Source organism: Brassica rapa, chromosome A09, assembly GCF_000309985.2.
Source record: "Brassica rapa cultivar Chiifu-401-42 chromosome A09, CAAS_Brap_v3.01, whole genome shotgun sequence".
Taxonomy (NCBI): domain Eukaryota; kingdom Viridiplantae; phylum Streptophyta; class Magnoliopsida; order Brassicales; family Brassicaceae; genus Brassica; species Brassica rapa.
The window spans coordinates 27,505,899-27,576,320 of record NC_024803.2 but is presented as its reverse complement, the minus strand read 5'-3'; the positions used below and the strand labels follow the sequence as shown (position 1 = coordinate 27,576,320).

Below are 70,422 nucleotides of genomic sequence, written 5' to 3'. Positions count from 1 at the left end.
AGCTTCTAAGGATACGTCGACTGAAACAGACATACAAAAGATGTGTCGTCTACTTTTTTTTGGATTCAGTTAAGGAGATAAAGTAATAAGCCGACCACTTTATCAAACTATTTTGGATATTTAGTTAAGGCACGTAATAAAACTATTTTGTGAAATGAGAAAACGATATTTGTGAAAGAATGAATCAATTAAATGGCGCATGCCGCATGGGAAGCCAACAATCTCCAAGTCGTTGGTTACTGCTCATGACTCACGTGTTTATGTTCTTCTTACCTAAAATAAGCAAATCTATAAAATCGTAGTTTAATATTTATTTCTCTACGATAAACAATATGCCATCGACTTAGAGTATAGTAAAAACTCTATAAATTAATATTGTTGAAACTATGATATTTATTAATTTACAAAAATCTCTTTTTATGAATTTCTTATAAAATTACTAAAATAATTGATTTTACCATATATACATTAATTAAATTAGTTCAACTTTCACATTTTTATATTGCATTATTTGATGTATATAAATATGTTTTATAAAATTTAAATGTATTTCAGATATAATTTTACTAAAGATTAGCAAAATATATTGAAATGTTAAGAAAATATATAGATAATTCTATTGTGAAATAGAAGCAAACAATAAAATTGTTTGTTTGTATTTATATAAAATGTATATATAAAAATTATTAATTATGATTTTAATGGGACCATATATTTATATAAGATTTTCTAAAAATTATTATCTTATTTGTATCTTATTTTGAACCGGTTTTATTCGAGACCATAAAAATTTATTAATTTATAGTATTTATTAATTTATCGAATATTAATTTATAGAGTTAATATTGGAAATGACTAATGCAATTCAATTAACACTTGATTTTATAATTTGAACCACTATATATATGCCAAATGGTCTCCATGCCACCGATTTTATAATTTGAACCGAACTTTGAAGATAAACAATTAAAATAAAAGATTATGCATAAAGACCAAGTACAACGCAACACGCAACGTCACGAGGTTCATGAACAGCTCAAACTATTCTATACAACATCAGGTAAAATTCATATTAGCTTGCAGCACACTTATCCATAATGACATTGATTACTCAACCGATTCAAAGGGAAGATGGCACCCAGGTTGAGTTTAATTAGTAGCCGATTTCATTTTAAATACATTTTTCTTGACAAGAATAACTTTACTAGTGGATAGTTTACATTTGTAAACTAAAGTTTTAACTGGTGACCACAATTTGAGAAAAAAATTGATGGTAAATTTTATGTCAGTTATATTGAATATTTTTATCATATTATAGATTTGTGGGTCTCATCTATTCATTTTATTTTTTTATGAATGAAAAAAACTGTAAAGAAAAAATTTCTCCTCCAATTTCCATGAAGAATGAAATGAATACAAATTTATATAATTTTGGCTTTTTCATTTTTTCTACTGAATTTGTGTTCATTATTTTATTCAGTTTTTCATTCAATTCAACAGTTACCAATTGAAAGCTAAATTCAATCACTAATAAAAAAATTATTTCCTACCCACGTTTTTTCCTACGGATCTCTACCACTTGTTCAATGCCGTGAAACAAAATAAAATATAAGTATAAACAAGTGCAAAAGAATTAATAAAACAAGAAAATATTGAAAGGAGCAGCGCATGGAGAGACAAGCACGTGCCTTAGTTGAAATTTTTTTTTTTAGAAAGTAGTCGAAGATTAATATTTGTTGACTCAAATGGCAAATGAGTTTGTTATGAAATGTCATAAGAGAATTGAAGGCCTAATTAAGAGTATAAAAATATAGTAAATGAGTTTGTTTGATTCTCTTTGACCATCCGGAGCACCTTAAGTGGTAAGAAAACGTGGATATTGTAAGCTTCGTATTGATTAGTCTTTGGATCTAGAAAGCTTTTGGGATCACACTACGGTTAAAAAAAAAAATATAACAACGCATCAATCTATATGCAACAGGAGTATGAATTTATATGCAACATAAGTATGAATTTAATCTCTTATATATTAACTGAAAAATATTACAACATTGTTTTATAGTCATGTGTTACCATGATGATGAAATTCAGAATTCTTAGAGAAATATGTTGGTTCATCTTAACTTACATTATATTTTTTATTAAATTAAGTATTAAATTGATAAATAGTGTACAAAAGAATATTTTCGCACTTTCTTTAAATAATAGCTATGAAATTGTCTGATATAATTAATATATATGACAATTAATGATTATGAATAATAAACAGTATTTGATAAGCATTTTGTATCTTACATCTTTTTTTTGTTTAATTTTATATTATTAAAAAATATTAGACAACCACATTAAATATAATAAAAATTAATTTTTTTCTTATATAATATTTTTAATTTTAAAAACAACTATAAATTGCTTAAAACGTTAAATGTCTCACACTAAAATTTGGTGATCAATGGTTTAACTTTTTTGGTAGTAACAAGATACAAATGATCGATCAGCTTATGCAATATTGGCTACAAGATCATCTCTAAAGTTCTTTCATCACACTTAAAGTGCATCCTTCCGGAACTGATTTCCGAGACCCAATCAGCCTTTGTGACCCAATCAAACTTTAGAGATTTTAACCTTGCTCTGTAGCAAAACAGGTCTGGCATCTGATTGTGTATCCAGACTCCCTGCTAGCACGAGTTCTGAAGGGTCGGTACTATCGCCACTTGAACCCACTCCGTACTGGTAAAGCCTCGAACTCCTGTTATGGATGGAGAAGTCTGATGGCAGCGACACAGGTCCTAGAAGAAAATATCTGCAGAACAGTAGGGACAGGGGCGGAGACGAACGTATGGGAGGATGTTTGGGTTCCGTACAAAGTTGCAAGACCAGCACGTAGAGCCCAGCTGTAAGTCGACGCTGATCTTAAAGTTCATCATCTTATTGATTTTGATACAAAAGAATGGAACGTGGACTTTATCTCCGAAGTGATTCACACAGAAGATATCCCAAGGATTCTGGTAATAAAAATCAGTAAGACAGGGAGAAGAGATGGCTACTGCTGGAAACATACAAAGTCGGGGGCATATACAGTGAAGTCGGGTTATGACATAGCAGTGGAGCAAAGGAAAAAACAGAGCTTCAGGCCGATAGAAGAACCGAGTACTATTTCACTGAAACAACAAGTTTGGAAGCTAAAGACAGCGAGAAAAATCAAACACTTTCTCTGGCAAGCATCGACAGGTTGTGTCGAATCGGCAAGTAAGCTAGTTGAGAGACATTGTGGCTCTGATTCAACATGTCAATGGTGCGGAGCTGAGACTGAGAACATCAACCACATATTGTTTGAGTGTCCGCCAGCCCTGCAACTCTGGGCACTGTCGCCTATTCCATCAGCTCCGGGAGTTTTCCTGTGTACGTCTCTATTTACAGACTATCTATTGAATCAAGCTGGGACAAGTTTGAACCAGATGGACGGATTCTCCATTTTTCCATGGTTACTATGGTATATATGGAAAGCGAGAAATAAGAAATGCTTTAATGGAAAGGATACTGCACCTCCCGACACATTAAGTGTGGCCGCAGAAGAAGCAGAAGCATGGAGACTTGCACAAATAGATGAAAGAGTAGAGGTATAAGAAGGCATAAATGCAGAGAACCGACATGCAGCTCCAGTACATGTAGTTACTGGACACCGCTTCAAATGTCAAGTGGACGGTTCTTGGTCAGCAGAGGATGAATGGATGGGAATGGGCTTTGTTCTTCTCGATTCATAGGAGGTGATCTTGCAGGGATGGAAGTGTGCTCAGCGTGCCCTATCGCCTTTACACATAGAAGCAGAAGCCTTTATATGGACGATGTCTGAGGTGATCAACCAAGGGTACAATGGAGTTGCCTTTGAGTCAGATTGCCAGCAGCTGATGAACCTTATCATCAATGGGATTGAGTGGCCCGCCTTAGCAGCAGCAGATAAACTTCTGTGCAGACTCCTTGGCAAAAGGAGGTCGTTCACGAGTAGAATGTGTCGCTATTGTAGACGATTTGGCTCCTAATAGGTATGGTCAAGTAGCTTGCCTAAACGGACCAGAATGATTTATCTATAAAATTTGGTTGTTGACAAAAAAAAAGATACAAATGATCATAATCGTATGAATATGAAGTCTCATTTACTAGACGTTCATATTATATATTAATATATTTTAAAATTAAACTATAAAACATAGAAAAATACTTAAATATAATAATTTCTAAATTTGTATCGAAAAAGTATTGAAACCTTAATATTTTAATTTTTGAAATTTTCATTCAAAAAATCGCATATTAGAAATTTTGGGTTTATCATATGAGTATGAATTCTCAATAATAAATATTTATATTAAAATATATTATATATCTATGTCTATGTCATTGAAATTTAGTTATATACTATATAAAATAAATAAAATAATTGTGTTGATTTATTTACCAAAAAAATATCGTAAATAAACAAGATATATTGTTTTGATTTATGTGCTTACTCTATTTTAAATATATACATTATACGTAAACGAATACAAATAAATAATAATATATAATATTATATATTACATTCATTCCGCACAATTAGGGTCTTACATTTAGTTAATATTTGTAAAAGTAATACAAATGGTACCACTGAAACGTAACTTTCGGCGGTTATGTTTACACCTAAGTAGGAATTAGAATAACCTAAGATTTACACCCGTGCCAAATCTTTAGCTCATTTGGGTAGAGGACTGGATTTAAGTCAACAGGAAAATAAAATAGCAGATAAAAATTGCTTATTTTTAAAAAGAAAAAAGTAGAGGAAAAATGTGAATGAGTTACACAGATTTATGAATTATTATCCTAATTCTAATCAAATCAAGTTTCGTATCACAAAAAGAGAAATTATGTCAAATACTGCCAAGATTTAAATACTTGCGTGTACAGTGATCACATAATTTGAATTACTAAGATAGTAAGATATATGCCGCCTGTGAACTACTCCGCAGTCGACACTTTAACAGAAAGAAGGTAGGCGTCAAACATTATATATAGTTCGAAGGTAGGCGTCAAACACAGTATTTCGTCGGTAGGCTTGGTGGACTAATAAATAATCAAAATACCAAACATATATAAGTCAATAAAAATAATGAAATATGAGTACTATTTGAAGGAAAAACTCTGCAAAATGGCTCTAAACAACTAGTAGAAATTCGTTATAAGTACTAGATTTTTTAACCGCGCTACGCGCGGATAAGATATTATATGTATTTCTCAATTCTAAAAAATAATGTATAATATTGTGTTATATTATTTAAAGAATAGAAAATAAGACTATATAACATAAATATATTTTTTATATTTTCTTTGTGGAAATCATTATGTTGTTTGATTGTTGTACTTAATTTACATATTTGCATAGATATTTGTGATAGATGAATAACTATATTTTTATTATCAGTAAATAATATATATTTATTATATAATATAAGAAAAATGGAATTATTTACTTCTTAACAAACTTGTCTCATGTTGGGGACTCGGTTATAGACATATCATATTCGAATGAAACATTTTTACACTTATCAATCTTCTTAACAATCAAGAAACAAATCTGAATATCAAAACAATATCTCATACGATCTCTTTGTGGAATAACTGCTCTGAAGAAATTGAATTTATGCATCAAAAAAGACTAGAAATGGATGTGCATATGTGTTATCAAAGTCAGCTTTACAAAAAACTATTTATAGTTCATATATCATTTATGTTCATCCTATTTTTTTGTCCATCATTTCTTAAACATCTTGAAATAAGTAATGCTAATTAATAATAAACTTTTTGCTCACAAAATAAAAATCAAATTTGTCTAATTATCGCTTAATTTGTCTAACTGATATATATATTTCTCAATTCTATAAAAAAATAATGTATAATATTGTATTACATTATTTAAAAAATATAAAATATGACTACATAACATAAATATATTTTTTAAATTTTCTTTGTGGAAATCATTATGTTGTTTGATTGTTGTACTTGATTCACATATTTGCATAGATATTTGTGATAGATGAATAACTATATTTTTATTATCATTAAATAATATATATTGATTATATAATATAAGAAAAATAAAATTATTTACTTTTTAAACAAATTTGTCTCATGTTGGAGACTCGGTTATAGACATATCATATACGAAGGAGACATTTTTACAGTTGTCAATCTTCGAAAACAAATCTACATATCAAAACAATATCTCATACGATCTATTTGTTGAATAACTACTCTGAAGAAATTAAATTTAGGCATCAAAAAGGACTGAAAATGGATGTGCAGATATGTTATCTAAGTCTGCTTCACAAAGTACTATTCATAGTTCATATATCATTAATGTCCATCCAATTTTTTTGTCCACCATTTCTTAAACATCTTGAAATAACTGATGCTAATTAATAATAAACTTTTTGCTGGAAAAAAAATCAAATTTGTCTAATTATCGCTTAAATATTTTATTAATATGGTCTAAGAAGCTTTTAAGTGATATCATAATTTAATTTATTAGATTTTTTGTTAATTTTTAGAGGTTTTTGTATTTAAGATTTTTTTCCATATTAAGCTTCTATTTCTTTCACAGAATTGATATATATATATATCATAAAAATTACCATCAAATCAGTTTTACTTATTTATTATTTTGTTTTAACGAAAATACACTTTTTAAATAATTTAATTTAAAATAAAATTATATATTAATTTACTGTATTTTTAACAATTTCATTGATTTAATTAATTTGCTTTGGTGGATAACTTTAAAAGTTTTCATATGAATCGGGGAAATCAAGCTTATGTTGTTATATTATATTTATTTTGTGTATATAGAATCTATATATAATGCTAGTGTAATAAAGAAAGAACATTATTTTTTTGTAACTTCAAAAAGATACATTATTACAATTTAAAATGAATCAAAATTGAATAAAATGGTAATTAAATATTTGTAAATCTAATTGTTTAGTTGATTCTCATGAAAAAAATCGATTGGTTAAACAAATGTTTCAAAATTTGTTGTGGTCTTGTTTTGTCTATAAATTATAAAATTTATTGAATTAATATATTTAATTATTGCATCCTTAAATAATATTTTATTAAGACATTAGAAAAATATGTTTTGAGTTGTTTTGTCAAATTGTACAAAAATCTATGCTTTTTCATATTTGTAACTTCAAAAAGATACATTATGATAATTTGAAATTAATCAAAATTGAATAAAATGGTAATTAAATATTTGTAAATCTAATTATTTTTTTTATCTTGTTTAGTTGGATTCTCATGAAAAAAAATCGATAGGTTAAACAAATGTTTCAAAATTTGTTGTGTTATTGTTTTGTCTATAAATTACAAAATTTATTGAATTAATATATTTAATTATTGCACCCTTAAATAATATTTTATTAAGACATTAGAGAAGTATGTTATGAGTTGTTTTGTCAAAATTTTACAAAAATCTATGCTTTTTCATATTTGTCACGAAAATTTATATGTTAAACTTACTTTTACAAAATTCTTAACTTTGTCACGAAAACAAAAATCTATGCTTTTTCATATTTGTCACGTTCTCACACTTTCTAAGAATATATTAGCTTAGTCACTTACTTATTTTTTTTTACAAAACAAACTATCGGAGTCTTGAAAGTTGAATTCATATTATTGTAAATGTACATAAGAGTTTGTGATTATATACTTAGTGGTTCTTGTATATGTGTCCAAGAAAGTTTCAATGGCTTAGTGGTAACTGTCCTATATATATATCATACTAACCCAGGTTCGATTCTCTCATTCGCATTGTTTTTTTATTTTTTACGAAAAATAAATGAGATGAGATGGCAATTTCGGGTTCTCTGATTGGTTGATTTTTCTATCCTATGTGGACACCCTCTCCATGGCTTATATCCCCTTTTAGTATAGTATATATTATACTAGAAAAAAGGAGTATTTTCTTTTTCCTTTTATTCCTCGTTAAATCAAAAATACAAAAACACTGAAGATGCACAAATATAAAAATAGAGAAAACATGTTCCACGTGAGAGAACTAAAAAGAAGCTGTGATCTGTCTGTCTTAAGCTACCGCCGTCATAAAACCCGTGTTCTGTTCCACCGTCTCTCCGTGCCCTTTCTCTTCTTATATATAAACTTATATTTATCAATCCAGACATAATATCATCACCATCATCATTAGTCTAGTTCTTACAACTAACAAAGATGGAGAAGAACTGCGACTTGGAACTTCGTCTTTTTCCAACTTCTTCTTGTATTACCGATTCAGATAACTCGTAAATCTCTCTCTGTTTCTTGAGATTCAGTATATGAAATTCAGTTTATATAAATGAATCTGATAAATTTCACATTTTAATTGGTTTGCAGTGTGGTAGAATCAAGAAGCTCTGGAAATTCATTACCAAAAGAAGAAGAAACTCAGAGATTAACAATTTTCTACAATGGAAAAATGTGTGTGTATTCAAATGTTACTCATCATCAGGTATGTACATGTAAGACATTTATCTTATGATCATACTGTGTAAGCAATGAATTTTACTAACCATTAATGTCTTTAATGATTATATGCAGGCTAAATCGATAATATCGATGGCGGGCAGAGAAATGGAAGAAAAGGTATCTTCAAACGTGTCGGATCCTAGAAATAGGTCGACCCGATTAAATAATTATCATCAACAGCTTCCAAATCCAAAGGCTTCTATGAAAAGATCTCTCCAAAGTTTTCTTCAGAAACGGCAAATTCGACTTCAAGCCGCTTCACCTTACCATCAGCATTCACGACGATAGTGTTTTAATTTTATTTTTCTACTTTTTCACATTGTTAGCAGTTTTATGTTTACTTGTATCGTTCTTATCTTGTTGTTATTGATTAGGGATATGTGCTCCCAATACACACATATTAATCCCAAGATTGATTTTACGTTGGTATACCTTTGTTAACCTTGACAATTGAACAGTACATTAATTTCTAATCAATGTTTTTGTGTGTATATACACACTCTATCTTTTAGTTATATATTCATGTTTGAGCATTTCTATTGCTCAGTATCTCATATTTTTATGATCATACGACTATCTCCACAAGAACATTTTCTATCTGCTTCTCCTTTTCTCATTACTTCTACAGTATTTTTAATTGTTTAGATACTCTTTTAAATCTTAGCAATAAAAATTAAGGCAGGTTCAATAATTTGATTAATAAAGATTTGATAACAATTTGTGTATTTTCTATCATTTTTGTTTAATTTTATAGTATTAAAAATTAAATAATCGCATTAACTATATAATAAAATTTAGATTTTTTGTATATCTTATATTTTGAATTTAAAAAATGACATTAAATCAAACTGTTAAAAATTCACATTATTAGTTTTTGTCAATAATTTGTTTTTATTGTAAAAAAATTTGCAAATGATCATAATATCATATGAGTAGAAAGTTTCATTTAATAGTTGTTCAAATTATATATATATACATATATATTATATATACAAATTATATAAATATTTTCATTTCAAAAATTTAAAATATGTATCATACTTGAATTATTAAAAATTAATTATTTTTTAGCTTGATCAAATTATTAAAATATATTTTTTAAATTTTGTGTGATAATTTTAAAAAATTAAAACTTATTTACTTAGTAAAGATTTTATTAAATATTTTACTTAGTGCAATGTAAATTATTTCCTATATACTAATAGAGAAACATTTAAAAAGTTATAACATGTAGTTTGTATTAATTAAAAAAGTGTCATACTAAGTTTTCATGTAATTAGATTGTTAATTATGCTTACGTGGCGGCTTGAGAATCAATTGAGAATTTTGTTAGTCCAAAACTAAATTTATATTATATAGTATGTCCATTATGGACCATTAATTTATCAAATTAAAATTATTATATGTTTTTTTTTAAATAAAACCTACGAAATTACTTAATGTGATTAATATATATATGGTAATTAATGATTTTAAATAATAAAGATTTGCTAACAATCTGTATACTTTCTATCATTTTTGTTTACTTATTTATTATCAAAATAAATTATACTATTACATTAAACATACAATAAAAATTTAGATCTTTTTATATATGTTGTATTTTGAATTTTTCAAAACGAGTATAAGTTTCTAAAACTGTTAAAAGTCTCACATAAACTTTTATGATCAAGGTTTAAATTTTTTTCTATAATAAGATAAAATAATTATAAAATCATATGAATAAATAATTTTATTTTAATATAGGTGTTTATGTTAATATATATATATATATATATATATATATATATATATATGTTCATATCGTTTAAACTAAATTATGCATCATATCAAAATACGTAAGTGAAACCTCTATAAATTAATAATGTTAGGAGAACACCAAAGCTATAATTTTTTTATTAATTTATAGAGATGTTAATTTATCGATATACTAATTGAACCAAAAACTCAATTTGGGTCTATAAAATTATATTATTTTATAAAGATTTTTAGTGTATATTAATGTATAGAGTATTAATTTAAAGATGTTATACTGTACTTATATTTTAATATTTACGTTGAACATATATTTCAAAATTAATATTTTAATTTTGAAATTTCATTGTTTTTTTTTAAATGATTATAAATTATTGAAACCACTAAACATTCCACATTAAAAACAAAATCGTCGGTGTAAAATTTTGTTACTCAAATATCCATATTAAAAGTATACTATATAACTATGTTAATATCATTTAAATGTAATTATATATCGTATATGATAGATAAAATTGATTGTTTTGATTTATTTACCCTAAAATGATTGCGAATAAAAAAAGAGCGGTCGTTTGATTTATATGCACGCTAAATTATTACATAATAGTAACTGATTTCTTAGTTATTTAATATATAATTATTATTTTACTATTTCATAATATGCAGAAAAATGTAAAATAAATAATAAATATAAAATATTTATTCTGCTCAAGGCGCGGATCTTAATCTAAGTATGTATCTCTTTAATAATTTTTAATCTTAAACATTTTCCAAATATCATGCCAAAACAAAATAACGAAATGAGAATAAACTAAAAATCAATATTTATATAGAGTAATAACCAAAATGAAAAAAAAATGACACAAAAATGAAAAAAATATTGAAGATAGATAGGATTGACACGTGAACGTTAACTTCTCATGACCATAATTAACTTTTAAATTGCTAAATCATGATATAAAACCGAGCTGCTATAGTTCATTGTAACTAAATAGTAGGCCTCAGATTCTTCGACCTAATCGTTAGGTTCTTATGCGATAATTGATTTTCTGACCTACAATATTTTTTAAAATGAGATTAGCTCATCAGTAAACAAATTATGTAATAACAAAAAAGTTTTTAAAAAATTGTTTAAGGGCCAAAAATATTTATTCGATCAAGAATATAAATTTTATTTTTCCATACGATATTTCTCTTAAATAATTTTCATATAAATTCACCATGCGCAAGGCGCAGGTCTTATCCTAGTTACCTAGTATTAGTTAATATGAACAAACTATAGAGGATTGTAAAACATATTAAATACCCCCTCCATTTCAAAATCAAGGTATGTTTTGGAGTTTTTAAACATATTAAATATTTTAAAATTTGATTATAAATTTTCTGATTAATTATTTTCTACAATCTTAATCAATCAAAATATAATAGACATATTTAAAATTTTGAAGTTTACCATTTTTACTTAATAAAATGCATTGAAAATATAAGATATATTTTCACATTAATGTTTTTTCTAAAACATGACTCATTTTGAAACTAAGCAAATAGTGATTGAAAATACATTGTTACTTCCTTTTAGCAAAGAGTACCTTGGTGAAACTGGCAAGATTCCAAAAACAAAAGTTGCACCAAAACGGAAAGAAAAGAGCAGAGAAAAAGCTTGGTAGACACGCCTGCTACTCTCTCTCTCTCTCTCTTTCTCTCTCTCTTCGAAATTTATGGTGGTAGAGACTAAATACAATCAACATAAGATGAGAGAGAGAGAGAGAGAGAGAGAGAGAGAGAGAGAGAGAGAGAGAGAGAGAGAGAGAGAGAGAGAGAGAGAGAGAGAGAGAGAGAGAGAGAGAGAGAGAGAGAGAGAGAGAGAGAGAGAGAGATCAAATTTGTGAACTTTCACATGTACATTTACACGAAACCAGAGATCGATCAAAGTCCTAATTTCTCCAGTGCAAGATAAAAAGCATATACACACTATTAACTTTTAATCACTATGAGTTAGGTTCCTTCAACTGCAAGTTTCATATCAAATATGCCTCTAGAATCAATCTTGGAGAATATTGTTAGGAACATTTTGTTTAGAGCATGTCGTTATATGTAATCCAGATGATTACCTCTAATCCCCATAAGCGTAAAAATGCTACTTCATCCCACAAAATCTCTAACTACAAAGATGCTCCAGCATGTTATTCAACTATGACGTTTCTTGGTTTCTACGTTTGTTTAGTTTTGGCAAGACATGGACTACCAAAGGAACATGTAATCTTTAATGTGTCTAGCATATACATATGTGTTGTTAACAAACTGAATTAAATAGACATAATGGCTTCAGCTACTAGCAAGAATGAAAAGTGCCGATGAATGCAAAGTCGGAAGTTCTGCACAAACTATTTCATGTTGGATTCCTGTTCGTGATAGATAACTGTTCAACGGAAGAACTCACTCAATGATGAGCCAACCGGTACGTGAACCTGAAGGTTGAAGAAAGAACAAGTGAAATATCAAGAGAGCCGTAAGGGGCTTCTTAGAGCAGGACCAAAGCCTCCTCGAAGTGAGGCTGCCCTCCGAGAGGATGTCCGGAGGCTCTGCCTGTGGGACAAGTACATGCGGATGGTTCACTTGATGGAGGTGATGTCCACAAGATAAAGTAAGTTCATGTTTCTCCGTTTCAACTTTGTTTCGCCATAATATTCCACATCCCATGATTTCAGCTCGGTTACCCTCAAACTCTACGTTTGAGGTTTAGAGATCACTAATCTGACTGGTTTCTCTTCTTATAGATAAACCTGATTATCTTTTTCTTCCCAGAAGAAAGTCGTCTCGGCTCTGTTTCATCCACAGTAAAGAACAGAATCGATTCTTCTTTCAGCTTCCATACTCCCAATCTCTCTTGGAAATATATTTTTTCTCTCAATCATTGACAGTGTCATTTCGGGACTAACTCAATCATGCATTTAGTTGGGGAAAGTAGGCAAGACCTAGTTTCTGCTTAGCTTCGAAATGTTGGCAACTTCATATGATAAGTTCCAATCATCACAAGTCATAACTGTGTTTCATCCTCTTGAAGGAAAAGAGCTCAAGGCATCTTTGCTTGATGATAAGCATTGTCAGGATTTGGAGTTTGAAATGGGCTCTATATGGTGTATTTGAAATTGCAGCCTTATAGGTAACAATCTGTGAGTCGACGTTTATACCAGTAGTTATAGCTACAAGGTTCTATGAAATTCTAGAGAGAGTCTGGGAACGTGGCTTGCAGGTTACGTCTCCCAGGATACACCATGTCTCTCAACTCAAATAAGTCGCTGGTAACGATCAGTACTAGGTTACACCTTACCTCCTTATGTACACACATCAGAATGCTTATCCGATCTGTCAAGACTTTATTTTGAAAGTTCAATTATACAGGTCGGGCCTGGATGAGTTTAGGATTGGCTCTGATTTTATTTTTTATTTAAAATGTAAAACCGGTTTCATTACGGCTAGAGAAAAAAAAATAGACATGTCTTGCTGTTGTTGGGATGGTTAAGCATTGTTTGTTAGCTAGGTGGTGATTTTGTTTTTCTTTCACTTAGTAAAATTTATAGGTTAGAGAGATTGTTTGGTGACAAACTAATAAATGTTTCAGCAGTAGTGTGTAAAAAGGAATTAGGTAAACTGTGTATGTATTTGAAGTATATATATATATATATATATATATATTTATTTATAGAAGAACTATATCCATTGATCACATAAATAAATATTTCTTCCAAATGGGGGAACATAGATGACCAGGACTTAGCTCTTAGCAAGTCGATACAGACTAAGAACAGAACAAACCAGTCGTAGAAGATGGACGAAACCAGTAAGGAGCCCAAAAATTGTTCAATGTACACCTTTGGGCGCCTGAAAACTAGAGGCCGTTTTGGCGGTCCGGTCGTAAACACCTATGCCAAAGCCTATAAAATATATGTAGTTTTGTTTGAGTCCAGGGAAAGAATTTGCCTTCGCCCTTTGAAACGAAAATGCACATATCTCTAGTTTCATCAGTATAACACATGAATCCGCCCACTTTAGTCTCCTCCTCTCTAAACACCATGATCTGCTGCGTTTCATAGGATAATTTTTCTCGAATCTGAACATCCCTTGGCGCGCGTAGTTGTATGCAAGAACCAAACGATCAACGGTGCAACACTAATGTCTATTCAATTCATATGGTTACACTACTAACAATAAAATATGTACCAAATTTGAGTTTTATATATATGAGTTAATTACCATATGGTTCCAAAATGTACCAATAAATTTCCCAATTTACAAAACAATAACAGTAAGTCACCATATAATTCCAGTTTGGTATTATGCATGTTGGTAACGATAGAAAAACTAGGTTGAGAAAATTATTGTGCTGAAACCACATATGGTGCCAATTTGTCAACCCTCCCCCCCTTCCCCCCACCCTCTTTAAAACATTCAAACCGCAACATCCTAACGAAGTATTTTTCTTACCAATTTTCGCCTCCAGTATTACATATACAACTTTTAAAACCAAGACACGTAATCAACACCTAGTTCTATATCTTTTTTCCATCAGTTGTTTCTTTCTTTGAGAAAAATCTTTTCCATCAGTTGTTGAAATAAATAAAAAAACTGTACCGACAATTTTGTTTTCATTTTTAACTCGAACTATCCCGACTACTCTTTCAATATTTATTACATCTGTGATTTGTGTAATAATGTAATATAGATAAGATGAAGAATAATGAAGTTTTCAATATGACAGATGAAAATGAAATGGTGAATGAAGGATGGATAACAACGAGTCACATGCTGTGGGAAAGTGGAACATAACACAACCAAGAGAACAAACAATAAATGCAGCTTGTTCTGCTGTTTCATCGACCTCATTCGAGAATCATCTTTATCGACAAAGACAGAGCCGTGAGAGCGTTTATGTTGCCCGAAGCGAATTATAAAAAAGTTTCAATAAAAATAATAATACATATTACAATAGAGAATAAACATATAGATAATATAACTTACAAAAATATTAATTATATAAGAAATTTATTTTTGTAAAAAAAATATTAATCAAGTATTTATCATTCAATTTTGTAACTATTTTTTAAGATAAGATAAAATAAATTACTCAATACTTTTTTCATAATTGAATAGATAAAAATGTTCTAACATGTACATATAATTTATTTTTAATATTACTATCTACTAAATGAAACTTCCTAATCATATAGTTTAATGATCATTTAAAAAAAAGAAAAAATTTAAACCATTAATAACAAAAAATTTAGTCTGGGAGTTTTAATACTTTGATAAGTCTTAGTCTTTCTTTAAAATTTTATGATTAAAATATTAATGGTTAATTTAAGAAGAATTATATAATATATATTTGGTGGCCTTTTAGATTAAAATATATATGTAAAATTACCAAAAGTGAAATTTCGTAACTTTTATTTAAGAAAAAATGAAAATATTAATTATAGATCGCTAAATTTAATGGTTAATTTAATAAGAATTATATAATACATGTTTAGTGGACCAACATATTTTTCTAAAGATTTTAAAAAGCATTATAATAATGACATATATCATAACTAAAATATTGTAATGATTTTCATTTAATATATAGGAGATTAAAAGAAAACAATGTTCCCTCATATAGATTTGTTCCGTAGATTATATATTCTTCTGAAAATTATATCATTTCGTATGTCATTAGGCATCATAAAATTATCTCAACATCTAAGATACGTGTGTTAGCTTAAGGATATAGTAGATCCATGTGTTATAAATTCTTTTATGAACAATATTCTAACATCATGATTTGTGGTATATGTTAGAAAGCTTAACACAATTGTTTTTGTTACTTATGTCACTAAAACATGCTTATCTTTTTGGTCAATTATCCATTTAAAACCTTAGAGTTGAACATAATTAGGCTGGAGTAGTAGAATGATGGATGACTTATCGGAAAATAATTCGGGATATTGTGCTAGTGAGGCGAAAACACGGGAAAAAGTCATGTGGTGATTACATGATTAGTAAACAAGACTAATGAACCTCCAAAAAATTAACCCACCATATCTATTGCACAGGATAGAGCCCACGGTCGAGTGAGTGGACGTGAAAGGTCCATTACCCGTGGAGCGGAACGTTACAAGTAGTATCAGAGCCAAACTCAGACTAGTGTGGAGTCAGTGAGGGTTCACACTAACATAGGTAACGATCCTGTGGCGCAATGGAATGTTAGAAAGGTTCAGAAAATTGATTTGACTACCTATGTCACCAAAATGCGCTTACCTTTTCGGCCAACCATCCATTTAAAAATCTAGAGTTAAGCGTGCTTGGCTTGAAATAGTGGAATAATAGGTGACCTATAGAGAAGTGATTCACGATATTGGGCGAATGAGATCAAAGCACGGAAAAAATCATGTGATGATCGTAGGGTAAGTAAATAAGACTAATGAACCCCTAAAAATTAACGAACCGCTTGTCGCACATGATGAAATCTACGGACCTGTCATATAGAGATCTATTAGCCGTGAGCGGGTGGGACCGTGAGCGGGTGGGGCGATACAAATATATGATCTCGTGTTAGGCAGCAAACGATACTCTGATTAAAAGTCTCGGATGGCTGCGTAACATCTATCAACAGACGACAAATTAGTTTCACCTTTTATATATTTAAATGAACGATGCATTTCACTCTTAGCACGTCAATCATAAAATTATACCATAATTGAGATATTTGATTATAGTAATAACTTTAATAATGACTAAGGTGATGATAAGGAAATATTGGACTGGAATTTACACGACTGCTAAAATTCAATTACCAACTTGCTGATGCAGTTGCAACATTACGTGGCAAGTGTTACAGATTGCGTACTGAATCCTAAACTTGTGGTTTTTGTTTTAAACTCTTGAAAAAGTTTATAATACTGATACTGTGTGTACATACAAAGTTCATTAGAGTAGTCTGATAAAGAGTTAATTAAAAGAAAGTGACTGTTAATCTAACGTTCAAAAGGAGCTAGATGCTAGTCCAATACTGGAAAAGTTAATAGATATCTTTTTTTTAAGGCATAAGTGGAGAAAAGCGACGTCCCGATATATCTGATTGCGTTGTTGTCTAATGATGATGTGACGATATTCTGCTGTACCAATATACTCGTGAATCCAGGATTGGTGCCTTGACCAGATATGTTTCCCGAATTAATTTAGTTTGTATCTATCTTAGGCTAGCATGAGTTTCTGTAGATCGACAGATATTGCACCATACAACGTAACTTCTCAGGTAGACAAGATATCGCAGTCAATATTAATTACTAAATATGAATTGCCGGGCACCTACCATGATGTTTCAAATGCGAGTTCCCTTGAGTTTCCACGTAGCTCATACGTAAATCACCATGACATGTCAAATCTTGAATCGTGTCAAGTAGCATTAATAATATAATTAGTTTACAAAAAAACGTTAATAATATAATGTATATTCCAAGGGCATTGTAGACATTTCCAATTCAGATCATACACTCTATATAAGGGCTACAACACCTCAACAGATTTACACAACTCTTATTAATCTCTCAGTTCCTCTTTCTGACAGCTGAAAATGACAGAAGTTGAAAAACAATAATTTTCTATATGCAATAATTTAAAAGATTCTGTAGTGAGAAAGTGATGAGTGAGAAAGTGAACCCCTGGTTCCCCCCTGTGCCCGCCTCCGTCCTGCTTCCTCCTGCTACTGCTGGTAGCTCTGCCCCTCCACCGGACCCCCCCGACCCTCCCGACCCCCTCTCCCCTTCCTCTCCTTCTTTTGACTTCCAATTCCCAACCCTGCAAACTACTGTTGCCTCTCCTCCTCTTTCAAAAAAGCAAATTTCTCTTCTAAAAGGGACTGCTTCTTTTGGATCTGGTAATGGCAAATCTTCTTTACTACTCTGTTCCTCCTCTGGTCCTGCACCAGAAAAAGTGAAAGAGTCTCTTTTCCATACTAGATCTGCAGATTTTAAATCTACCCTTGATGTTACTGTTCACAACAGTTTTACGGGTTTCACTGTACTACCTCCAAAGAACTCATCCAATTACCCTTCCAACTATACTCCCAGTAAATCAAACCATTCCCCTGGCCATAACCCCACCATTAAACTCCCTCAACTAAACCCAAACCCTTCCACCTCAAAACCAAACCAATCATCATCCTCTCAGCCTGCTACTCCATCTCCTAAACCTGCCTCCCCTCCCATTTCCTATGCTGAGAAAGCTAAGCCAATAGCAGATAAAACCTTGCGAAGAGTAGCACCCTTATCCTACTCTGAAAATGGTGTTCCACAAGTTACTATACCTGATGAAGTCTTCCAACGGGGAGCTGAGCTTCACAAGGATTTCGTCCTTGGCTCCTTCCTTGCAAAGATGCCCTCGTATCAAGCAATCCAAAGCGTCCTGAACTTTATGTGGGGAAAAGGTCAGAAGCTTGACATTCGCACAAACAAAGAAAAGAGAACAATCATGGTTAGAATCCCAAATGAATATATCAGGAAAAAAGTTCTTGAAAAAAGGATATGGTATGTTGGAACTGCCATGTTTCAGGTCACTCCTTGGTCATCTAGAGGATCAGTCTCCGCTGTTGATATAGGATCTATTCCTCTTTGGGCGCATCTCAATGGTCTCCCGCTTGATCTGAGAACTTTAGAAGGCCTCAGTTTTGCTGCTGGTCTGATTGGTGAGCCAAAAGAAACAGATGAGTTTACAAAGAACATCTCAGACGTCAATATTGCGCATGTAAAGGTTGAGGCAGACATGACAAAGCCCCTTCCAACTTTGATCGAGCTCAGAAGAACCTCTGGAGAGATCATTCCTGTCCATGTTGAGTACCCTTGGACCCCTCCTGTATGCTCCTTCTGCAAACAAATAGGGCACATATCAAAGGACTGCCTAACTGCTACTCATGTTTGGGTTGAGAAAAAAACTGACCTTCAACCTCCTAGCTCTGACGAAGTAACTCCAGAGACAAACATGCCTGCGCAGCAAAAACCAGACACACAAATGACTGATGCACCGTATCCAGAAACTGAGACAGATGATTTCGAAGCAGACCTGCAGGAGATAATGTCAACCCCTCATTCTTCTGCCTCAGAGTCAAGATTGATTGAGATCAGGCCCATCTCCTCTGGTGCTAACCCGTTCTCCTCCCTAGCCATTATCCCCTCCTCCCAAGCCCCCTTCTCCCCTCCCCGTGACCTCCTCCCTCCCATCACCTTTTCCTCTTCTTCAAAGGACAGCCACTTTGTTGTAGCTCTTGCAGCAAACCCTATTCAAACAAGGCGATCATCCCCCTTTAAACACAAAGTCACTAAAAAACGCCCCTCTCCCCCATCCCACCTCTCCATCACTCTAAAAAATGCCTTCTCCACCCTTGATTCTAGTCTCCTTGACCCCCCTCCACCCATTCTTTCCCCTGCTCCTGTTTCTGACCCTCCTGATTCGGTTCATATCCCTGACCAAACTCTTCCCACTCCGCCAAAAACTCCTTTTGAAGGCTCCCTCCTACCCCAAGGAGAGACCCTTAACCTTTCTCTATGAGTAACAAGATATTTTTTTGGAACGTCCGTGGTCTAAATGACCCGGATAAGCACCTCCCTTTTTGTCAGTGGTTAGCCTCTAGTAAGGCCCACTTCGGTGCTCTTTTGGAAACTCATATCAAAGCGCCGCAACTCAATCACGTTCTATCCAAAACTAGCAATGGGTGGAATCATTTCTCAAATCATGCTTCAGATCATGATGGCAGAATCATTCTAATCTGGAAGCCTCATCTCACTGTCAACATTCTACACCAATCGAGGCAATCAATCACGTGTGAAGTCACCATAGCTCCCTTACAACAGTTTGTGCTAACAGCTTGTTATGCAGCAAATACAAGTGAGGAGCGCTCAGATTTATGGGCTGACCTTATCAACGTACAGCAGACTTACTCCCTCGACTCTTCCTCTTGGATTGTTGGAGGTGACTTCAACCAGATCACTCACTATTCTGAGCACTCCCTTCCCTCTGTAAACTGCTTTGACCCTCATATGACACAATTCAGAGACACCCTATCCCACCTCAGCCTCTTCGACCTCCGTTTCACTGGCCCCCTATTCACTTGGTCCAACAAATGCCCTTCCTACCCCATAGCCAAAAAACTAGACAGAATCCTTATCAATCAATCTTGGATAGCCACTTTTCCCCACAGCCAAGCTTTTTTCCTAGCCCCTGAAATCTCTGATCACTCCCCCTCTGTTGTTGACCTGGCTGTCGACCTCCCTACCCCCGGAACCAGACCTTTCAAATTTTTCAACTACCTCACAAAACACCCTCTTTTCTTCCAGACAGTGCTGCAGGCTTGGGATCAGTCCGGAGGCATGGCTTGGGATCTTTCTCACTTGTGTGTCAAACTGAAAAAAATAAAAAGAGAGCTAAAAAAACTAAATAGAGAGAATTTCTCAAATATCCAAGAAAGAGTGAGAGAGACTAACTTGTTGTTAAAAGATGTGCAGGTGCAGGCGTTATCTAACCCAACTTCGGAGAACTTCCAAAAGGAAAAGGAGCTGGAGGAGAAATGGAACTTCCTCAGATCCATAGAAGAAAGCTACTTCCGTCAGAGGTCACGCATCAACTGGCTAAGAGAAGGAGATTTCAACACAACCTTCTTTCACCGACTGATGCAAATACGGAACTCCTTCAACTCGATTCGCTCGTTCATCTTGCCCACTGGAGAGGTTATAACTGATCCGAGCCACATGGGTGCTATGGCTATCGCTCACTTCAGACAACTCCTGGCTCCTCCAACTCAACTCACTACTGCAGTCTCTCCCATCTGGTTTCAGGAGATCTCTGACTTTCGCTGCCCTGAAGAAAATGCGTTGACAATGGTTACAATGCCCACTGATGAAGAGATCAAAACGACAATGTACAAACTCAATTCAAACAAGGCCCCAGGACCAGATGGACTTACCTCTGGCTTTTTCAAATCAGCGTGGACTGTGGTTGGACGTGAGATTACTGCGAGCATAAAGAACTTCCTCCTCACAGGTTTTCTACCTTATGCTGTAAACTCCACCATTCTAACACTAGTGCCTAAAAGGATAGGTGCTTCTGCGATCTCTGACTATAGGCCAATTGCTTGCTGTAATACAACCTACAAGCTCATCTCAAAGCTGCTGGTCAAGCGCCTGAAGCCCCTGCTACCTTCACTAATCCTTCCCAATCAAACTGCGTTTGTCCAAGGAAGGCTGCTCGTTGAAAACACCATCCTGGCGTCTGAAATAGTCCATGGATACCATAGAGATAAGGGTCCAGCAAGAGTAACAATCAAAGTAGATATAGCCAAAGCTTTTGACACCATTGATTGGGGATTCATATTTAATATGCTGCAAGGAATTAACATTCCAATTGCTTACCTTCTGCGGCTGCATGCTTGTGTCACTACTCCGAGCTTCATGGTGGGCTTCAATGGCACTGTCCAAGGCTATTTCCGGAGCACGAGAGGACTTAGACAAGGAGACCCCCTTTCCCCTTATCTCTTTGTCATGGCTATGAATTGTCTGTCTATCTTGCTTGATCGGGGAGCAGCAGAAGGAAGTTTCGGCTATCACCACCACTGCAAGGACTCTAAGCTAACGCATTTATGCTTTGCAGACGACCTCCTCATATTCTGTGACGGTTCACTCCGGTCGGTGAAAAATGTCCTTCAGATTATCCAGAACTTTACTGATGTCTCAGGTCTTGCGGTCAGCATTTCAAAGACAAGTTTCTTCTCCTGTGGAATCCAGCAACCTGAAATAGATCGAATAATCAGTGAGACGGGTATTACGCATGGCCTTCTACCTGTCAGGTATCTTGGGATTCCCCTATGCACTAAAAAACTCTCTCTAGCTAACTGTGAACCACTAATACAACAAGTAAAGAACAAAGTTAACAGCTGGAGCGCTAGGTCTCTCTCATTTGCAGGGCGGCTATTATTGATCAACACAGTCATTGCAGGGATTTCAAACTTCTGGTGCTCTACTTTTACTATCCCTAAGAAGTGCATTAAACTGATAAACTCTATCTGTGGAGCTTACCTATGGAAAGGGACGACAGAGGGGCACCACTCTGCTCGAGTATCGTGGGAAACGGTTACATTGTCAAAGGAGGAAGGTGGTTTGGGAATCCGTGATCTCCACCTCTGGAACAAAGCATGCACTCTCAAGCTTGTCTGGCTCCTGTTCTTTCGATCAGGATCTATATGGGTAGCCTGGTTTACAAAACACATACTCAGAGATTGCAAGAGTAATTTCTGGACAATCAAGGAAAAGCAATCACACTCCTATGCAATCAGGAAACTACTTCGAGTTAGAGAGTATGCTTACAGCTGGATCCACATCAAGATAGAAGATGGAGCATCCGCACGGTTTTGGTCGGACAATTGGAGCCCTTTTGGAAACATTAGGGAGTTCCTCAATATAACCACCACATCAGCCTTGGGAATACGTCAAAATGCTACCTTGGCTGACATTCACTACGAGGGAGGATGGCATATCCCAGCTCCTCGCTCTGACTCTCAACTGGCTCTCCATACCTTTCTCACTACTCTTACTCTCTCTCAGTCGCATGACTTGTATGAGTGGAGACAACCAGGAAACGGTTCCCAAACATTCAAGACGGGTCTGACCTACAACCTCATCAAGCCGCATCAAACTCATGTCCCCTGGTCCAAGATTGTCTGGTTCTCTCGAGGCGTTCCAAAACATAGCTTCCTTGCGTGGTTGGTCACTCTAAATAGATGCCCAACACGAGATCGTATCATCAGCTGGGGTCTCTCCACAAGTCCCCTCTGCCTTCTCTGCAATGCGGCAAACGAGTCTAGAGATCATCTCTTCTTCGAGTGCCCCTTCTCCTTTGCAGTATGGGCCTCTTTAGCACAAAAAGCAAACTGTGTGGCAAATCACTCTTGGTCCCAGACCCTTCACTACCTTGAGCGTCGCTCCTGCTCCAAGCCAGAGAGATGCCTCAGTCTCCTAGCTTGGCAGGCTTCGATCTATTTCATCTGGACTGAGCGAAACAACCGTCTCCATCGTCAGCACTACCGATCATCATCTTCCATCTCCACTGCTGCATCCTCTCTGATTAAAAACAAAATCTCCAGCTTTCGAGATCAGAACTCCGCTTTCGCCTCAACTCTATTCCAGATTTGGATTGGTGGCTGATAGATCAACTGCCTTCGTGATTATCACCCCTGTGATTATCACCTTCGCGACATCACTTCTGCACGTATCGTCAAAGAGTTCGGAAGCCGTCGTCACTTCTTTTTTTTTACTTGGGCCATGACCCTGCTTTTGAAAATGGGCTTTATCCCCTTCTATTTAATGGCTTGCAAGACCTCGTTTGTAATGGATTTATGTCCAAAACATTGCCTTCTTAGGCACATATCATATATAATATATAAAAAGCCCTTTTTTCAAAAAAAAAAGAAAATGACAGAAGTTCCCTCGTACATGATCCAGAACCCTAAATTCGAACCTTACAAGCCCAAAAAACGATATTCTTATTCTTCTTCTTCGTTGCTCTCCATCATCCTATCGATCTTCACTTACGTCTTGATCTTTTACGTTTTCGAAGTATCTCCATCGTCTATCTTCAAAGACACAAAGGTTTTGTTCTTCATCTCCAACACTCTCATCCTCATCATTGCCGCTGATTACGGCGTTTTCACTTGTAAGGAGAGGCCCGACTTCTACGGTGAATACACCATGGCGGCGATGAGAAGCCGTGCAGATCATAACTATTCTCCAGTTCCTAACTTCACATACGGAGAAAACGCTAGACATGATGAAAACTCTGGCGGCAGAGAAAAAATTAAGAGCCCTAAAGATGTCGTGGGCTATAAGGAAGAAGAACCGATGGTAAAAGAGATAGTCAGTGTTTCTTCGCCTCCTGAGAAAATAATACGCGAGGTGAGTGAGGAGAAGCCGAGAGACGTTGTGGCTATCAAGAAATACAAACCGTTTAGTGAGCATACAGTTGAAGCTTGCCACACAAGGAACCATGTGTACCGTAGATCTTACGAACGAACTAAATCAGACAAAGCACGACGGGTGAAGACAGCCAAAAGTAAAAACTATCGTCGAAGCGAATCGGATAGCTCGAAATGGATGGTTGTTCCAGAGAAATGGGAGAACGTTGAAGAAGAATCTGAAGAGTTCTCAAAGATGTCGAACGAGGAGTTGAACCGAAGAGTCGAAGAATTCATACAAAGGTTCAATAAACAGATGAGATTACAGTCACGAGTATCGTCTACATGATAGCATATAAAGTTAGTAAGAACTCTTGTTTTATTTTGTTGTTAGGAGTTCTTTTTTTTTTTTGGTTAATACTTCGTGATCGGATGACGTTTTTGGCAGTCGTCAGTGTATAAACTAATATAAGACATGAAAGCATAATAGTTACTGATACAAACTACATGTAACTATAATAGCTTATTCTCTATGAAACATTGTAATATCGGTTAAACTATGTTACACGTGTCTATATTTATAGGAAGAATTATATTAATTTATCTTGTTTATTGCATTGAAGTTAAATTAGTGATAAATTTGGAGAATGCTGGCTGCCCAAAGGAATTAATTTAAATTGTAGAAAATATTAAATTGAAAAGCATCCAGGTCGAAGAATATAAATAGAGACTATCGTTCAGATTATTTGGTTAGAATGCAATTTTGAACATTATCAAAGTTCTCTTTCTTCAAAAAAAAAACATTATCAAAGTTCTCTATATGATACAAACTAATTAGATGACTCCTTTTAAATGGATAGTGTAGAATATATGAAATTTGTTAATGAATTTTAAGGGGTATTGGTTCCTGTTAGAACTTGTTACAAAGTTTGGAATGATGAATATTGGTGTCAAAAAAAAAAAAAAAAAAAAAAAAAAAAAAAAAAAAAAAAGATGAATATTGGTGTCACTGACGAACTGTTCGCTTTTAACGGGTTATACTGGATCATTAAAAAGCCCATTAAATTTGTGATAATCAAACAGTAACGAATTCGTAAATTAAGCTCTTGGAATCAAAAAAATGTTGTCAAAAAGAAAGTAGTAGTAGTTTTTTTCTTTTTGGGGTTCTAATCCCCGACATTAATGCGTCTGTTATAATTATTATGCATATGCATAATTTTATTACTAGCAATGATAAACAAGTTTGAAACATTGCTGAAGACATGGAAAATGACTCCAAAATCTAAGAGCCAATGAGTAGTGGTGAAATTGGATTCGGATCAGATTCTTGAAAAACATTTCTATAATTAAAGGACCACAAGATAATGCTAGAAAGGCATCGTTAGTTTCAACGTTCGAGTCTTTTATGATAAATATTCAAAGTTAAAAATGTCATGGGAGGTGACTCAGAAATGTAAACATCTACATCTCCTACTATATGGAAGTATTCAATAGTTCCACTAGTTGTGGTTGGTATGTAGTTATATCGTTTCCTCTTATGTACTATTAGGTGTCTGACTGTAAGGTATTTTTAGAGTAAAAATTATTAGGTGGAAAAATATTAACGTCACTTCCCATTATTTAGTTACCAATCAGGTGAAAATACTTTTCTCCAATTAACGCTAAAAAAAGTGAGAAAGTATATTAATATGTTATTCTCTCTAGGGTGTGATTGGTAAATTGTCAGCGTAACTAAGAGGAACAAAACATGGAAGAAAAAGAATGAACAGAAAAAAGAGAAAACGAGAGTAAATGTTTACTCCATTCAAAACTAGTGAAATAATTTCTACCACTTTCAGCTATATTCAGCTAAGATACTTTTCAACCTGATTGGTAAATATTAAGCAGGAAATAGAGTAAAACAATTTTACTCTAGAATATTTACTCCAAAATGACCATTCAGTCACACTCCTACTGGTGGAAGAAATGTTTTACTCTTGATTTGACGTTTATTTTTCCACCACTTTTCACCATTTTATTTTCACCATATTACTCCACTAAAAACCAATCACACCCTAGAACTTAGAAGTTCCAAATAGCTTTCAAAACATTTTTTTTTTCAAGGCTCCGAATAAAGGAGAAATTGACAATCCATATGTGATCAGCGAAAACTAAAGAAGAAAGAAGAACAGGCATTAGACAAAGCTTTAAATATTACCAAAAAAGAAAGAAAGACAAAGCTTTAAATGTTTCAATTTTCTTAATTATATCAGAGCAGATGGTCCTAATTCTATCTCTACCGATGGTAGACAATTTATTTATGTTTTGGGGGCAAAACTCCTCAAAACGTAAAATTACAAAACGTAAAAAGAACTTTTCTGTAGAATCTAGGTTTTACTTGGTAAAATTAAATAAATTTAGTTTAATGTTTTCCGACAAACTAAAAATATTAATATTAAAAATAATTTTTAACACTGGTTTATTGTTTTATAATAATTTAACCCCTATACATGTTTTAAAATAATTTACGTCTAACGGTTCGATTTATATCATTTTAAACTTGTTTATGGTAAATCATGTTTGTGGATTCTACTTATACTATGACGAATTTTTAATTGTTCATTTATCTGTGTAATTGTTAATAAATCATTTTAAGATTCAAGCCTCATATGTTTTGTAGAATCATTACTGAACAATTAATCAAATCACTTAAATAAAGACGGCTTCACATGTCTAAGTTTCAAAAAAAAAGGTAATATTTTAATTAAAATTTTTGATTTTAGTTTTATTTAAATACTAAAGTCAATAAGGAATTAACATTTGTCAAACCCAGTTTCTAAAATTCTTCGTACAGAAAACTCATGCTTTATCTCTAATTTGTTATTTTTATTTATTTTAATTGAAAAAACTCTTATATACCACCATTGGACTTGCTCTAAAGAATACAAAATTTGCAACTATCGTATAGATTACTATAATAGAAATAACATCGATAAAAATGAAAGAGGTGAATCTCCGTACGAAGAGCCCGGGGAAAGGTACAGACAGAACACATGCTACACCGTGTCTCCGGTGAATCGGTTACAAAATAATATTATATAAGTCGACAAACTAAGACGATACGTTAAGTGTGTGAATACAATTTGTTTTGTGCTTTGAATCTATCTAGCTAAGGTATTACTCCAATTGCATTGCCTTGCATTTGAGGTTTTCTAAACTTTTGATCGCTTCAAAACACTCAAATAGATGTATATGAGTGAATTAGAGTAAAAATTTAGGTTTGATGTGTTAGAGCTGCTATTTAAAATAGCAAACCATATCGGTAGAAGTATATGTTAATTTGTCTCTTTGTCTTTTGGTATTGTTCTTGCGGTGTGAGGAGGTTATTTCCTGTCAATAACACTCAGTTCATAACACTCAGTCCGGTCGGTCGATGTGGGTGTGTTTGACCTCTGCTGAGTCTGTCTATTTGTGTTGGTGGATACTCAGGACGTCTACAACGAGTTGTTCTTTGACGAGTCAGATCATAAAAAGTAGATTATCGGAGAGGTCAAAATTACTGGATTATGTCTTTCGTAATAAATGTTGCTCTTCCATTTGCGGTAAATTGTAAGTGCGGATTAGTTGAGACATCCGAGTAGCGGTTTTGCTTGCTGTGTCGGTTTTTTCTAGATTAGGTCAAATTATTATTTAGAATTTTTTTCATTATTCTGCTTCTTGTTATCATTGTATTTCTGTCAAAATGTTTTAAATTAGTAATTACTCCCTCTGTTCCTAAAAAATGTATGTTCTAAAAAAAAAATGTTTCAAAAAAATACATTTTTTACTTTTTTAATATATGATTTTATGAAAAATTGTAAGTTTAAAAAAATTAATGGTGTTTATTAAATTTTTATTGGCTAAAAATTATGAAAAATTGTTATTCACAAAAAATAATGCATATTTAATGAGTTTTCTTAATATATATGAAAAATCTAGAATATGCATCTTTTAAAAACAGAGGAAGTATATCTTTATATTTTTAGAGAAAAAAACACGTTTACGATGTAAAATAGCAAAACAAATTTGTCAATATAGTTTATGATGGAGATAAATAAAATGGAAAGACGTGAAAATGGATTTGCTTCGTCTGGTCGATGCGAGGACTTCACCAAAAAAAATATAATGCACGAATCAGATATGTTTATAAATCAAAGAATGAGGGCCTCATTAATGACAGGGAATTGCAAATGAGTTCCTGTAATTTAAATATTTTAATTATTGAGTGTAGCAAATATGATCTGGCGAATCTTCCCTACCAATTATTTTCTTGCATTTTCCTAAGTCAGGAGATATGATTTCACATTGAGAATATTATCAATTAATTAAGATGTATCCCTTAAGGCCTTAACTGTCATACATACGCAATACTCTTTCCATTTTTTTTAACTAGGTGATTTTTCCGTGCTCATGCACATGTATAAATATTTAAAATAAATATATTATAATAATTGATTGCTACTTACATTTGATTTTAAATTAATTTATAATTTATATGCATCATTTATATTAATAATATTATACTACTTTAATTATACATATGACTTTATATATGTTATATTTAATTGATTTTGTTGTTTTTCAATCGATTTAGTTATCATTTGGGCAAAATGGATTGCATCTATGAATTCAACTGTAATATTTTTATTCTATATATTAAAATTTTAGTTAATTTCGTATTTTCATTTAGATGGTTGTTGTCTTAGATATGTTAATATATTTTATGAATATTAGGTATAACTTAAGATATATTATGCTTATAATGAAATTTTTTTAAAAAAACTAAAGTGTCTGATTCTAAATAACAAAAATTAATATAACGAAACGATAATATTCTGAAGTCTCATGCATATATATAAATTTTACAAAAGAACTAAATTGTAACAGTTGGTTAATATTCTATTTTCATTTTTAATATGCTTTGAGTTGTCCTATGAATATATTTATAAAATAAATTACTATTCTTATAAAATTATATATTCTTATCGTAGTTAAATCTATGATTTTAGATATAAGTTGGATTAGTTGAATCACTCATGTTGTGAGTATATTGAGTTACATATATTCTTTCAAATTCAAAATGAAGTATAATTATTTTTATTATAATTAAATCAAGTGTGCATGTATTTTCTTATATTATATGTTGTTTGTGAAAAAATATTAAAAAATAAAGTGATGATCAATAAGAAGTTATATGCGTAAGAAGCTTATACATTTTTGAAAGCTCGTGAGCACATATCAATATTTACAATAATTAAAATCTTTTATGAATTTCTAAATAACTTAATGCCTTTGATTTATTGAATGGAGACTAAAATTTATTTTAAATAATCTTATAATGAGAATTCAAATTTGCTTTGGTATTTTGATTATGGTTCTATTAAGTTACAAACATAAAAACATAAAATTTAAAAGAAAATTTAATATTAAGAAAAAATAACTTTAATAATGATAAAATATAATATATCTACCTCACTAAACTATTTTGTGACTATTTGATCAAACAATGTTTCTTTTGAAAATACTTTTTAGGTTTTTTTAATATCTCTTAAAATAAGCAGTAAAAAATTGTGATTGTATTTAAAAATAATATTATATAAGTAAAATATAATTTGTCGATATTTTTTTGCTGCAATTGAAAGATATTAAAGTCAACTAAATATATGAAAAATAAATAAAACATTTGAATATAACTAATTATAAACTATTTTCAGACAATTACACATATATCAGTTTATGTTTCATAATTATTTTATGTAATCATCTAAGAAAATATATAGATATATAAAAAATATTTTTATTACTTTGTATTTTTTGTATTGTTTAAAATTATGTTTTAAAAGAAATAATATTTCTTTTTCTAATATCAAGATTATCTGTGTAATTTTTTCTTAATGAAATCACATTATATAGAAATTTATAATTTTCATCTAAGAAAATATAGATGTAAATAAAGTATTTTATTACTTCAAAATTACATTTTATGTTATTTAAAAATATTTTTCAAATGTAATATTACTATTTTGTGAACTTTCCTTTTTTAGTGAAATCATATTATATATACATATGTTTTTGTTTTCCAATTCTTTTTTTTTTAACTTTAAAAAATTCCTTTTTTATTATATGTGTAAATTTTTTCGGAAATTTTTTAAAAGGAAACTAAATAAAATAAATAAATAATAGTATTTTAAATGTAAATTAATCCATTAAGGGTATCAGTGTAATCAACCATCGTGAGAGTTAACGTGAGAGGGACACATATGAAACTGACTTCTCAAATAATATTATAGAGATGTATATTTAAAGTTTTTCTATATATTAAAGAATCTTAAATTATAATAGTCTTAATTTTTAACAGTCAGAATTAAATAAAACAAAATTAAAATTTTCAAATTTATAATTTACTATTATTATCTAATAAAATAAATTGAAATATAAAAATTTATGATTTTTAATATAATTTTTATTTTAAATATGGATTATTTTGAAACAGAAAAGAGTATACTGATAGTTTAAAATTTTCCTTGGTTTCGCGGTCACCAAAGAATTAGAATTTTACAATATCAGAAAACATTATTACTTTCCTATACAAAAACATTATTACTTTGAATTTGAGATTGTATCTTTTTTTAAAAAACTTTTGCATGTTTCGTAGTAAATTTAATTGCATGTATTGGTTTTATGTTATTGTGTATCCTTTCATCCTTTGTTTATGCGATTGTTTAACACATGTGTTATTGTCAGGCCGTGTCTGATAATTATTGGTCTAGAAGCTAAAAACTTTTTTTTACCCATTTATTTTTAAAAATCACCAAAATACTAAAATATACATCGGAGGTTCGAAACATGGCATGAAAGTGCTATATCATGCGTCATTACTGGTAGAGCTATGTGAGATTTCAATTATTTGTGGCTCCAAATATATATATATATATATATATATATATATATATATATATATATATATATATATATATATTGCTTCTGACCCTGAAGCAAATGCTTTATTGGCTTCTATTCAGGTTCGACCATGGTTATTGTCGCGTAGATAATAAATTATTAGAAAATCGACGTAAATTATTAGTTAAAATCTTCTATCAAGAATATGAATAGGGATTGAGATCGATCCAGTTGTAAAATATCATAGATACTGTTTAGTTAAATTATCTTAGCACAAAGAAATTTTCTTTGTTTATGAATATATTATTTGCATATTTATGAACTTAGTTTTATTAAAAAAAAAAAGCAAAAATGGGGAGGGGCGGGCTAAAAGGTTACTAATATTTTTATCAGGATAATATAAAGAGTGTATTTTCCCCAAAAAAATAAAGAATGTATTTGCCTCATCTTGCATTATTGGTTTTTAAAAATAAAATTAAGAAATAAAACGTACAATGTGAATCTAATGTATTTGGCTAAAAATAGAGCTTCTCTCTCCTAAATCCTCTCGCTTCTCTCATCTCTCAAAACTGATAATCTGCTTTCACCGGCGTGTGCGGCTTGCCGCCGCGTCGGTGCTCCCCCTCCCCCCTCTCTTATTTTACCTTTGCTACGTGTCTTAGTCTCCTCTCCCTTGCCGATATGCTGAAGCACTGAGTTTGTTGTCTGATGATGGATTTGGGATACGACCATGGCGTTTCTCCGGATCTGTCTTCACCGGTGAACTTGGTTGGACGGCGAGGTTCGTGGAGCCGCAACTAAGAGCGGAGTCGGCGTTTTAGGGTGGCTAGGGTTTTGATTCTCTCGATTTTCAGATCTGTTTGGTGAGACATTTCCCTACCGGTTCTGGAGGCGCGTGATCTTGGAGTGGGCTCAATCTGCATAGATCTGGTTCTTTTGGTCTGTGTCGGTGAGGGGTGGTGATCCGGAGTTTTAGCTTTCTGCCTTGGTGTCTCGGCGACAGCTAATCCCGTTCATGCCCAAGTAGGACGTTGTGGGCTATGCTCACTCGACGCGCGACGGTTTTGAAGTTTCTTGGCGGTGCCAAGGGTTTTCTCCCGGCGGCGCGTGTAGCTTAAAGGATGGTTTAAGCGCGTGGAGGTGTCTGGTACTCAGGCGTCGGCTGTCTGGTCAAGCTTCTCCTGTCTTCGTCCTCTTCGGTTCATGGCGATGGTGTTTGGAAAGCTCGTATCCCGGTTCTGATCATTCCGGGTTTCAGGGTTTGCGGGGCTTGGTTCTTCAATTTCCTGGGCATTTGTTCTGTCTCATTTGTTCCATTTTACCAAGAAAGGAAACTCCCTCTTGTTCTAAGAGAAGTATCATGGGAGGCGTTCACGGGTTCGTGGTCATGGAGCTCGGTTTTCACCTCTGTGGCGGCATGATTAGGGCTATCTCATCCCAGTGCCGTGGTGGTTCTTTTGATTTACCGCGGCAGATTTGGTTCTTTTCCTTTCAGTGCAGGTCCCGTTGTTTCTTTGATCTAGCTGCCTCCTTTTCATCCCGTTCTTTCGGCGTTTGGTGTTGCGTGCGTACAGGTTTGTTGCTCCTCACCTTCCCTGCGCTTAATTGTCAGTGGTAGTACTTGTTTGGAAGCAAGTCAGGATGCTCCGGCTCCTCTTTGGATTAACAGCAATTGGTTGGTGAATAGGATGTAAGACCCGGAGTTTGCTAACGCTACTTGCCTGTGTAGTCAAACCATCTAAAAGCTGCCATTGTATGTCGTACCTATTTTACTTGCTTCTTACTTGTGAGCCACTGTTATCCCCATCTCGGGTTGAATATATTCGGATTGTGTTGTCATGTTTTCCTTTTAGTTTCAAGTTGTATTTTTTTTTTTCTTTTGTTTCTTCTTTGTAATCTCTGTATTTTTTTTCTTTATTTCAATATGAAAGCCAGTTAAAAAAAAAAAAAAAATCTAATGTATTTGCTTATTATCGACTAGTTGTCTGTCTCATGCGTTTTCTCAAGTCTTATCCACTATAAGTCTACGAATATACCTAATCTAGTTTAGTTACTAATTTAATATACGTCAAACAAGAATGATTATAAAACTGATATAATTGCAACTTGCACCAACTGGTCACTTAAGATCGCAAAATATGACTATGTGGATATGCACATACTTACGTACAAACTTATATATTTATGCAATACAAGAAACGTCCATTGGGACGACTACCGTGATAGTTTTTCTGGCTTGAAGTCTTCTACTCCTTCTGTTACAATATTTTAGAAGATATTTGTTGTTTCAAAATAGATGATGTTATAATATTTTATATTATATTTAATTTTATTGAAAATTGTATAACCAATTAAATTTTGATGTGATTTTTATAATTGGTTGAATGATTTTTTAATTCTATTTTAAAAGTAATTTTTTAGAAAATTTTAAATTTTTTAATCTTTGTGCATCAAAGTAATACATCATGTATTGTGAAACAGAAGGAGTAGTATATATAGTATGACATTAACTAAAACAATACTATGTCTATAATATCCACGGAAAAATAAAAATGGCACAGATTTGGTTTACAAATTATAACCGATATATAACTAAAAGTCTAAAATACACATTTCAGATATACGTTTACATCATATATATATATAATTAATGTATATATTTGTATACTTTTTCCAGGTATTTATCTCTTTAAGTGGAGTAATGCATTAATATTTAGGAAGACCGTGTGGTACCACTCCACTCATGGCCGGAAAACAGCAGTACACTACCCTTATCTCATTTAACTCCAATAAATAATTGAACATTATAAAACTAGTTAAAATATCAATTTAATTTCCCAACGAAAATACCATTTTTTTTTTGAGAAAAAATATACCATTTCGAATTGATATGAATGCAAATTCCCGAAGCTTCAAAAATATAAATGATTATTTCCTTCTACTTCTTCTTTCAAAATTCCCAAATTATTAATGTACAGAACAGAATTATCGAATACCTACCTAAAAAATATTAAAAATATTGATTATTAATTGCCAATTGGTAAAACAGCTGCATAAATCGAGAAACTATTTGATTATTGCAGAGCGTTTACTAATTTACCTTTCTTAGGGCATTTCCAATGTAACTCTATTTTTTCCTCTATAATTTACACAAAAATAGAGTAATTCTATTATAGTGTAACTTTTGCTCCAATGGTGTAACTCTATAATAGAGTTACTCTATTATAGAGTGAAATATAGAGGAATGTCATATTTTACTCTATATTTGGAGTGAAAAAGTAACATTCCTCTATATTTCACTCTATAATAGAGTAACTCTATAATAGAGTAACACCATTGGAGCAAAAGTTACACTATAATAGAGTTACTCTATTTTTGTGTAAATTATAGAGGAAAAAATAGAGTGCCATTGGAGATGGTCTTAATCCACAATTAATCTTAGATCAAATCATGCAACATTTTCAGTCCTTTCCGGACCAAAGTGAGATCTATCTCTTATCTCTCTCTGTCTTTGTTCTCACTAAAAGACAAAACAATCACGAGAACACCTCTTTCCCTTCTTCAAAATCTAATCCTTCCATGGAGTCTCCTCACTTCTCCTCCTCAGATCTCTCCTAAATTACACAAAGCCATGTCTTACCTTCTCCGCCCCGATCCCGTCTCCCGGATCCACCCGGAGCCTCAACCTTCAGACGACACCGACCACTTCGACCATCTCCCCGACTCTCTCCTCCTCCTCATCTTCGATAAAGTCGCCGACGTCAAAGATCTCGGCCGCTGCTGCATCGTCTCCCGCAGATTCCACTCCCTCGTCCCTTTCGTCGAGAACGTCCTCGTCCGCGTCGACTGCGTCATCTCCGACGACGACTCCTCCGCCTCCGGCGACGACGATCGTCGCTTCTCGCTAAACACCGCGTCGATCTCCGACGCCTCCGCCGGCGGCTCCTTCTCCGCCTTGTTCCGCCTCGTCTTCGCTCCGATCTTCAAGCCGTTTCAAGCGCTGGGGCAGTTCCTAGGGCCGAGACGATCGTCTTCGTCTCTCGAGGATGAGGTTGATCAGAGCGGCGTCACGCACCACTCGCCGACGCAGGTTCTGAAAAACTTCGCGGAGATTCGGTTTCTGAGGATCGAACTGCCGACGGGGGAGCTGGGGATCGAAGACGGTATCTTGCTCAAGTGGAGAGCTGACTTCGGATCCACGCTTGATAACTGCATGATCCTCGGCGCGTCTTCCGTGACTCGGTCCACTTCAGATCTCGAGAGTCCTCTCCTTGATGACGACAATGGTAACATACCTGAGTCGTTCTACACTAACGGAGGACTTAAGCTTCGTGTTGTCTGGACGATCAGCTCTTTAATCGCCGCCTCCGCTCGCCATTACCTTCTCCAACCGATCATAACCGAGCACAAGACGTTGGATCGTCTTGTTCTGTCTGATGCCGACGGGCAAGGTGTCCTGTCTATGAACAGAGAACAGCTTGAGGAGCTTAGGGTTACTCCTTTGTCGGCTTCTTCAGCTTCGAAGAGGACGCTTGTTCCGGCGTTGAACATGAGGCTGTGGTATGCGCCGCAGTTGGATTTACCTGATGGTACGGTTCTGAAAGGTGCGACATTGGTGGCTATTAGGCCGAGCGAGTCGAAGAAGGAAGTGTGTGATGCTTCTTGGTTGGCTGATGCATTTGAGGAACCGTTTGGGACCGCCGCGAGGATGTTGATCAAGAGGAGGACTTATTGTCTGGAGATGAACTCGTTTTGATTTGGGCACCACGACGGTTTCAGGTAGAACACATTGTGGTATTAGCAATAAACTGAATACAAATAGATTTGATTTATCATCTATGATGCAAGAACTAGTCTTAGGTTATATCTTTTGTCTATTCTCATGTTTTTGAATTGTTTTCATTTCGGTCATCATGTTACCTGCAAGAACTTTGTTTCTCTTATCATATAAACTTTGTCCTAACCTATTTCACCGAAAATGTTGTTCATGTGTTGTCAAATTAAGAAAAAAACTTGTATTGAGTTATTGCACATGGGGAAGGTGTTAACGTTGTTTATCAATGACGTTTTCCAGATAGAGAGAGCAAGCAAATCCACATGTATTGGAGTGTGAAGGAAAGAAAAGAGAAGAAACAGAAAGATCACAAATGTACTAAATTGCAACAACTCTCTGGCTTCTGATGCAAAGGAGTTTCCAATCGAATGAATCTACAAGGGTTGCAGGAGGATTAAGGAGTTTCTTGTGAAACTGAAGTACGCAAATTGTACATATACCGCTTGTAAAAGAAGAATGTGAATGAGCAAGAACATGTGTTTTGTGGTCTGTGTTTAAAGGCTTTAAAATGACATGTTAGGATGGGAAGGAATTATGTTACATAAGAGTTTGTAATAAATTATTTTCAGCTTTATTACGAATGCCTCGATGTTTTTTTTTTTGCTTCTTATATCTCTGTGTTTGATCTATGCACTCGTTTGACTTTGTGGTTTGCATGAACCGAATCAATCATCTCTAAACTGAACAAGAACACTCTTGTCTTCGGAAAATGTAACCTAGAAGCTCCTTACCATGTAGTCAACAGACTGAGGATGACTAGACAAACCTTGGACCTTGGTCCCAGTTTTAGGCAAATTACATGACAAAAAAATGAAAACACAGAAAGATGCATAATTAATAAAACAAACATTTTCGTTGCATTAACACATTTTCTCATCAAACAACACCACATTCCTCGCAGTGTGAACAGGTTACACATCCACTCAGGTTTATGATTGCGATGGAAGATCAAAAGATAAAGGTTCGGCCTGCACATACATCGTCTTTCGTCAATTCCTTCCCCTGCATTTTTAGTTTCAAGAACATTTCACAGATCAGCTTTACATCTTGATGAAGGTATATATAATTACCAATCAAGATGTTAAAAACACAATATGAATCTTAAACAACTGAAGTCTGCAATTAATGTATAAGCATTGGAGTGTAAACATTATATTCAGCCTTCACAGAAAATAGTCTATGGAACTCGTTTGTTCAGAGCATCATCATCTATGTAAAACTCATTTATTCAGCATGACAATTCCTTATTGCTAATGAAAATCCAACCTTGGTCAGTCTGTAATCTGTACTATACTGATGAAAGTCTTATTTTATTGTGTACATAAAGCAGCTTCTTTAGTTCAGTGCTCATAATCTCAAACCAAAAAGTAAGCAAATTTAAGAAGAGATTAATAAACTGAGCTCTATTAGTTTGCTAATATGTTCATGTTGGCTAAGGCTAAATACCAATTCAGAATTCAGCTTAAGGAAAGGAAACTCAATAATTCAAAGTTAAAATGTGTTTTATGTAATGTATAAATGTACTGTAAAGAGATCTAAAACGTGAGTGTGATGGCTCCGAAGTAAAAGGGGAGAGATCATGGGACAGCAATGAAGAGATGGGTTAGATTCCGACACACAGCATGTGGTGCCATTTCAGGAGGCCAGAGTTAAAAAAAAAAAATTAAAACAATTTTTACAGTAAGCAATTTACCAGGCACGAACTTCCCATCTTTTGTCTAGAATTAAATATTTATAAAGGACAAAAGCTTCTTTGATTCTTTCACTAACAAAGTCTCTATCAAAAGAAATTTGATTCTTCCATACCAAATATTAAATGTCAACTAACTACTTTTTATCCAAAACAGTTCAACTCACTTACATTTTTCCAACCTAAAATATTTTTCTTTAAAAGATTCCTAAACACATATCTTATCAACTCAACCAAGACCATGAGTTCAAAATAATTCTTTGTGCATGATATGAATGAAATAAATACATAAAAAACAACAATCAGTAAAATAGGATTCAATTTGATTAAATTAGTTGTCACAATACGTGGTGAAGCAAAGAAAGTACAACAAGGTGGAACAAAAGTGATGCTGAGGAAGAAGGGAACCCAACATAGAACACATGAGGAGACAACACATAGGATGAAGCCCTCTTTTCAAATTCATCCACATGCCATCAAATAACAATCTTAAAAAGTCATTACTTCGAGACACAAAAAAGGTTATGAAAATATGAAACCTTTTAAGAAAAAAAAATGTAAAGATAAGACTCAATGCCACCCACGCCCCAATAACCCATCTTTCTTTTATGAAATCAAGAAACCGAAATGTATGACAAGGCAAACAACATGGTACTATTACTAATTAAATCAATAATTATCTAAAATATAATGGATTAGAAGTACTAACCAAGATGGAATGAATACTATCTCCCATCCTTTCCTTTATCGTCGGAGCTCCGGTTTCCTTCACCGTAATAGAGATATAACCGGCCGTCAAAAGTTGCTGGAAGCTGGTGGTTATGGTGATCAAGAGGAGGAGGTGTAGCCATGAAAGAGATAGGTCTTTGATTAACGTTGTTGTTGTTGAGAAAGTGAGAATGTGAATTGGACTGAAGGGTCCCCCTACTAGTGTAGCAGCCTCCATTAACGGGGGCTGCTGCGGGAGAATCAGAAGAAGAGATTCCAAAGTTGTAATCGGGTACAAACGATAAATGATGGTTCAACGACGTCTCTTGACGATGATTGTTGTTGTTGTAATGATGTAGAGAAGAGGAAGAGGAGTTTGGTATGAGCTGAACCGGGTTGAAACAATCAGAAGAAGAACCACCGATCCAATTCCGGTTCGGTTCGTCAAAACCGCCGGTGAGAAGCTGAGTGAAGGAGCTTTGAGCATTTTGCAAGTCTTTGTCTTTGTCCTTGGCTGTTCTCTCTCTAGCTCTCTCTCTCGCCTTACCACGACTCTCTGTCCTCGACAAAGACAGCAACGAGCTCTCAGATGTGCCACTGCTACAAGCCGATTTAGACAGCGAGAGCGCCTGGTCGAAACTTGTGTTGATCGGAGGCAACTCGGAGATGGAGTCGGCAGCCGCGTTGATGAGCCATTCAACGGCTTTGCTGGGCTGGTCGAAGCCAAGACGGTCTTGGAGATCGTAGAACTGGATTGCCGTTGCGACGGAGAGACGTATCCTCCGGTCTCTAAGCCCTTTTGAGGTCAAGACTTTGCTGTGTCGGTCTTTGCCACCGGATGCTCGAGAAACCCTAATGATTCGTGAAGATGGGTTGTTCCAGTCTCTCATTCCGTTTTTGTCGTTGTCTGAGGAGATTCTCTGAAGCTTTCTGCTTGTTTGTTGTTGTTCGTCAATGTCGTCGTCGACCTCCATTGAAACGCTACTCTCATGCTTTGAAGGTTTAGCTCAAAGCTCAAAGGATCCACCGGAGAAGAAGATATAGTCGCCGGTGAGAGACAATGGACTCCAGCTAAAGCCCTAGTTAAGCTATTCACCACTCTCTTTCTTACTTTTGTGTCTGAAGCGAAACAGTTGCAGAGCTATGATGATAGACCGAAAAAAAAGCCTGAGTATGTTGCAGTGATGACTTTGCTGGATCTGTAAAAAAGATAAGAGGAAGAAGATAATTAAAGTCATTGCTACTGTAAATACTGAGAATATATATATATATATTCTTTGTAGATAAAAATTCAGAAAATTTAATTTAATACATGTAGATCTGAAAGTCTATCTGTTAATATCCATGTTCATAGCTTCATATAGCTCAAGAGCCTTTTCAGAAACCCTAGATTTATTATTGTTGTTTTAAAAAAAAAAACAAAACAAAAAAGAACCTATACCTACAGGGAGACTGAGCTTTGGTCAATAGTCTTAGCAGAATAATAAATACTCAGAAGAACAAGAAGAGATTTTTTTAGCTGAAGAAGAAGAACAAAGACTAATTATTTTTGTTCTTGAAGCTACAAGCTTTGCCCTAATAATGAAAGTTGCAAAACAATCACAAACATATTAACATTAAATAAAGCATAGATTTAATTTTAAATAAATGTCCAATAAACCCCAAAAAAAAAACGAGTTTGCCTCAAAAATCACCAACAAAAGAAACTCACTTGGATAACAGGTGTCAACTGTCGAAGCTCAGTGTAGAACAACAATGGCGGCGAGGATGAAAAAATGAATTCTCTTCTGATTTTTTTGGTCACGAGCTTTATTCTCTCTCTCTCTCTCTTTGATAATATTCTCAGGCTAAGATCTCATCATTTTAAGCGTTGAGTGTTGAGAAGATCCACAGATCTGAACATTATCAATTCAAAAACGGGTCATATAATATATAACATCAAATATTTGTTTCAGGGGTGTTTGAGGTAATGGTTTAAGATGTTTTTTCCCAGGAAAATCAGCCAAGAAAGTGAAAGAAAAATAGCGAGAAATGGGAATTGGAGGGAGACGCTAAAGAGAGAGAAAGTATTATTACCTGTTAGAGAAAAAATATCCACAGTAGCATTCGGACAAGGGAAGACAAGTGCACCGTTCAGAGTATTTAGTACTTTTCTTATGCTGTGTTTCTCCTTTTTACCCTTCTTTGTTTCTCATTTTTACAAATCTCTCACTCATTGTTTACACATACAATCGGAATATGAACTATGTATACTGAAATGGTATAGGGTCGTTATAAAATCTGATTAGACAATAGCTAGGAATAAGCATATGGGTATATTATATTCTCTTTGTTTGTGTATCTGTAGATGAAAGAAAAATAAGGAAATGTAAATGCATCTCATAATCTGTTAAGCCTAACAAGTAAAACGTTCATAAAAAGTCTAAAAAGGGTAGTTAATTACACTATATATATTTGTTACACGTAGTTAACACTAGTGAATATTTATCCACTTGGAACAAAGATTGTTATGTCCATCACATGTTTTTGAGTTTTGTGTGCAAGCCAAAACCAACATGTTCTAGCATACAATTTCAGTTCGATTCACTTAACCATGGGATAAACATAAATAATTAGAAAGCTACTAAACATTTTTTAATTAAGTCGCTTGCGCTCATATGAAGATGTGAAAACGCAGGTCAATAACATTATATGTCTTTGTCAGCTCCTAACAATCAATATGAAAAGTTACCGATAATACACGGTGCTCAAACATACCAGTTCATATACACTAGCGCTTTCAGTTTTAAATGCATAGGAGAAAGACTACTTCAATTCTTCTTTGAATTTTGGCTACATGAGGGCACATTGATGCATATATGATAGTATATCTAGTGAATTTATACACTAAAGTTTCTTCGTTCACTACTATTGGTGGCTCTAATTAATTGGATAAATGTTGTTCTTTAATATAAATTCATTTATCATTTCATTTTCATTTTGTGTATGAGCTTAAGTTAAAGCATCAATAAATAGTTAAAGCATTTTGTGTATGTCGGGTTTCTTCTGGAATGTTAGAGGATTCAACAAATCGATCAAACATTCAGTAGTGAAGAAGTGGGTACAGAATCAAGGGTTTCAGTTTGGTGCGTTATTAGAAACACGAGTAAAAGAAGGGAGAAGTCAGAGGATCTCAGATACAGTTTTTAAGGACTGGAATTTGATGTCAAATTATGAATTTAATCCACTAGGTCGAATTTGGCTAGTGTGGAAACCGGAAGTTCGAATTACACCGTTTTACAAGACTGCACAAATGATTACAGTCTCAGTTGCTTTGGATGAAGATACTGAAGAATTTTTCTACACATGCGTTTATGCGCTTAACACAGAGTTGGAGAGGAGAGAATTATGGAGTGATCTCAAAGCTCACCAAGATTCACCGATTATTCGTCAGAAGGCTTGGATTATAACTGGAGATTTTAATGAAATTCTGGACGCTGAAGAACATTCGATGTATGGCGTGAGAAGTACGGTATCTCAAGGAATGTACGAGTTCCAGGAGGCAGTTCAACACTGCAAATTACTGGATCTAGCTGCACATGGCCTTCAGTTCACGTGGACAAATAAAAGAGAAGAAGGTCTTATCTCGAAGAAACTTGATCGTGTTCTTATCAACGATCACTGGTTTAGCTCATATCCTCAGTCGTATAGTGTATTTGAAGGTGGAGGTTGTTCGGATCACCTGCGGTGTCGAATCCAGCTCAGATCATCCCTGACTCGTCCTAAAAGACCATTCAAGTTTGTTAACGCATTTGCAGAACTTGAGGGGTTTAAGTCGCTCATAGAGGATCATTGGCAAAATACAGAGCCTATTTTCTTGTCAACATCTTCTCTGTATCGCTTCTCAAAGAAGTTGAAAGCTCTGAAATCGAAAATCAGAGTACTGGCAAAGGAACAAATGGGAAATCTCTCGGTGAAAGCAAAAGAAGCTTATGAAAATCTGTGTCGGTGTCAGGAGGAGAATATAAGAAATCCAACACAGGGAAACTTGGACAGGGAGAATAGTGCATACAAACGTTGGGAGCATGTCGCTAGTTTGGAGGAGGGATTTCTAAAGCAAAAATCCAAGTTGCACTGGTTAAAGGTGGGGGACAAAAATAATAAAGTCTTTCATCGGGCAGCAACTACTAGAGATACAAACAACTCGATCAAGGATATAAAATGCAGAGATAGTCGAATAGTAAAGCTACCCGAAGAAATAAAGGAAGAAGCTGAGGGGTTTTTTAAGGATTTTCTTCAGCACGTCCCACCAGACCTAGAGGAGATAGATGTGAGCACGCTCAGTGATCTTTTGCCATACAGATGTTCAGTGATTGATCAGCAGAACCTCACACAGGTGGTAACAGCGGAGGAGATCACAAAAGTATTGTTCAGTATGCCAAGTGATAAGTCACCAGGGCCAGATGGGTTCACGGTTGAGTTTTTCAAATCAGCATGGCCTATTATAGGGCCAGAGTTCATTATCTCGGTTCAATCTTTTTTTGCGAAAGGGTTTTTACCAAAAGGGGTAAATACAACGATTCTGGCCTTGATACCGAAAACATCAGTGGCTAGGGAGATGAAGGATTATAGACCCATATCTGGCTGCAATGTCATCTACAAAGTTATCTCCAAAATCTTAGCTAACAGGCTCAAGGTAACCCTACCAGTCTTCATCGCTTTAAATCAGTCCGCCTTTGTGAAGGGTAGACTTCTTGTTGAGAATCTGTTGCTTGCTACGGAGCTGGTGAAAGACTATCACAAGGATACTATCTCCTCTAGATGTGCCCTAAAGATTGATATCTCAAAAGCTTTTGACTCAGTTCAATGGAGTTTTCTTTTTAGAACTTTGGAAGCTATGGATTTCCCGCCGATGTTCATACACTGGATATCTCTATGCATATCAACGGCATCATTCTCTATCCAAGTTAATGGCGAGCTTGCTGGTTACTTCCAGAGCACGCGAGGCCTGAGGCAAGGTTGTGCTCTGTCGCCTTATCTCTTTGTAATTTGCATGAATGTTCTGTCGAAGCTGTTAGATAAATCGGCAAATGATAACAACATGGGGTATCATCATAAATGCAAGAACCTGGGGCTAACTCACTTTAGCTTTGCTGACGATATAATGGTTTTCACGGATGGTAGAGTCAGATCCATTGAGAGTATTGTGGATGTGTTTGATTACTTTGGCAGGATCTCGGGACTGAAAATAAGCATGGAGAAAGCTACAATATACTATGCAGGGATGTCGGCTACTGAAACTGATCAGCTGGTGCAGCGTTTTGATTTTGCTTCTGGAACGTTGCCGGTTCACTACTTAGGACTACCTTTGTTAACTCGGAGGATGCGGAAGGAGGACTATGGTATTCTCATTGATAAGATAAGAAAACGTATCACTCACTGGACAAACCGGTTCCTATCAATGGCGGGTAGGCTACAGCTAATTGGATCAGTTCTTCTCAGTATAGTCAACTTCTGGATGGCTGGTTTTGTTTTACCAGGAGCGTGCATCAAGGAGATAAATAGTATATGTGCAGCTTTTCTCTGGTCGGGACCTACACTGAGCACAAGGAAAGCTAAAGTAGCGTGGGAGATTGTTTGTCGACGAAAGTGTGATGGGGGCTTAGGTCTCCGGTCTCTGAAAGAGGTTAATCAGGTATGTTGTCTGAAGCTTGTCTGGAGGACAGTCTCCTCTCAAGCGTCTCTGTGGGCTAAGTGGACCAAGGAGAATCTGTTTAAGAATGTCTCGTTTTGGTCTATTAAAGATACAACTACTAAAGGTTCTTGGATGTGGCGCAAACTGGTGAAGCTTCGTGACAAAGCGAAAGAATTTCACAGGATGAAAGTAGGTGATGGAAATAATACTTCATTCTGGTTCGACTCTTAGTCTAGCATGGGCAGATTATTCGACTTGTTTGGACCGCATGGATGTATAGATATGGGAATATCATTGCACTCAACGGTGGCTGGGGCGTTGAGAAATCGTAGGAAGCGTCGGCACCGGGTTGATATTTTTAATGAAGTGGAAAAACTTTGCGAGATTCAAAGCCTGCAGTTCTCTACCACTACTGATATCGCACTTTGGAAACAGAGTGAAGGTCAGTATAAAGCTGCTTTCACAACAAAAGCGACTTGGGAACTCATTCGAAGAGAGGATCAACATGTTCAATGGTGGAGAGGAGTCTGGTTTAAACATCACACTCCGAAATATGCTTTTATTCATTGGTTAGCAATCCAAAACAGACTGGCAACTGGAGATCGAATGATGACTTGGAATGTAGGAGCAAACTCACTGTGTGTTCTTTGTCAGAATGTGATCGAATCAAGAGATCATCTCTTTTTTGAATGTCCATACTCAGCAGAAGTTTGGTCTAAACTGGCCGGGGGTTTGCTTAGGGGCTCGTTCACCACTTTGTGGTCAGAAGTGATGGTACTAATCAAGGATAATAATGGAGGACTACTGGAGAGGTTCCTCCTTCGATACACACTGCAAGTTACTCTCTCATCCCTATGGCGAGAACGAAACGACAGGAGACATGGACGCCAACCCATCATGGCAGGTCCTTTGGTGAAGATGATTGAAAGGCAAGTCAAAAACAGATGCCTTTCACTGCGATAAATGAGAGATTTGAAATTCTCAGGAGCTTTAACAATGTGGTTTGCCACAAGATAAGAGATTTGATTTAAAATTAAGTTTTAGTTTTTTCAAAAAACAGTTTACACTTGTTGTACAAAAGTAGTTTTCTTTTGAATAAATTTAACATATATTCAAAAAAAAAAAAAGTTACATCTCACACAAGTAGGAAGTTACAAACCTTCACTGCATTAACTAATCAAATACATTCCCATTTAGGGAAATGTTACGTTCTTATATATATAGTCACATGTCTTTAATGATGTGGATAAACTATAATTGTATAAATATTTGTGTGACTTCCATTATAAAAATGGGTTATAAGAAAACCAATGCAAAAAGAAGGTGATATTTGGGTTTCGGTGTGGTTAACAGAGCTAACGACGGGCTCGAGATTGTGATGCACGTGTCGCTGTCCAAAGGCATTTATTGATGCACATTCAGAACTTCACATCGAATTTCACCTTTTTGTTGCCAAAATACATGTTTTACTCCAATGTATCTCCATATGTCAACGTATTTTCGAATGTATATTATATAAACTTAATTGGTTTGTTTTTCAAAGTTAAGAATATGAAATAAATAATGCCTAAATGGTTCTAAAACCTCAATAGCAGTTTACTTGTCCGTATTTGAATTTGTTTTGTTATTCTAATGCAAAGAGAGCAAAAGACCAATCGGAATTACTCAAGATTCAGGTACAACTTTGTTATCTCCATTTACACTTGTACTTGTCTCTTTGTCAGCTTCATGCTCAACAGCTAATAGCTCAAGATTTTATTTAAATGATTATTTTCAATAACTTGGAACGTACCATCCATGACCATAAGGATTCTTAACCGTTGACAATAAACAAACAAGACAATGTGTGTGTTTTATTGTGTGTCCATATACATATATGTATCCATATATAATGAACATTATGTTCCTCTAAGTAGGCATGAGACTTATTATTTGGGGATCCTATCAGAGATCCGCTCCAGACCCCCTCCGAAAATAGAATATCCGGGTCAGATAGTAAAATTTTGGATCCGTCAAAACTGAATCCAAATATCTTAATTTTAGATCCGGACATTCGGATTCAGACTGTATTTTTAAAATATATATTTTTTTAATATTTATATTTGATATATTAATATTTATACATAAATTAGTCTTATAGTATTTTAATTTTATAATATTATATACATATATATATAAATTTTGTATAAATATTTAGTTTATGTATTACTTTTACAATTTTAGTCTTTTACAATTATTTTTATTATTTTTACGTATCCAGATTTGAATACCCGCATATAATATAATATCTAGACAGATATCCGAAATCCAGATATCCTGAAACCACGAATCTGGATATGAATATTAAATCCACGAATCCAGATCAGAATACCCTAAATTTTTTGGATATCGAATCCATCCCAGGTCTGCGTCTAAGGATACTCCTATAATACCCTCACAAGTAGTGAAGTTGAATAGTGTATTAAACTCCACACTGCTGAGCAAGTAAAGCGAAATTAAAATCATGAAGATACCAAAATTCAAAGCTTGTATATGTTATGACATAAGTTGTGTTTTTTTTTTGTTCTGAAAATTAGAATAGCATTCCTCAACTTATCAATGATAATTTGAAGGAATAAAAAAACACAACTTATGCCATAACATATGTCAGAGAGGCACAGACCACATATTTAGAGAGAGAGAGAGTAGTATCTCAGACTATATGTTGACCTGACCCAATATTGGATCCATCTTCCCCACAAGTAGAACCTTTTTTTTCTTTCTTGGAGCCACAAATTTGTTCAAGAAACCCCTATCCTCTTATCTCCTTCGTTACATATAATATCAATATATGTTCACATTTTATAGTATCCAAATTTGTGTGTCGAGCACTTAGTTGCCCTAGCCAATGAAGAGTAACCCTGACAAAAGAGAATGGAAAGAATCGAAAACGAATACTTTAAAAGGCCATGTATCAAAACAGGCCCACTACAGAAAAAGAACCCTAGGGACTAATACATAAACTCCATTAGCACCACAGCTACTCCTCCTCGCCTCCGTCGCTCATCATCCTCTAAGTCTCCTTGTAACTCAGGTTTGCTCATCTCTTTCCTCTTCAGTTACATAATTAACTCTTACGTCTCCTGTTAGGTTTGTTTCGATCTGAAAGTATACATGTCTTTGTAATAACATCTTCCAAACATAACACTAGATCAATGAGCGTTGTTCGGTCTCTTTCTTTATACTAGTTGTTGTCTTAGTGAATCGTGGATCATGTTATTGTATCAATATAAAGTTACGTTTTTTTTTAATTGCTGAATCTTTGTGGGTTTTAAGTAATTGAGCTGTTGTGATCTGCTTTGTATCCAGTGAAAAAGGTTCGAGCTTTAGAGAATAATGGCTGCCTTCCCCAACCTTAACTCTGACGCTGGATTGAAGAAGCTCGATGAGCATCTTCTCACTCGCAGTTACATCACTGGGTACGTTGTGAACATATCTAATGATAAGATTAGATCGTAAAGTCTACCTTTTTTACGAACTATAAGAGTAACAATTAGTTTCCTTTGTGTTAACAGGTACCAGGCTTCCAAGGATGATATCACTGTCTTTACTGCTCTTGCTAAGCCACCAACCTCCCAGTATGTGAACGCTTCTCGTTGGTACAACCACATCGATGCCCTCTTGAGGATCTCGTAAGTTCCATCCTTGTTTCCCATTTGTGTTTTACATTTCTTGTCTGGACTTGTCTTCATGTTTGTGTCGCTATGTATAGTGGTGTTTCTGCTGAGGGAAGCGGTGTCATTGTTGAGGGATCAGCCCCAGTCGCAGAAGAGGCTGTTGCTACTCCTCCTGCAGCTGATTCTAAGGTACTGGAGACTGTTTCTGTTCTGCTTCATAACGTCTCTTGTGTTTTGTAAATCAGTGAGTCTGATGGGAATTTGTAACTGTAGGATGCTGCTGATGAAGAGGATGATGATGATGTTGACCTTTTTGGTGAGGAGACCGAGGAGGAGAAGAAGGCTGCTGAGGAGAGAGCTGCTTCCGTGAAGGCATCCACAAAGAAGAAGGAATGTAAGTTTTGGTTTTGTCACTACACTTGTGATTTAGTTACATAAGATGGTATGTCTTGTATTCTAATATTTTTCTGTTTTTTTTTTTCTTCATTAGCTGGAAAGTCATCTGTGTTGATTGATATCAAGCCATGGGATGATGAGACTGACATGAAGAAGCTAGAGGAAGCTGTGAGATCTATCCAGATGGAAGGATTATTCTGGGGTGCATCCAAGCTTGTTCCAGTTGGTTACGGTATCAAGAAGTTGCAGATCATGTGCACCATTGTTGACGACCTTGTCTCTGTTGACACCATGATTGAAGAGCAGCTCACCGTCGAGCCAATCAATGAGTTTGTCCAGAGCTGTGACATTGTTGCTTTCAACAAAATCTGTGAGTTTCTTGAATCCTTGCCTCAATTCTTTAAAAGCTACGATTTGTTTAATAAGCTATGTAATTAACTCACTGTTGAATGAATGTTAATGCAGGAGGATGGCTTTGCTTCAAGGAAGCGCTCGTGCAATCTGATTATTGTTTCCAAGTTTCTTGTGCACTCATGTTTTTGATTTGCTATGGTTTGCCGTATCTCCTGTTTAATTTTGATATTTTACGAAGAAGACAATTTTTTGTTATTTGCTTGTAGTTTCTACTTTCCAACAAATGTCATATGAGTTGAGTTTACTAAAAACTAGCTACAATATCTACGCCAGGTAAGAAATATAAATTTAGTTTAGTAATACATCAAAATGGAACATACTACTATCTACACAGCTTCACCAGAGCATCTTTAGAACGACGTAGTAGTGGTTTGAGGAGTAGCTTGAAGGTAAAAGGAAACCTCTGAAGGGTTTTTAAAGTTGGTCATGGTACCTTTTATATCTGTATGAATGATACAATTGTCGGTAAATAAGCTAATTCGTAATCTATTTTACTTTTGTTCCCTATGCATCCACAATAAGACATGAAAACCTTGTTTAATCTAGAAGTATGTAATGTAATAGTTTCAGTTCTTGTGTTATCTATCAGTTAAGAACTGAAAGTAACACAACGCATATCACGCACATCCAAAATCCAAACAAACAACAACAAATAGTGGGAAACAAATAGTTTGAGATCAAACAATTAATCTCTTTAACAACCATTTCTTCTTGTTAAATCAAACGTTATTGTTGTAACAAAAGGAAAAATGCCCACTAATTTAAAAAAAATCCCGAAAAGAACACACAACATTCTTTACCTAACCTCTTAATAAGTTATTTTCCTATTTGTAATTATTTTCTTGTACAAGGATTTCCTTCCCAAGATTTCCTTTTTGCATGCAGGGCCGGTTTAGATAGGGTGGCAAACGGTGTGATCGTTTCGGCCCCAATTCGTTGTCCCTTTATTTCTTAATAGATAAAGACCCGTATTTTTTTAAATAATAAATAAGAGTCCGATTTTTTTTTAAAATACATGTATTTTTATATTAAAAATAAGAAAAGAGGCCCAAATTTTTTTTATTTTTTTATATAAAAATATTTTTTTATAAAAAACGGGTAACGTAGGGTAAAATAACCCAGTTCAGCCCAACCCACAGATAACCCAACCCAGTTTATATCCAACCTGCAGAAATCAAGAAACATCAAGGTTGAAATCCAAACCCAAAAAATAACCCAATAAGGTATAGGTTTACCCTTAGGTACCCAAAATATTATCTTATTTATCCTAAAAATATTATGTAAAATATTAATATCATTAATGTCAGCTTTAATATATAAACAAGATTTCGCAATTTTATAGAAAAACTTGTTTTAGCGCAAAAACTCATTTACGATTTTGGCGGGAAAAATCCGTTTTCAATTTTGACGGGAAAACTCGGTTTTGCGGTTTCGGCAGGAAAATTCGATTTTCCGGTTTTGGCGGGAAAACTCATTTTGTGATTTTGGAAGGAAAACTCGATTCTGCGATTTTGGCGGGAAAACTTGCTTTGCGGTTTTGGCGGGAAAACTCGTCTTTGCGATTTCGGCAGGAAAACTCGGTTTTTCGATTTCGGCGGGAAAACTTGGTTTTTCGGTTTCGGCGGGAAAATTCGGTTTTGCGGTTTTGGCGGGAAAACTCGGTTTTGCGGTTTTGACGAGAAAACTCGGTTTTACGGTTTTGGCGGGAAAACTCGGTTTTGCGGTTTTGGCGAGAAAACTCGGTTTTGCGGTTTTGGCGAGAAAACTCGGTTTTGCGGTCTTTAGTCAAAAACTCGGTTTTGCGGTTTTTAGTCGGAAAACTCGATTTTAAGGTTTTGGCGGAAAACCCGGTTTTGAGGTTTTGGTGGGAAAATTCAGTTTTGCGGTTTTGGCGAGAACACTCGGTTTTGCGGTTTTGACGGGAACACTTGGTTTTATGGTTTTGGTGGAAAAACTCGGTTTTGCGGTTTCGGCGGGAAAACTTGGTTTTGCGGTTTCGGCGGGAAAACTCGGTTTTGCGGTTTCGGCGGAAAAACTCGGTTCTACGGTTTCGGCAGGAAAACTTGATTTTTCGGTATTGGCGGAAAAACTCATATTTTTGTTTCTGTGAGATAATTTATTTTTACGGTTTTGGCGAAAAAATTCATTTTTTGATTTTGACAGAAAACACGTTTTTGCAAATTTTATATAATTTGATTAAAATGGTAAAAATATAATAATATAACTGAAAACCCATGGGTACACCATTACCCTTCTATATTTACCCAACATAAATATGGGTTTCAAAATTAGTACCCATGATCGACCCAATAAATCTTAGACGGGTAAAAACCCAACCCATTATTAGTGGGTTTAGGTAAACTCATAGGTAACTACCCATGTTAACATCCCTACATGACACCATTGAGTCGGCCCTGTTTGCATGTATTAAAACTTTTGTGGTATTTCTAGAGATGAAGAGAAATAACACACAACATTCTTTACCTCGATCGATATTACACCTTGTATCTCAGGTTTGTTGTTGTTCTTCCTCAGTTTATTTCGTTTGATAAATCGCTCTTATTGATTAGGATCCCTAGATCAAGGGGTCTTCTTTCCTTTCCTTCACTTATGTCCTAGTAACTCGTTGTTTCTTTTGCATAGTTCGGGTTTTAGTAGTTGATATGTGTTCAAAAAAAAAAGTAGTTGATATGTTTTGTTCTGCTTTTATATATCAGTGAAAAGATTTGCGCTTCAGAAATAATGGCGGCTATCCCCGAGCTTAACTCTGATGCTGGATTGAAGAAGCTTGACGATTATCTTCTCACTCGCAGTTACCTTACGGGGTAAGTTGTCTGCAAATTTATAATAAGAATATATCATAAATCTCTTAACCCTTTTCGAACAATAAAAGTAACAACTAGTTTCCTTTGTCTACGCTTTACAGGTACAAAGCTTCAAAAGATGATCTCACCATCTTTGTGTGTCTTTCAAATCCCCCATCTTCACAGTATGTGAACTCATCTCGCTGGTACAAACACATTGTTGCCCTCTTGAAGACCTCGTAAGCTCTTATCGTTGTCTTGTATTGTTTACTAGATGTTCTTGTTCGGATTCTTCTAATAATTTTATTTCCTATAACTTGTGTCTCTCTATTTAGAGTGGTGTCTCTGATGAAAGAATTGGTGTCAGTGTTGAGGGATCATCCCCAATCACAGAAGGGGACGTTGCTACACTCCCTGCAGCTGATTTTAAGGTACTCTATTTATTTTTCTTACAATGTCTTTTTATAGTTTTCACTTGAGAAAGATTGATAGATATGTGCATGATTGTAGGATGATGATAGTAATGAAGAGGATGATGATGTTGACCTTTTCGGAGAGGAGACGGAAGAGGAAAACAAGACAGCTGAAGAGAGAGCAGTTTCTGTCAAGACATCTACAAAGAAGAAGGAATGTAAGTTTGGTGATTTACTTAAGATGGTATGTCTTGGATTCTAATTGATTTATGTTTGTCTTTATCAGCTGGGAAGTCATCAGTTTTAATTGATATCAAGCCTTGGGATGATGAGACTGACATGAAGAAGCTAGAGGAAGCTGTGAGATCCATTCAGACGGAAGGACTATTTTGGGGAGCATCAAAGCTTGTCCCGGTTGGTTATGGAATCAAGAAGTTGCAGATCATGTGCACCATAGTTGACGAACTTGTGTCTGTTGACACCATGATTGAAGAGCAGCTCACCGTCGAACCAATCAATGAGTACGTCCAGAGTTGTGACATTGTTGCCTTCAACACGATTTGAAAGAAGTCTCTGTGTGTTTATGCAGTCTGGTTCTTAGTCTATATTTTGATTTACTATTGCTTTTGCATTATTTTTCATGAAGTTGTATTCCATCTAATCTCAATACAAGTCGAAGTTATTATACTACATATATATATATCCGTAGGAAGAATATAAATTTGTCTTAATGAAAATATCAAAACGGTTTAAGATGTATATATGTCAGCAACATAAAACGCTACATAAACAAACTTATCTCAATGAACAACCATTATTTTTCGTTTTCCTCGGGCACTTGTGTAAATGGTGTGTTGGTGAAGCAACTTTCTTCAAGAAGAAGGGCAACATAACCCTGGATTCCCTTCAAAGATTTGAGATGGGAGAAGAGAGTTAAGTCGACTGGGTGGCTTATTCTTAAGAAAGAGAGGCTGAGAGTATGGAGATCAACTAACTTTTGAAAGTAGGAATCTATGATCTCTGCTCCAAGAATGGTTATTCCCAAGGTGTAAAGACCAAAGCTTATAGAAAGAACTCTTAAGGTTATTTCAAATGAACCAGTGAGGTGATTGTCACTCAAAGCAAGGGGAGAAGAACAGAAGACTATGGTGCTGTTCGTTTGGTTGCCGCAGGTACCGGCGGCAGCGGCAGCGTCAACATTCGGCGTCAACTCTTGTTCGTTTCGTTGACGCAGGCAGCTGCGTCTGACGCTGCGTTCGAACGCCGCGTCCTGCGGCTGACGCCGATAAAACCAGCGGTCGCGACATAAAACCTGCGGCCAATAAGGTAATTTACTATTTTACCCTTACTATGTTTTAGTATTTACAAAAAAACCTAAACCTAAATTTGACGCAGTCGGGGAAAGTTTGACGCAGCTCCATCTCTATCTTTCTCTCTCGATCTCCATTCTAGAACCAGTGAAGACCTCGAGAGCTCTCTCCATCTCGTGCTCTCTCCATCTCAAGCTCTCTCTCTATCTCGAGCTCCCTCTCTCTCTCTCCATCTCGAGCTCTCTTCATCTCGGGCTCTCTCTCCGTCACGAGCTGTCTCCATCTCAGGCTCTCTGGCTCTCTCTCCGTCACGATCTGTCTCCATCTCGGGCTGTCTCTCTTCTCCGAAGAAAACCCATCTCCGATCTCATCTCGAAGCTTTCTTCTCCGAGCTCATCTCATCTCCAAGCTCTCTCTTCTCCTTTTCTCGTTGAGGTACGTTTGATGCTAGTGAAATAGAGTTTCAACATTCTGATTATTGAATCTCTGATGATTGTTTGATTCCATTGCTGTAACTAGGAATCATAGTGAAATAGGCCTAGCTGTAACTCCCTTTCTTTGCCTTCATGGTTCCATTGCTGGTCTGTTCTTTTAATATAAACGATGGGTTGTCTTCTGAGTGTAGCTTTTGGGGTTTCTAAATTTAAAGTGCAGGCTACAAAAACATCCTATTGTAGTTAGTACGTATTGGTTTACGAGTCTGCACTCATGGGGAAGCTTAAAGGGTTGCTATATGTAACTTCGATATGAAGTTCATATATGCATATGTCGGTGTACCTGGTAGAGCACATGATACCAAAGTCTTGACTCATTGTGCGAGAAACGAGGCTTCTTTTCCACATCCTCCTCCCGGAAAGTATTATTTAGTTGACTCCGGATATCCGACCAGGACAGGGTATCTTGGTCCGCATCGTAATATGCGATATCATCTTAGTCAGTTTGCTACAGGAGGACCACCAGTTAGTGCAAGAGAGATAAAATGGTGATGATGGAGAAGGAGAAGCTGATAGTGACGGTGATGAAGAAGAAGGTGACGATGATGATGATGATGAAGATGATGTTGGTGTTGGAGGTGGTGGTGGTGGACATATTGTATATGAGCCGACAGGTGATAGAGCGATGGAAGATTTGCGTGATAACATCACAAATGAATATGGTAGAGGTCGTTTACCGTATTAAATGTTTTAGTTGATGATTTAATTTTTTTTTTGCTTATAACTTTGATTGTCATTTAAATGTGATATTTATTTAAGACTTGATGTAATATTTAGCTTTTGTTTATGATAAATATTTTGAATTATTATTTTGTTTCTAATTTAGCTTATGATGTATGAAAAAAAATTGTTACATTTGTATAATTTACATTTGTATAATTGACCAAAAAATTATTATCAAGTAAACATAATATTTTAATGGATGTAAATATATTTAAACTACACTTGATTTATTTAAATACAATTTTATAAAAAAATTAAAATAAATCTGAAAAAATGAAAATAGCCGCTGCGTCTGTCAAACGAACAACCCAAAAATCTGCTTCCTGCGGCAGCGTCGGCGTCGATCTCAACTTCTTGCGTCTTCTAAACGAACAATAATCTGCGGCAGCGGCAGCGTCGGCGTCAGCGTCTGCGAAACGAACAACAACTGTCTTCATTGACGCTGCCGCTGCCGCCGACGCTGCCGCTGCCGCTGCCGCCGAAACCTGCGGCAACCAAACGAACAGGGCTTATGACTCCAGAGAAGTGATTATAAGAAAGGTTCTGTAAAGATGGGGATACATTACTGGTGAGCTTGTTGGGTTTAGTTGGGTTTCAGCACTGCACCATCTTCCTCCACAAGCCAAACTTGCAATGCGATAAAAATAAATAAACTAAACACTTGAAAATTTTGAATTATATAGTTGGGAACTATTCAGCGAAAGTATCTTCAAAAGGAAAGAAAATCATGATCAAAACTTTCAAAGAAAAAAAAGAGACTGCTTTGTGAAATCTTCTGTCTGGCATTAAGATTCAATATCAGAATCAGAAGAGAGATAATCATCTGCCTTAAGACTCGGAATAGAATCATCATCAGATTCATCATCCAAGGACTCTCGTTTCTTAACAACTACTGCTTCCTCCATGATACTATCCTTAACCGCTAAACCCTCTCCCTCTTGAGTCTCACTCACTACTTCTCGATAAACTTCTTCCGGAGCCATATCATCTCTCTCTGAAACATGTCCTAGAGATTCCTTAGGTGATTCAGGAACCTTCTTACGCACATCAGCTTGTTGAACATTCTCTGATCCAACAATATCTGTATGATCTTGGCCACTCAGAGAATCCACAATGGCTAAATCGTTCCCACGTTTCAATCTTTTAGCCTCTTGGAGAGCTAAAGTCGAGTCAACATTCCTCAGAATCTCGTTGTTAGAGGGAACATCCACGTTTGCCGTCCATTCTTTGAATAGATTATCACCATTATTCAGATTAGGTGTGTTGTGTTTTAGGCTGGCCAGAGAATTGCTTTCCGGGAATTGGTCGCTAACTGATGGGAGACCCTCGAGTGGAAGTGCCCGAGGATGTATAACAACTTCAAGGGACATGAGAGCGTGAGCACAGAATCCAGCAACTTTCATCTCTCCCTCAGACTTACCTGTTCAAAGTCCATACATGCATCAAATATTTACAGTTTCTTAACTTAGTTTTCAACTCATGCCAACAACATTTAGTTTACCTGTTTGGAAAAGCTCAAGCCCTTCAGCTAAGTATGCAGGGCGTGCTCTTGATGGAGAAACGAGGGATGCCAAAAAGGCTCGGAGTGCTGCAACCTGAAACTCAACTAGATCTGCGGCCGACTTATTTGGTTGATAATGGTAGGTTTCAGCATTGGCCCATCTTCCTTCACAAGCATTTCTCGCTGTCATCATTAGAAGCTTATCAACACGGTCTCTCCAGCTATCCGATCTCAATGCACCACCCTGAAACCCGAAAGAAAAGAAGAAACATGGTGATTATGAGTTGGATTCAATAACTACGCCACAAAAGTCTTAACTACTAATAAGTTAAAAGAGCTTACAGTTGTGAGAAAATTTTCTAGGGCCTCCAGAGCTGCTATCTTCAATGAGATAGGGCTACTCGAGTGATTGTGAGGGATTCCCACTTCAAAAGCAGCATTCTCTGCCTCCACTCCTCTATTAGTTGAATGCTTTCTTTTTTTACTGCCAGCCTTGACAACAGCTCTCGGATTTGTGCTGGAAACCACATCAGACCCTTCTACGGTTTTCGTGTCTAGATCCACAGAGGCATTTGAGACAACTTCGTTTGCCAGTTGCATTGCCATTCCTGTTCAGAGAAGTATGTTATAGCAGAAATGATCTTTATTTTCATCACCTCAACCTGAGAATGAAACAAAGGGAAGATCTTGTGCCTTTTACCTAGACCCATGGATTTGAGCAAGGTTTTGGTGATTGTGTATAGCTTTATCCTCAGTTCTGGCAATAAACATTTCTTGAAGTAACTGCTAACAAGTCTCACCACAGATGCAGCATATGGTAAAAGTTGGCTGCAAAATGAATCATCACAAAGGATGTTGTTTAGTTCCTACGGCACAGAACATTGTATATATACAAGTTTTGGCTAAAAGATGTAACAAACCAGATTCGATTGAAATAATAGCTTCAGCTACTAGAGAGAATGTCAAAGAGAGCGGTTTACCTGCGGATACTTTTAATGGTAGCACGCAAGAGTTCCAGAGCCGAAGAATGCAAAGTGGGAAGCTCTGCACAAACCAATTCTTGTTGGATCCCTGTCATGAAAGGTGACATGGCTTTTGGTAGAGAGCCGTTCACCGCCAGCACTCGCTCAACGAGGGATACTAACGAGGCAACTGGAATGTTAAGCTGAAGGTTGAAAGAAAGAATATCAGAATCGTTCAGAAGTAAATAGGCATGATTGAGTTGCATAGTAGCACACATCAATTGAGCAGTAAGGAGTCTTGCTAAGCAGAAATCCAAAATCAAGAAGCATCTTAAATGATCCAACAGAAAAAAAGAAGAAGAAACCGCACTACCTTGCATTTGTAGGAGCTAGTTAGCATCACTGAGCAGCAGTACATAAGTGCAGAAACTCTGGATACAATCAACTGTTCAGAGTTCCACACTGCATCATCCAAACTCCCATTCTGACCTCCAAAGGGCAAAGGAGCGTCTCTTCCAGGAGGAGCCAATCGTTGGATTGCTTTCTTCCCTGTTGTTTCTGCAGTACATGTCACAATGTTCTATCAGGGGAACCATAGCCGCACACATAAAAAAAGAACAAAGAAATTAACAAATTACCTTCTTCTAGACCTTGGAAAAAATTATCTAAATGAACGTTTATAGATATCAACAGCTTCTGCATCATTAAGCACCAGCTGGCCGTTTCTCCTTTATTAGCTTTGGGAAGCAATGCTAGAAAGTGCGCAAGTTTCTATGGTTGAGATAGATAGAAAGAAAGAAGTGGGCATTGTTAATACTTTCACTGCTCTGTTAATGGAAAATAAGGAATGAGAGAATGTATAAAACGATGAAAACCTTTAATAAACTACAACTGGTTTTCGCAGAAAATATTTTAGAGGCAATAGCTTCTTCAACCTGCAAGGAATATCATTCCAAATAAACTCAATAAAACAGCAAGACAATACCAAATCACCGTCTGAGAAGCGAATAGAGCTCACCGTGTCATAACTACTGTGGAAGGCAGCAGGAAACAAGATAACAATTGTACTCAGCAGATTGACAATGCCTTCCTGCATATCCAATACCAATCCAAATAAATTCAAACAGAGTACTCTAGCCATGACATGACCAAAATCAATGTTGCTAAAAAGAGAAACTCAAATGGCCTTCTTGAACATGGCACTTACCCATAGTGCTTCTGAAGAATCTTCTTCCAATAGTTTAATGACTGGCAAGATTACTTTGGCAGCGTGTGAAACTGCATCTTTCTTCGTATTCGAAAATCTAGACAGCCTGATACCATTACATATATAACCTTTCCAGTGTAAATAACTACAGGTTTCTAATCAAATATCAAACAAACAAACAAAAAACATTTCTCACAGACCTTGTAAGGAGATCAGAGATTGAAGTACACGAAGCCACTCGAACAATTCTAGAACTTTCTGGATTCTGCTTGAAAGAAATACAAAAAAAAAACATTAGAAAATTGAACAAAACCTCACAATAGAGCAAGCCATTACACAAACCTTAACATGAGAGAGCAAACTGTTGAACCAAACAGAGTAGGAACTAAAGAAACGATCCGAGCTACATTCTTGACAAGTCACTCCAATCAAAACGATACCCACCCATGATTTATCTGGCTATAGCAACAAACAAACCAATATCGAAATTCGTTTTAAAACACGAAAGTCTCAAACTTTATGTTTCAATTACTGTTTAAAGACAGAGTTTGTACCATGTCTGAAGAAACCAGAGCCAGCAACCTCTCAACCCATTCATCAACGGCTGATTTCGACTTAGCGTGAAGCTTCTGGTCCTCAGATAAGAGCTTGTGGGTGGAGATAGTGGATACAACCTTGGAGAGTGATTGGAAGTCGACGAGAGGCTGCTTCTCGTCGGGGACATAGTCGGACAGAAGGTTTCTGAGAATCTTAGGCTTTAGTCTAATGTCGCACATGTCGTCGAAACGCTCAAACGACGCCATTGAAGATGTGAGGATCTGAGAGAGGGAGGGAGAAAGGGTTTACGGAGGAGATTAGGGTTTTGGAACTGAAGCGCTTTCAGTTTGCCGTCTTGTTTTGAAGACCCTAAACTATTGTCAAATAGCAAGACAGGCACGAATCTTTTAGAAACACACACAAAACCCCTCATTTTAACTGGAAATACAATATAGTGCAGTCCCATAACGTAAACCGTATCGGTTCAACTCCAAACTCTTTCGATAACAACTTTTAGTTGACTTTTTGTCTCCCTCGACCGGATTATGCAATTAGGAACAAAACTTGGGCTCTCCTATGGTAAACTCTCAAATTCACCTCTATTATTAATACCAATCAAATTGCTACGTAAGATTAAGAAAAAATGAAATATTAAAACTATAAAAAGAAAAAAAATAGCTTAAAATAAATAAAAGATGTAACCGCGCGTTAACAAAAAAAAACGTGATCTTTGTTTCATCAATTAGTTTTTGAGAATTCTACTGAAATTTGATAACAAGAAGCTGCTCATGTTATTCTTATTCTCTACTTGCGGCATCCTATGCTGGCGTCGTTGCTTATTTGACATGGGGATCGTTGCTATTCTTCGTGAAGGCTAGACTAGGAAGGAGTTTTGTCTCTTCTATGGTTTAGTCTCCAGTTGGCTCTAGCCATTGCTATCTGTCTCGTTGGAGATTGCTGGTGGAGCTTCTGTAACTGACATATGCTTGTCATCCGTTCAGTTTGTTCTTGGCTCTAGTCAAAGGAAGGAGGTATTGCTCCTTGTTTCATGATGGTTTCTATCGAGGCGTTAATTAGTCGTGTCCTTTGTTGTCCGACTTTGCTTTTTTTTTAGAAGATCAATAGCTCTTAACTTGCCGGATATAAAGCCATGGGTTCTTGGTGATGAAGAGATGACATCTTATCATCGCGAGAAAGGTTAAAAAGCAGCTTTACGTACATGGCTTTCTTAGTGTCCATGATCCTTCTTGGATCTTTGACGTTAATTCTTCCCCACATTTGTATGGTGTTAACCTACGGATGCCTATTGGTGTCTTTTTTCTTTGTGTTTTTGTCGCTGGCCAGTTTGGTTTCAGACATGTAAGAACACTTTGATTGAATTAATTACAAGCGTAAAAAAAAAATAAACTAAACATACAATAGAGGTTGACGTTGGAACATTGGCAAGTTTGTTGGAACAAAGATGTTTAAGACCACTTCCAACTAGATTTTTTCCATTGGAGCTCTTAAAATATGTATTATGTATATATATATACGTATATATATATTATATAGGTATATAAGTATTTTTGGAGTCCATAATTTTTGTGGAACCTCATAGGCAAAGGTTCTTAGAGCATGTTCAATGGTAAAACTCTTAAATGTCTCTTAAGTGGGGTCAGAGAAAGAGAAGAAACAAAAGATGAAGAAGTAGTGGAAGCAACGTCCCTTCCTTTGCTTAAATAAGGTAGGTCCCTCCTCTTTTCTTCCTTTTCTTCTTTATTTTAACTAGAGGGTTTTTCCGGGCTACGCCCGGATTATTCCGTATAATATTATTGAATTAAACTCCCGTTTTTAGTATTGTAACTTGATTAAATCTTAGATTATTCATCAAATGCCAACAATTGCAAGCAAAACAATCTATGAGCGTTTGACTAAATCTGCGTCTGTGTTGAAGTTTGAGTTCGCAACAATTGAAAGCTATAAGTAATAGAAAATAAACTGGTTTCATGTCACCGTTCCAAACGGAGTGAGAAGCCAAGATCCCAATAACGGAGCCAAGATCCCAATAACGGCTGGGATCCAGCCCATTTCCATAATATGTTTTAGAATTAGGAAAAGAGATATATGTGTATATATATATATTTTATAAAGATAACTTTCCAAAAGATGAATATAATTTAAATTTCATATCCATTAAAATATATCATGAGTTTGTATTATATATATAGCGAAATCTATGTAGTATGACTTCGCCGAGATCAATTCTGCGGTAGTGATAGTGTACTCCACACTATAATCTATTTTCATTCCAATGGAAGTGATAGCCAGTACATAAATATAGACTTGGATGGTATCTCAATAAGACATACCTTTTGGTTTCGTAATTTAAATTTTTGGTTCTGCCATTATGTTTTCATCGTAATTATATGACAATATGAGTATTTTTATATTTATGGTATCAGATATAATTTCATTTATAATCAAAACCAAATCGTAAATTATATGACAGTATGAGTATCTTTAAATGTCTGTCATCTTGCTTAACTTATATAATAGTGTCTTTATATAGTTGCAACTAAAATTATTTGTTGTAGACCTATGGTATTTAAAGATTAGGAATACGGGAAATAGTTTACTTATATATTTGTAAATTTTAAATAAATTAATAAGATAGTAATGTCTTTTTGAAACGTACGTGACTGGTTAGTAATCTCCATATGTATAAATTATGCATGAACACAAAAAACTATACTGGTGTTTTCATTATGAACTTATAAATGACAACTACCTTAAGATATTATATTTGTAATAAATATTAAATATTTCTAAACTATTATAGTGTTCTTTTAAAAATGGACGAACTCCGCACTACATATTCGCTACACCATAAACAAAATTATTTCTTAGACTAATTGGTTGCTAATTTGGTTGTAAGAACATAGATAAATCTATTAAACAATGTCTAAATGTTAAATGTACACAATTGTGTTAAAGTGCAGAGATTTGTAAGATAATATGTATGCAATTTTGTCCTTAATCAGATATAAACTATGATTATAGGTAGACTCGGATCCTTATTCGAGCAGGACAAAATCTGAAATAATCATTCAAGTGCTAAATCTAATAATTATTTGGTTTACATCTGCTGTCCAGACTGTTGGTGGGAGGCGGATTATCCATTTCGTTCATGATGCAATCCTTCGTATGCAATCAATAAAACACAACATATTAGTCTATGGATTTCGTTATGCTGAGGTTTCGATGATATTAAAATCGTACACTTCAAGGATAAGTCGATATATTAGAATCGTTTTGGAAATGGGCTATTAACATTTTTGTAGGAAAAAGGAGAAGAAATTATTAGGGCTGTTAAATATGGTAAAACCGAACCGTATCGAACCGAACCGAATCGAAATAGATAATATGGTTTGGTTTTGGTATATACCATATAAACCGAATGGATATAATTTTATAAAAACCGTAGGATTTGGATATGGTTTGGTATATAACCGATTAAACCGAATAAACCGAACAAAACCGATTAAAAGTAGAAACATGTAAATATATATCTATTATATAACAATACATGAAAATCGATTTATTACACAAGTTAAATTTGTGTTAATACCTATTACTATAATTTTATAGTAATAAATAACCTTAATTTGTAAAATACTTGAACTATAATTAAATAACAATACATCGCAATTCAGACATCTTATTTTCTAAGTTTTCTTTTGATCTTTTTGCTTTATTTTAGTCTTCATTAAAGTAATATGAAGATTATAAATTTGATGGACAATAATTAATGGAAAATTTTCAATTGAACTTTAATGAACAATAAATATGGAAGAGTGGAAAAACTTTTCTTTCATGTTTCTGTTTTATTTCATATTTTTATTTTCAAAATTTCAAGCTTTGGTTTTAGTTATAGATTTGATTATTTTATTTGATGGTAGAAGCATTTTTACTTTTTTTTGTTAATTTCTTTGAACATGTAATATATTTTTAATAAATGACTGTGTTGACAATATGACTCTAAAATTCATATAATATGATCTCAAACTAAATAATTATATTTTTTGGTATAAAACCGAATAAACCGAAAACCGACGGTATATAAACTGAACCGAACCAAAGTAAATATGGATTTAAAATGGTAGTTATATTTTACTAACCGAAATACCGAAAACAGAAAAAACCGAACCTAAACCGAACCGATATCCGGATTGAACACCCCTAAAAATTATTGTCGGTTGATACTTGTCTTTTAAGAAGCAACGAATTTTGAAATATGGGTAGTAGATATTCTTATAATTAGTTTGGAATAAATTTAGGTTACCTACTCAGTTTAAAATCAGCTGCAAATTTTATTATTGATTTGACCAAGAATTCTATTATCAATTTCTGAAGATTGATACTTTTCACGTAGAACTCTTATATTTAACATATAGATTTTTCAAATTAGTATAGGGGAGTGATGTCTAAGAATCATCATCCCTGTACAGATCAATCGATTGCTATCGTAGCTTATATTAGAAATGTATCCTTTATAAAGGTGTAATAAATATAAAATTGATTGAAAGATTTAAAAAAAAACACTGAATGGGAAGCATTAGCGAATGTCTAAATACGGCCAACAATTGAACAGCACGAAAGCATTCAGGAGCAGAGTATATTCCTGGACGTTCTACACTCAATGCGTAGAACACGTTCAAATCTCTGGATCGACGTCATTAGCTATTCCCCACCAATGCTTATTTTGCTTCTGAAGCCACTGATGTGCTTGATATTTTCATCAAAGAAAAACTGAGTTGCGGATGATGAAGCTAGCAAGAGTTTCCCTAGAAAAATAAAAATTTAGTGTGAATGATTTAGATGTTGAGTTCGTTGGGTTGGTCATTACCTTTACATATACTTGGTATAATGCTTGTTACTAAAACAACTTTGTACTTCCGATGGCTCATGGCTTGTAGTTGCCGGAAAAGAGATGCTTCGTTTCCCCATAGCGTTAGCTTCACCATCATCCATCTGCAATGTGTTCATATATTAGCTATAGATCGGAGTTTTTCTAAGATTTCAGGTATAACAAATCTGTGTTTGTTGATTTTACCCGTTTATACGCAAACCAATTATCAGCTTCGTTTGATATTCCGGGTAGTGGGGGTAGTCATCTTGCATGATAAGTATCTGGCCTACTACATCTGCCCTGCTAATTGTGAGCAACTGATAATTATATTTCTTCGAACAGAGGTCTTGCGATTATTTACCTGGAAGGTATGTGCGTGCAGTTGCTGAGTCTATTAGCTGCATGAAGTTGAGAGAAGAGAATTTCTGTGCAGGAAAGCCTGAGATCGTGTGTTCTAATTTTATCACACTCGCTTCACGGTTGATACGAATAAAGAACGGCTGCGGAGTCAGCTTGTGTCTGCGATTATTCGGGATGACCATATAATCTGAGAGCTGATATATATCCACTGCTGATAAGAGGTTAGGATTTGTAGTTGATAACTGTCTGGATAGCTGCCCTTCTAGAGTTTCACCCTATTTTGAAAGCAAAATGGTTAGTTCTGTTGTGTTGTATATGAATCAGTATAGTTAAACAACATACCTCCAAGCTAAAGCATAGGAAACCGGTACCGTGCAAGTCGTTGGCTTCACTTATGATGGGCCAAAGTTCAATAACACGAACTGCTTTTGGGGTTGGTGATATTTTTTGAACATTTCTGTTAGTAAATCCACTAATGCGAAAAGGTCGTCGTACCCATGTGTTTCTGTAAATGCACACATGTGTGTATAATCTTATTTCAGAAGATCATTGTTGCTAGTATATGCATAAAAATGGAGAGTGCTTATGAGAGCAATCATACTACCTCTTCAATGGTGAACTACTCTTCAAGGATGCCATGATGGAGATGACTCGTTTCTTAGTTGAACGCGTGAACGTGATGTTTGTCTAACGGCAAGACACGGAGATAAGGGTTTTGTTAATTAGATGAGAAAATCTCGTGTAGCCATACGGACATTAAGAGTCGCGAATATGGAAAGCTAATATTGCAATTTAAGCAGCATATATAATTGAAAGAGTTAAGGAAAAAAAATTAAATATGGAGGGATTTTCAGAAAAGAAAGAGATCCAAGATACAAAAGTTCTCAAAAATTGTACCTCCTAGCACGCTTAACGTCAGTAGGATCTCCATTATCAGCTGTTTCCATGTCTCCATCAAGATCATCATCATCAGAATCATCTCGTAATGAAATACTGGTGGTTTGCCTTGCTGGAACAACATCTGGTTTCTTTTTAACGATTGTCGAAGGAACAGATCTAACAGATGAAGCACCGGGTGAGGTTTGTGCCACAACAACAGAGCCTAGAATATTAAAAAAAAAACATTATCCACACAATCCGAGAAAAAATAAACATTTCACCCAAAGACTATAAACCATAATCAAAGGAACTTAATTAGATATTCCACAAGGATGACTCATCTAAACTATAATGATATAACCTTGAGCTGGAGATCCCACCGGAGGAGATGGCTTTTGAGTCACACCTGAGGCACTCGAATCTTCCGGCTTCACAGCTCCCACCTGTGTAAAGAATCAAAACCAATCAAAATCAAATCAATCAACAAACAAAAACCGAATTGATCGCCATGCGCGGAAGATTGAGCGGTAACAGCGTTTGGGTTCATCGAATTGGCGGATGAAACAGCAGTCGTCTCGTTAGGTTTCATCACAGTCACGGAAGAAGCAGTGGACTTCCCGTTTGGTTTCGCAGTCGCGGAGGTTGCGACGGTCTTCTTGATGGGCTTGCGTTCGCCGGAGACGGTAGAGTTGCCGGTGGGTCCATCGTGATGAGTAAATGAGAGAATCTTATGAACTTTGATGGAGACATAAGCTATGAAAAGAGTTCTATATATAGAAAATTTTAGAAGAAGATGAAAGGAATCCATTGAATGAGTTCAATCTCAGGTTTGATGAGAGGAATTAGTAGCAAAATTACTCATCGAAACGGATCTGGATAAGAGAGAAATGGAAGAGATGGAAGTCGACATTCATCGCGTAACACATCTGCCCTTCGGTTGCTCAATCTGGGCTTTAGACTTCAGAATAGACGGACCGAAAACAACGGAGGCCCAAACAAAACTAATTAACTCATTAATGACGTGGAAGTTTGATGCATTCTTATTGGCCGATTTTATGATCCGACGTGGAAGCATGAGGGGAGCCCTTATTCCCCTTTTAGTATTGTATATTGATTGTAATTATGCTTAACAACCCTTCTTTAAGAGACACCAATAAACCTGCTCTTAAAATAGGATTTTTAGAACTTTTGCCTATGGGATTCCACAAAAATTATGGATCCCACAAATACTTATATCTATATAATATATACATATATATATAATACATATTTTAAAGCTCCAATGGGAAGAACCCCCATTGGAGAGGTGCTCTAAGTTTAGAAAAGCACACACAATGTGCACAAGACTTAAGAAGTTTGCAAGCCCTGAAACAAAACAAACACGTTACAAATATAGTCAAGTGTCTCTATGAGGATATATGTTTTGATGTAGCTTTTCACTACTACGCTTCAACAACTCTAAAGTGAGTGAACTTTTTAATACCTTGATGGCTTCAAGGATTTTGCTGACAGTGGTCAAGCACAAGCACAACAGTCTTCTGGTGAAAGTAGATGCGAGATATGAAGCCAAGTTAGCTGTCTTTTCTTTGTTATTTTAAAATGATTTAAATAGCTGATCGATGCTGCGACTCTGCAAAATTATGGTTATTCATATATTGCAGTGTTATAAGAAACAAATATAACGAGCTTTTTATGACTTGTGTTTTTAAAAGACGATGCCAGCAGTTTCTTGGTATCTCGTGGTTTCTCATCTTCCTATTGCCTAATGAGTCAAGCTCCATGCAATCATTGACGCTTGCCATTGTGGTAACGTCATGGACAAGCTATAGAACGTGGACACGGGATTAAAAGTAACGTGCTATACCACTGAGCTAAGTGGCTGGTGTTAATTGTTGCTTTATTTTCATTATAGACCAGAATCGAAAGCTAATAGCCAAGCTTGGTCCGCCATGATCTATGTGTCCAGCTTCAGTCACTACCCATGATGCCTTATTACTAAGGAGAACAGGTTTGTTTGTAAGCCTTCTTGTCCCCTTTGCTTATCCAAGGTTCAACAAAGAGAAGCAGGATCCGAAGCTCAAAACACTTTTTTTTTACATTCCAAGATTCCTTTTCAATCATTCAATATCAATGCTTTTCTTTGTGTTACAACAACTGTCTTAATAGTTTTTCAAAAAAAAAAAAAAACAACAACTGTCTTAATATCAAAAATCTCGCCTACTTTTGTCTCTTGAAATACAATTGAGAAAGAAAAAAGGACAATGATAAAGAGAATTGCATAAGCAACAAAACAAATCTATCCACAACGCAAGAAGTATCTTTTTCCTCGGTCCCTGAAACAAAACGAACACACCTTGTAAAGACAGAGCAAAGGGTTTTTTCAAAGAGAGAACTCCAATCTAAACATGATGATGGATCCATATTTATCTTATTAGTGGTCATCGTATATAGAACTCATTAAGGCAAACTTAAATTAAGCGAAACAAGTTACTCAACACGTTCTAAAGCTTTATCAAAGAAGGCGAATTAATGTATATTAGAATAATGGATAATACATGAAGAGATGGAATTAGAACTGGACGTACATGGCTTGATTTGGCTTGGAGAAGAAATCGAAATTCGATTTGAAAGCATAGAATCGGAGACTCAAGACAAACGCAGCTTCCATCTTCTCTGTGGGCGATGAAGAAGAAGAAGCCATCGACGGCGTTAACAAGCGACGTCTTTTATTTTTGGGCAATTGTCAATAATAGTAATTTTTGAGTTTTTGTCTTAAAAATAGCATTAAAAGGAGAAAGTCACAAAAATGATATTCATTAAAAAGTAAAATATCCTTAAACTATTGGTTTAAAATTAAATAAACAAACATACATAAATAAAAATAAATAAAATAAAAATAAAAAAAATGAAAAAATAGAAATTTTTTTATAGTTTCAGATTATATGTTTTCAGATTCGAAACTTTTTATAACTTTTTTTTTTGAAATTTTTTTTGAAATGTTTTTTTTGAATTTTTTTTTTTTGAAATTTTCTTTTTATAATTCAAAAATACTTTTTGAAACTGTTTTTAAAATTTTTATTTTTAATTTTTTAGTATTTATTTTTTATTTTATAAAATTTTAAACCCTAAATCCAAAACCCCACCCCTTAACTCTAAACCCTAATGTTTGGATTAATTTACCCAAAGGATAAAAGTGTATATTTACCTCTTTAATGAAACTTATTTTTGTGACTTTGAGCCTTGAGTGCTAGTTTGGGAACAAAAATTTGGTTTGGTGTTATCCTAGTCTTTTTCTCTTTATTTTTTCTTAAGCTATTTTTATTTTATTTTTAGTTTTAATATTCTTTTTTCTTCTAATCCTACGTGTCAATTTGATTTGTGTTAATAAGATCATCCGCAATGGTGTTACCCAAAGAAGAGTCCTTAGAAAAAGTGTATTTTAATTTTTTAAGTATTAATTTTTTTTTTAAAAAAAATATCAACCAATCACGAATCGCCACATGTCGTGGAGACCCGCAAATAGTGCAAGGATTCACTAAGAAAGAGTTCTTATTTAAGAATTTTAAGAATTGAATCGTTAGCTTTTTGATGGGGTCCACTGATTATTTAATTATTTTTTTCTTAAGAATTTCCCCTTAAGAATTCCTATTGTAAATGCTGTGAATTTGAAAGTTCACCATAAAGTGTAAACCCAAATTTTGTTCTGCAATTAGAGCATCTTTAGTGATGGATCTCTCATATTTATTAGTTTCTCAGCAATTTTATATTAATACTTCAATTTTGAATTAAATATAAATGCTTAAAAATAAATCGAACCACTCAAATAGAGATATGTCATCTCAGTCTTTCTGACATTTTTGAAAGTCTCTTAGCAGAGGGACGATTCTTCAAAATTTCATTACCTCTCTCATGTTTTCATTGTTTTATTAATTTATTTTGTTGAGAGATTATGGAAAGAGCTCCCCACTGCTGCTGCCCTTAAGTTGTATTCTCAGTTTCCTATTTGTTCTTCATTCACGATTCTTTACAGAGCAAGGTAGTTCTATATCATGGAATCCAGCAAAGAGATCATTTTTCCCTTTACATCTTCATATTACAAAGAGAGATCTTTTCCAGTCAGATAATTGTGGTCACTATCGGAGATAAGAGTACGCACATAGGCACCTTGTATAAACCACCTTCTTTTCACAAACAGTGCTATGTTTTTACTCGAAATGTTACTCATCGCCATTGAACATTCTCCACCCACATGAAGCAGCCTTATCTCCATATATAGAACTGAAGAATCATTAATGCATTCCAATAGTTTTCTTGTGAATAAATAAACAGTCAACGGGTAACATATTTGAAGTTTTAAAGTTAGCAGTGGTGTAGTAGTTGGCTCCTATGTTACATAGAAGCGGAAGGAGAATTGCATAAAAGCATAGAAGTGAGATTTTTAAAAACAATTAGAAAGCATATATATGTATATATAAAACATAAAAATAATTTTATAAAATTTATGACTAAAAATATATGATTAAAAATAAAAAAAATCCTTTATTCATTTTTAATAATTTTGTTCTATTTAGTTGACTTCATATGTTTATTATAAAATACTAACAGATTAAGCTTATAAAATATGATCAAATTAATTATTTTTAATAGTTCACAAATATCTGTCACAATATATTTGAATATATATGCAAGATATCTTATAAAAAATTATTTTGCACAAAGATAATTTATAGTATTAGTTTTTATATTTGCATATATTATGTTCTCTATTTAATATTATTAATTTGGATTTTATATAAAATAAAAATTAATTTTATATTTTTTACTTATTCATGGTATCAAGTTTTTAAAACCACCTTCCAACGTATTCCACAAGCTTCCGATTCTGATTCCGGTACCAAAGCGAGAAGCTTCTATGTTGCCCTAGCTAGGTTGGCTCTGTAGCTAATAACATAGGGAATGCAGTTTCAATTATTGGTTCTTACATATTACCTACAATATATTTTATGGATGGGTTTATATCTTTTAAAGTTCATAAAAGAAGTTTTGTTATCAGAAAAAGTCTCTTCAGGCACCCATAATACTTTTTTGGTTGTGAAACCAAGAACATATTTTCAAATCAACTTCTGACATGATTATCATCCAGTGGAATATATAAAAGCGAGAAAAGTTGATATGACTTTCATAAAAACAAATCATCAACCCATGATTGACATCAGACATCCGTAACTTAAATATTACAAAAAAACTGAAAAACATCATTCTTCAATCGATTTGTGGTGGAAAAACATCAAGGGCACTTGCAGCTTCCGTACAATAGAAAAGAGACTTGTCTCTTGGACATCAAGAAATAAGAAGTTGCCGGAAATACCGCAAGAGAATCCACCGCAGTGCTGTCTGGTACTGTCTCTTCCTCAAGTATCATCTCGAGGGTTGTGGCTGAGATGAGGCTGCAGGGTCGTGAGGCTATGGCACGGTGTGGGATCACGGCGGAGAATGGAGTCATAGGTTGAGGTGCGAGATTCTGCTGGTCAACCATTTTTTATCGAAGGGTTTTGTGTTCCTTGCGCTGAACTAAAGAGTTGGAACTTAGGAGGAGTGAAAGTGTTTGTTTCTGTGTGTTGTAATGGTGAATTTGAAGATGGGTTTCTGTGTGTTTATATAGGAGTTGCCGTCATGTTTTCCGTCTCTCGCTTTGAAAGATAGACAAGATTGTCCTCGGTTATTCTTTTGAGAACTTGTATAATTTGATAGAAAGTGTTAATAGCATAATAGTAAAA

General features: G+C 34.8%; 8 protein-coding genes across 13 annotated transcripts; 5 read left to right on the top strand and 3 right to left on the bottom strand.

Annotated features, from left to right (window-relative positions):
- The first annotated feature begins 7,988 nt into the window (after positions 1 to 7,988).
- LOC103840428 (protein TIFY 5A) lies at positions 7,989 to 9,041 on the top strand. Its single transcript, XM_009116937.3, has 3 exons — positions 7,989 to 8,327; positions 8,419 to 8,533; positions 8,623 to 9,041. The coding sequence occupies exons 1-3, from the start codon at positions 8,257 to 8,259 to the stop codon at positions 8,836 to 8,838; spliced, it is 402 nt and encodes a 133-aa protein (XP_009115185.1). The 5' UTR covers positions 7,989 to 8,256; the 3' UTR covers positions 8,839 to 9,041.
- Positions 9,042 to 12,167: 3,126 nt separating this feature from the next.
- Positions 12,168 to 26,868, top strand: LOC103840427. 2 transcript variants are annotated; one of them, XR_004451972.1, is made up of 3 exons: positions 12,168 to 17,914; positions 23,796 to 25,823; positions 26,333 to 26,868. XR_004451972.1 is itself a non-coding variant. In XM_009116936.2 (2 exons), exon 2 carries the CDS (start codon positions 23,796 to 23,798, stop codon positions 24,621 to 24,623), a length of 828 nt encoding a protein of 275 aa, XP_009115184.1. In that variant the 5' UTR covers positions 12,168 to 17,914; the 3' UTR covers positions 24,624 to 26,868. The 2 variants fall into 2 exon arrangements, 1 of the variants encoding a protein (XP_009115184.1); XM_009116936.2 differs by having other exon boundaries at positions 23,796 to 26,868.
- A 7,775-nt stretch (positions 26,869 to 34,643) lies between these two features.
- On the top strand, positions 34,644 to 36,600 carry LOC103840426 (F-box protein At1g30200). The gene is made up of 2 exons (XM_009116935.3): positions 34,644 to 35,971; positions 36,267 to 36,600. Exon 1 carries the CDS (start codon positions 34,824 to 34,826, stop codon positions 35,946 to 35,948), a length of 1,125 nt encoding a protein of 374 aa, XP_009115183.1. The 5' UTR covers positions 34,644 to 34,823; the 3' UTR covers positions 35,949 to 35,971; positions 36,267 to 36,600.
- A 129-nt stretch (positions 36,601 to 36,729) lies between these two features.
- Positions 36,730 to 40,708, bottom strand: LOC103840425 (transcription factor TCP24). Of its 2 annotated transcripts, none has more exons than XM_009116932.3 (4): positions 40,501 to 40,708; positions 40,136 to 40,319; positions 38,426 to 39,623; positions 36,730 to 37,028 (listed from the first exon to the last, which is right to left on the bottom strand). In XM_009116932.3, exon 3 carries the CDS (start codon positions 39,396 to 39,398, stop codon positions 38,442 to 38,444), a length of 957 nt encoding a protein of 318 aa, XP_009115180.1. In that variant the 5' UTR covers positions 39,399 to 39,623; positions 40,136 to 40,319; positions 40,501 to 40,708; the 3' UTR covers positions 36,730 to 37,028; positions 38,426 to 38,441. The 2 variants fall into 2 exon arrangements, with proteins under 2 accessions (XP_009115180.1, XP_009115181.1); XM_009116933.2 differs by lacking the exon at positions 36,730 to 37,028 and adding an exon at positions 38,019 to 38,168.
- Positions 40,709 to 46,917: 6,209 nt separating this feature from the next.
- On the top strand, positions 46,918 to 48,819 carry LOC103840424 (elongation factor 1-delta 1). Its single transcript, XM_009116931.2, has 7 exons — positions 46,918 to 47,171; positions 47,447 to 47,556; positions 47,653 to 47,769; positions 47,850 to 47,943; positions 48,028 to 48,148; positions 48,245 to 48,520; positions 48,616 to 48,819. Coding segments are annotated over exons 2-7 (693 nt in total). The 5' UTR covers positions 46,918 to 47,171; positions 47,447 to 47,473; the 3' UTR covers positions 48,618 to 48,819.
- Positions 48,820 to 49,581: 762 nt separating this feature from the next.
- On the top strand, positions 49,582 to 54,440 carry LOC103840528 (elongation factor 1-delta 1-like). The gene is made up of 6 exons (XM_018654702.2): positions 49,582 to 51,389; positions 51,491 to 51,607; positions 51,706 to 51,799; positions 51,879 to 51,999; positions 52,068 to 53,107; positions 53,177 to 54,440. Exons 1-5 carry the CDS (start codon positions 51,307 to 51,309, stop codon positions 52,343 to 52,345), a joined length of 693 nt encoding a protein of 230 aa, XP_018510218.1. The 5' UTR covers positions 49,582 to 51,306; the 3' UTR covers positions 52,346 to 53,107; positions 53,177 to 54,440.
- Positions 54,441 to 54,942: 502 nt separating this feature from the next.
- Positions 54,943 to 60,173, bottom strand: LOC103840422 (proline-, glutamic acid- and leucine-rich protein 1). Its single transcript, XM_009116930.3, has 13 exons — positions 58,533 to 60,173; positions 58,321 to 58,437; positions 58,179 to 58,243; positions 57,979 to 58,084; positions 57,790 to 57,861; positions 57,647 to 57,706; positions 57,410 to 57,542; positions 57,145 to 57,329; positions 56,790 to 56,974; positions 56,510 to 56,637; positions 56,152 to 56,417; positions 55,810 to 56,053; positions 54,943 to 55,728 (listed from the first exon to the last, which is right to left on the bottom strand). Exons 1-13 carry the CDS (start codon positions 58,779 to 58,781, stop codon positions 55,094 to 55,096), a joined length of 2,445 nt encoding a protein of 814 aa, XP_009115178.1. The 5' UTR covers positions 58,782 to 60,173; the 3' UTR covers positions 54,943 to 55,093.
- A 2,827-nt stretch (positions 60,174 to 63,000) lies between these two features.
- Positions 63,001 to 67,503, bottom strand: LOC103840421. Of its 4 annotated transcripts, XM_033281382.1 has the most exons (9): positions 67,231 to 67,496; positions 65,007 to 66,978; positions 64,664 to 64,868; positions 64,371 to 64,453; positions 64,109 to 64,271; positions 63,768 to 64,041; positions 63,611 to 63,701; positions 63,404 to 63,528; positions 63,001 to 63,341 (listed from the first exon to the last, which is right to left on the bottom strand). In XM_033281382.1, exons 4-9 carry the CDS (start codon positions 64,403 to 64,405, stop codon positions 63,238 to 63,240), a joined length of 792 nt encoding a protein of 263 aa, XP_033137273.1. In that variant the 5' UTR covers positions 64,406 to 64,453; positions 64,664 to 64,868; positions 65,007 to 66,978; positions 67,231 to 67,496; the 3' UTR covers positions 63,001 to 63,237. The 4 variants fall into 4 exon arrangements, 3 of the variants coding, with proteins under 3 accessions (XP_033137273.1, XP_018510126.1, XP_009115177.1); XR_001956146.2 differs by having other exon boundaries at positions 63,611 to 63,706; positions 65,007 to 67,473; XM_018654610.2 differs by having other exon boundaries at positions 63,416 to 63,528; positions 65,007 to 67,503.
- Between the last annotated feature and the right edge of the window lie 2,919 nt (positions 67,504 to 70,422).

Coding starts and splice junctions, on each gene's coding strand:
- LOC103840428 (XM_009116937.3), top strand. CDS start 8,257: ATGGAGAAGAACTGCGACTTGGAACTTCGTCTTTTTCCAACTTCTTCT. Junction 8,328..8,418: donor ATTACCGATTCAGATAACTC/GTAAATCTCTCT, acceptor ATTGGTTTGCAG/TGTGGTAGAATCAAGAAGCT. Junction 8,534..8,622: donor CAAATGTTACTCATCATCAG/GTATGTACATGT, acceptor GATTATATGCAG/GCTAAATCGATAATATCGAT.
- LOC103840427 (XM_009116936.2), top strand. CDS start 23,796: ATGACAGAAGTTCCCTCGTACATGATCCAGAACCCTAAATTCGAACCT.
- LOC103840426 (XM_009116935.3), top strand. CDS start 34,824: ATGTCTTACCTTCTCCGCCCCGATCCCGTCTCCCGGATCCACCCGGAG.
- LOC103840425 (XM_009116932.3), bottom strand. CDS start 39,398: ATGGAGGTCGACGACGACATTGACGAACAACAACAAACAAGCAGAAAG.
- LOC103840424 (XM_009116931.2), top strand. CDS start 47,474: ATGGCTGCCTTCCCCAACCTTAACTCTGACGCTGGATTGAAGAAGCTC. Junction 47,557..47,652: donor ACTCGCAGTTACATCACTGG/GTACGTTGTGAA, acceptor TTGTGTTAACAG/GTACCAGGCTTCCAAGGATG. Junction 48,149..48,244: donor ATCCACAAAGAAGAAGGAAT/GTAAGTTTTGGT, acceptor TTTCTTCATTAG/CTGGAAAGTCATCTGTGTTG.
- LOC103840528 (XM_018654702.2), top strand. CDS start 51,307: ATGGCGGCTATCCCCGAGCTTAACTCTGATGCTGGATTGAAGAAGCTT. Junction 51,390..51,490: donor ACTCGCAGTTACCTTACGGG/GTAAGTTGTCTG, acceptor TACGCTTTACAG/GTACAAAGCTTCAAAAGATG. Junction 52,000..52,067: donor ATCTACAAAGAAGAAGGAAT/GTAAGTTTGGTG, acceptor TGTCTTTATCAG/CTGGGAAGTCATCAGTTTTA.
- LOC103840422 (XM_009116930.3), bottom strand. CDS start 58,781: ATGGCGTCGTTTGAGCGTTTCGACGACATGTGCGACATTAGACTAAAG. Junction 58,438..58,532: donor CTCTGGTTTCTTCAGACATG/GTACAAACTCTG, acceptor TTGTTGCTATAG/CCAGATAAATCATGGGTGGG. Junction 57,862..57,978: donor ATTCTTCAGAAGCACTATGG/GTAAGTGCCATG, acceptor TTGGATATGCAG/GAAGGCATTGTCAATCTGCT.
- LOC103840421 (XM_009116929.3), bottom strand. CDS start 64,405: ATGGCATCCTTGAAGAGTAGTTCACCATTGAAGAG. Junction 64,042..64,108: donor TCCTATGCTTTAGCTTGGAG/GTATGTTGTTTA, acceptor CTTTCAAAATAG/GGTGAAACTCTAGAAGGGCA. Junction 63,529..63,610: donor ATTGGTTTGCGTATAAACGG/GTAAAATCAACA, acceptor AACACATTGCAG/ATGGATGATGGTGAAGCTAA.